Raw genomic sequence first — 72089 nt, forward strand, 5'->3', positions numbered from 1 at the left:
TGCTAAGACCAACCAGCTTGGCCTCGTTTCCTTCCTTCGCCTGACCATCGCCATCGACCTCCTTGGAGTGGGGAAGCGGCCTGACCGCCGGCCCTTTTTATTTTTTGTGTGTTTGCACAATGTTGACCTCTCGACCTAGTTACACATAGCTGTTGCATTCGGAGATGGTCGTTCCGTTGAGAGCGAATGGGGCGTCAGGAACGAGGCTGTTTCTCATAAACATTGTCTTCATAAGATTCAGCTGTAGTCCTACCTTTCCACACTCACGGTCAAAGTCGGCCAGCATTTGTGCCACTTGGCTGATGTATGGTGTCATTAAAACAATGTCATCAGCAAAGCGGAGGTGGTGTAGTTGCCGACCATCTATCTTCACTCCCATTCCTTCCCATTCCAGTCGTCACATGATGTTCTCGAGGGTGGCACTGAAGAGTTTCGGTGAAATGGTATCACCCTGCCGCACCCCTCTCTTGACATCAACAATCACTTCTTTGTAGAATGGTGAGATCCTGGTAATGAACCCGCAATACAGCTCACGGAGGAACCTGATGTATTGAGCTTGAATACCCTGATTTGCTAGGGCTTCAATGACCGCTTCTGTCTCAACAGAATCAAAGGCCTTCTTTAAATCAATGAACGTTAAACAGAGCTGCATTTTGAACTCCCGAGAAACCTCAATGAGCTTGGTTATCGTGTGGATATGTTCGATGGTGCTGAATCCTTTGTGGAACCCGGCTTGCTCGCATGGTTGTCCTTCATCTAGTGTTTTGCCAATCCTGTTCAGAATGATTCGAGTGAACAACTTGTAGATGACAGACAATAGGCAGATCAGGCGATAGTTGCCAATGTCATGGATGTCTCCCTTCTTGAACAGTAGTACGGTCCTGATGGTTTTCCTTTGGGACGGAACCTTGCATTCAGACAGGTAGCGAATGAAGAGCCAAGCCAGTGTATTGATGAGTACTGACGGCAGGTTCTTCAGGTGGTCAGGTCTGACCTTGTCTGGCCTGGGTGCTGTCGGCCGTGCGACACATCATAAGACACTAAATACCCATCTTCCGGAATTGTCGTACCATATTTGATAGGGTTCAAATATGGTAACACCTACAAGGGTGATTAGAGGTCGCCCCAAAAGCCTCTATCCCTCTCGGAAAGACTGGCAAGCTACCGAGAGTATTCCGCCCGCACGGAAGAGCCTGGCAAGCTATCCGCTGTGTATTCGATATGCCAAAACCAGTAACTACAACTCGTCTCATTCACCTGACCCTGAAGGCTTCACCGACATGGCAGCACTGAGAAGGATGAGAAAGGAGAGGCCGACGAAATCTCAAGGCCGACCTAGGCTGCCACAACAAAGGAAGACAAAAATGATCGTCTGTACTTTTAATGCACGTACGCTAGCATCAGATGCATCCAGCGAGGACCTGATGGTACAAGCGCGAATGATCAAGTACGACATCATTGGTCTGACCGAGACAAGAAGGCACGAATCTCACCATGCCGTTTTCGACACTGGAGAAGAATTGTTCCTCGGAACATGCGATAAAAGAGGTGTTGGAGGCGTCGGTGTCCTTGTCAACACAAACTTGGCCAAGAGCATTGATTCATTCAAATGCCTAACAACCTGAATCGGACGTTTACATTTGAATAGATGTGGCTCACTGCCTGCAGTTTCTATCTTCGTTGTCTACGCACCAACATCTCATTATGATGAAAGAGAAATCGAGAAGTTCTACATGGAGCTAGAGAAGTTCTATAAAGAAGACCACACCTTCTACAAGATCATTGTGGGTGATTTTAATGCCAAGATAGGACCGAGAAGATCAGCTGAAGAACTTCACATCGGCACCCATGGCCTAGAATGGAACGAACAGGGTGAGAGACTGTCTGAGTTCATCATGTCGACCAAGGGCATTCATGGTAACTCACAGTTCCAGAAGGCAGAATCTAAACGATGGACATGGGAGTCTCCCGGTGGACGATTCCACAACAAAATAGACCACATCGTATACAATCGATGGTTTTGCCTGACTGATGTCGCTGTTGTCCCAAAATTTTGAACGGGATCGGACCACCGTCTCCTTCGTGCAAAATTCTACTTCACAGAGCGGGGAGAAAGGGCTGCAAAGTTCAAAAAGAGAACTCCCAGAATGACCACCAACTGGGAACTCTTTGGTACTATTGCGGCAACATGGGAAGATGCCATTGTTGACAACATTGATGAGGAATAAGATCGACTGGTTCAGCACCTCCATGAATGTGCGAGGAATGCCAAGAGAGAGATAGCCACAAAAAAATCGCCTATCTTTGAAAACTCTTGAGCTAATTCGCCAACGTGGTTTGGCGCATGCCTCAGGCAACCGCAAGCTAACATCGGAGCTCAAAAGCAGTGCACAGATGCGATCAAGGAAGACCTCAAAGAGAGAAGAGCAGAAGTACTGGTAGATGCGGCAGAAGCCGGGAAAAGTATTCGTAACTCCCGCCTGTCCCTCGCCAACTACAAGACCAAGATGACTGCCTTCCGATATCCTGATGGATCCATCACATCCTCCAGAATGGCAATGGAGAAGATTATCCATGACTTCTACTCAAATCTCTTCGATAGCCACGTCCACTTGCTGACATAACAAATTCCACAGGATGGATATGTCGTTCCCAACGTTCTCCCTTCCGAAATCCGACACGCCATTTCGTTGGTAAAGAAACAAACAGCACTCATTCGATAATGGACATTTTCATCCAAATGCTATTTTGGGGCCTAGTTATTCAGAACCCAGTTATTCCACTAGTGTGAGTACTTTTTCTTTGCACAAAGTGTCATGTCTGACTTCATCACTGTATGTTTATAATAGTGAAAGGAAGGACAAACTCAGATTCCCAGGAAAATTAAAGGTAAACTTATTAAATTTTGACACCTCTTATTTCACTATTGATAAGCCAAAGATGTAGGCAGTTTGATCTTAATAATTTAAAATATGCATACTTTAAAAGACAATCAACCAAGGGCATATAGGGCATTTTGAAATAAAGTCTTGGGGCCCATGGGGTAGAGGTATGAAATGAAATTTCTGGGCCTTTCAGAACATCAATGTGAAGATTCTCAACAAATATTAGAACATTACAGCCAATAATACATTAAAAGGTTAATACTTGTGTTTTGTAGTTGTGTATTACACAACAATAAGTCAGATTAATCTCAGAGTTACAAGGATGGATGAATATATGCAACTCAAATGATCACTTGACATCCCGTTACTCATCAATTAGCTCGAATGGGCACCAGTAACATCTCAATTCATCCATGTTGCGTGCTAGTGTAGCCCAATGGCGTCTGCTCGCTCCAGGAACAAGAAGAGCCTCAAAAAGTTCATTCAGGGTCTTGATGAAGAAGTCTGACCATCTCACAGGTGGCAGCCACATGTTCCTTTGACGTCCTGTGGAATCCAGTCGGTAATGGCTCTAGTCCAGCGGTCGTCTCCAAATAGCATTATGTGTGCAGCCCGTCTTATTTTCGACACCTTGGCAAACGAGACAGTGTCCTTGATTCTCGATTGTCCAAGGAGGTCAGAACTCTGGATTCCTTCTCTTACTTGAGTGAAGCATGATACTCCAAACATACCTCTTTTGATTCCTCTTTGGGAGACAAGAATAGAGTTCTCATCCTGTTTTTATAGGGCCCAGGTCTCTGAGGCATATGTTAATGCAGGAAGAACAGTAGAATCGAAGAGATGTGCCTGGAGCCAGAGGTTATTCATCCTCTTAGCTATTTCTTTGACGCTCTTGAAGGCGTTCCAAGCCTCTCTCTTCCTCCTGTGCAACTCGGGTGCCAGGTCATTCATCATGTTGACTTCTCGACCTAGGTAGACATAACTGCTGTATTCGGAGATGTTCATTCTGTGAGAGCGAATGGAAAGTCAGGAACGAGTCTGTTTCTCATGAACATCATCTTCGTGAGATTCAGCTGCACTCCGACCTTTCCACACTCACGGTTGAAGTCGACCAGCATCTGTGCCACTTGGCAAACGTTTGGTGTTATTAGAACGATGTCATCAGCAAAGTGGAGGTGGTGTTGTTGCTGACCATCTATCTTCACTCCCATTCCTTCCAATTCCAGTCATCGCATGATGCAACTCACTCATAATAATATCTTATATTGTTATAAGAAAAAATAAAATATAAAATTGTCTGACTTCATCAATAGGTAGAAAGCATGTGATAAGATCCATTGTAAAATAATGATAAAAGCTCTAAATAAAGTGATGATATAAGGAAGTTTTCTCCATGTAATTAAAGATGATAATTATAACCCCATTGCTATCATCATATTCAATAGCATAAAACTGAAAGCTTTCTAAGATCAGGCACATGTAAAGTTGTTCACTGTCATCACTATTAATAAATTATTGGAAGTCTAAGCCATAGAAAATAGGCAAAAACGGGAGAAAATAAAGGAATCAAGAAAGTAAATCAAATGATCAATATTTGTGCAGGTAACACAATACTATCTTGAGAAAGTCCTGAACACTTCACACACACACACACACACACACACACGGTCTTCTGGAAACAACTTGTAAAGTACTAGGCTACAAAATGGACACAGAAATCTATGATTTTATTATATGCAAATAATGAAGCAGAAGAGATACAAATCAAAAACAACAACAGAAAAGCAAATGTAATCCACAATTTGTTTCCAAATATCAAGTACATGGAAATCAGTCTAATGAAAGAGGTGACTTAGACAAAGAAAGTCATTACTAAAAGAAATAAAAGACACAAGCAAATGGAAACACATCCCCCGTTCATAGATTAGAAGGATTATAATTGTCAATGTTTACCTACTTTTGTTATTTCTCTCACTCTGTTTTTTCATAGCCTGAAGCATACAGTTTGATAAACAAGTCTTTATGGAAAATACTATAGTATTAGTAAACATTTATTCATAACGAGTAAGAAAATTTCAGTAAATAACTTAATCATAATAAAATCGAGTGAAACAGTTTAATGTCTTATTTTAAAAATTCCTAACATAATTTGTTTATTTTCAACTTATTTTTTATTATTGACATTGCTTCTTTATTTTAAAATGGTTTTATAATAGTAATTTCTGATGCGAAAGCTGTCAGTTCAGTCTTTTGTTTAGAGATATAAATTATTTTCCTTTACAATCAATTATTTTAGGAAATATAACTTAAATATCACATTGTGAAGTTTATGTTTTTATACATAGTTAAATTTAGAAAGGCTATATGTCGTTATGAGATATAAGGTTTTATAATATTAACTATACAAATGAAAACAAAATATCTATTTTCTTCTTTTAGCAAAATAGTTATTGATCACTTGATCACTTGACATCCCGTTACTCATCTATTTGCTTGAGCGGGCACCAGTAACGTCTCCATTCAGCCTGGTCGCGTGCTAGTGTAGCCCAATAGCATCTGCTCATTCTAGGAACACGACCAGCCTCAAACCTCAAACCAATCATTCAGGGTCTTGACGAAGAATTCTGACCATCTCATAGGTGGGTGGCCACGCAATCTTTTGACATCCTGTGGAATCCAGTCCGTAATGGCTCTAGTCCAGCAGTTGTCTCCAAATCGCATTACATGTCCAGACCATCTGATCTTCGACACCTTAGCAAATGAGACAACGTCCCTGATTCTTGATTGTTGACGGAGGTCGGAACTCTGGATTCTTTATCTCATTTGAGTGAAGCTTGATACTCCAAGCATACCTCTTTTGATTCCTTTTTGGGAGACCCGAATAGCATTCTCATCCTGTTTTCGTAGGGCCCAGGTCTCTGAGGCATATGTTAATACAGGAAGAACAGTGGAATCGAAGAGATGTGCTTGAAGCTGGAGGTTCTTCATCCTCTTAGCTATTTCTTTGACTCTCTTGAAAGCATTCCAAGCCTCTCTCTTTCTCCTCCACAACTCAGATGCCAGGTCGTTCGTCATGTTGAATTCTCGACCTAGGTACATATAATTGCTGCATTCAGATATGTTTATCCTGATCAGAGTGAATGGAACATCAGGAATGAGACCGTTGCTTATCACATTGTCTTTGTGAGATTCAACTGGAGTCCAACATTTCTACACTCAAGGTCGAAGTTGGCCAGCATTTGCGCCACTTAGCTGATGTTCGGTGTTATTAGAATGATGTCATCAGTGAAGCAAAGGTGGTATAGTTGCTGACCATCTATCTTCACTCCCATTCCTTCCCATTCTAGTTGTCGCATGACATTCTCAAGGGTGTAACTGAAGAGTTTTGGTGAAATGGTATCACCCTGCCAAACCCTTCTTGACGTCAATAATCACCTCACTATAGAATGGTGAGATCTTGGTAGTGAATCTGCAACACAACTCACAGAGGATCCTGATGTATTGACATGGAACACCCTGTTTGGCTAGGGCTTCGATGACCACTTCAGTCTCAACAGAATCAAAGGCCTTCTTTAAATCAATGAACGTTAGACAGAGCGGCATCTTGAACTCCCGAGAAACCTCAATGAGCTTGGTTATCGTGTGGATATGGTTGATAGTGCTGAATCCTTTTCGGAACCCGGCTTGCTTGCATGGCTGTCCTTCATCTAGTGTTTTGCCAATCCTGTTCAGGATGACTCGAGTGAACAGCTTGTAGACGACAGACAATAGGCAGATCAGGCTATAGTTGCCAATGTCGTGGTTGTCTCCCTTCTTGTATAGTAGTACAGTTCCGCTGGTTTTCCATTGGGGCAAAACCTTGCATTCATACAGCTAGCATGTGAAGAGCTGAACCAATGTATTGATGATTACTGACGGCAGGTTCTTCAGGTGTCCGAGTCTGACCTTGCCTGGGCCAGTTGCTGTTCACTTCTTTACCGACAAAATGGCGTGTCGGATTTTGGAAGGAAGAATGTTGAGAACGACATATCCATCCTGCACAATTTGGTATGTGGGCAGCAGGACATGGCTATCGAAGAGATCCGAGAAGAAGCAAAATAGTTACTATGAATAATATATACAAAAGCATGAACATATATTTTTTATAGAATAGAATATCACATTTTACCAGGCATATCTGTCAAGTGAATTATTTTATTTTAATTGTACATATCTGATGATTTTATGAGTTTACCAGAATACTCTTGCAAGTATTATTTTTAACATCATATTTTTGACATCATCTTTCTTTTATTTCTCCAATTATTTCTAGTCCCAAGAACATAGAGCACATCTCACAATTACTGTAAACACGATCTTATCAACAGCATTGATTCACCTCAGTAATCATTTCCTGAAATTAATCTCATAATAAGCATATGGAAATCATCAATTGCCCTTTTTGATCAATAATGTCAAGTAAGATTACTCTTTATTAATACTATTAATCTTATATTTAGATTATTGCATGTGTTAATCTGGGTTCTATCTTCAGCATTATAGATGGCCCCTGAGCTCTACTAGGAGTATTTGTCTGAGCACAGGAGGCAGAAGAAAGCCCTGTGTCCCAGTATGTGTGGTCCCAAAGCAAACAAACAAAAGTCCTGTTAGTTCTTCTAAATAGTTGTTATTTGCTTAATATTTTGTTACACTTTTCCACTAACCAAGTATCAAGTATGTGACTTAATAAGTAAATCAAAGCTACAAAATAGAGACAAATGAAAGTACTGCAATCAACAATGTATAAACTCAAACAAACAAAAAGTACTGGATAGGCTAATGGGATTTACATAATAGGCAAAGAAATCACTTTATTTGGATAAAGAGTAATAGAAGTAATCAAAAATAATGTACAAAACGAACAAAGTAATATAAAATGAACAGTGCCTCAGGAAACTGGCATATTGTAAAGAAATTTCTTATGTCTAATATTTGAATATATTTTATATATAGTACAGCGGGTAGGGTGTTTGCCTTGCACACAGCCAACCCGGATTTGATTCCTCCATCCCTCTCGGAGAGCCTGGCAAGCTACCGAGAGTATCTTGTCTACATAGCAGAGCCTGGCAAGCTCCCCGTCGTGTATTTGATATGCCATAAACAGTAATAACTCTCACAATGGAGACGTTACTGGTGCCTGCTCGAGCAAATTGATGAACAGCGTGAGGACAGTGCTACAGTGATATTAATGGCATAGTCAGCCAATCAAATAATGTATATAGACAAATATTTGACCATAACTAAGAAACTAAAGAGATGAAATTATAGTAGATTGATTTAGATAAAATTATGACTTGTGTGGAGATGATTTTTTGGTTTGGGTTTTTCTGTTTTTAACTTGGGGTGAGATGTCAGAACTTTGTGAGTAGATTAAAGGAAATATCAGGAGTTTAGTTTTAAACAGTTATGCTCAGATTTGCAATTTTCCCTATTTTTTTTGTTCAATGTACAGTTACATACATGAGCTTAGAGTTAGAAGAGAAATGTAGGCAAGGGGTACTAATGTGCAGCACAATGATTCACAGATGTATTTGGAAAGACAAGAAAGTATGTAGCCTTTGATAGAGTGAGCTTAGAGGTAACAAATCAATCAGCAGCTGATCCCTGATGCAAATGTAAACAAGTTAGGGAGAAGGGGAAAAGCCAATTTAGATAAAGAAAGAAGCAGTGACAGAGGAGGAAAACAATATGATTTGTCAAAGTCAAATGAAGAAAGTATTACCAATGAAAAAACGTAATAGAGCAAATATTCCTCACTGACCAAAGAGGATGATGACCTGATTTACCTCTTACCTAGAACTTCTTTTATTGTGTGCACAAATCATAATGGTCTTACAGATGTTTGCAGAATCAAAGGACAGATTTGGGACTATTCTAAAATTACTTAGTAACCACAAATAGAGAAATCAAACAGAAAATGATGATTTCTTGCTTATAAAGTGTATCATTACCATAACATTTATAGCACACAATATTTTGTTTTATTAAGAATACAAGGAGAAAAAGAACATATTCAAAATAATTTGCACATATGTTTGAAAGGCTAGATTTATATGTGTCTTTTAAAATCTTTTTTCTTTAACACATAATTTATATTAAAAATAAGTTTTGAAAACATGATTTATGTGAAATTTAAATATTACTGACAATTATGAGTGATAGTTATCTTATTAACATTTTAATAAAATGTATTACTATTTTAAGTAAGTATGATTTTATTTACCTTGAGTAGATAACAATAATGGAAATATAACAATTACGTTAGACTTCTAGAGAAATTTCCAAACAGTTTTCAAAAGTGGTCGCATTATTTTTTTTATTTCCATGAGCTTTGGCAGAATGTTAGTTTTATATTCCCCCAATATTTTTACTATTTGATATTTTATTTTATCCATCCTGTTGTTTTGGAGTGGTTGTTGTGTGCAATTTCTTATTACTAATCATGTTGAGCAGATTTTGTCATTCACAGTGGTCACAATAAAATATATAAACAGTGTATATTTTATTTAAATATTATTTTAGAGCCAGAGATAGTAGAAGAATTGCTTCCATGAACGCAGATGGCCCTAGTTTGATACTGAACACCCCTAGGAGTCATCTCTCAGCACACAGCCATGAGAAATGCCAGATGTGACCTGAAAAATAAACAAAAAAGTTATATAAATTTTATTTCCAATTATTTGTCTAGTTCCTGTATACTAGAGTCTGTCAGAAACATAAGTTGAAAATACTGTTTCACATTCTGTCTGTTCATCTAAGTATTTTAATAGTGTTCTGTTAAATACAAAATTATCTAACTTCGATAGAGTATTTTTTTTTTTTTTGCTTTTTTGGGTCATCACACCCAGTGGTGCTCTGAGGTTACTCCTGGCTCTGCACTCAGAAATTACTCTTGATAGTGCTTGGGGGGACCGTATGGGATGTCAAGGATTGAATCCAGTTCAGCTGCATGCAAGGCAAATGCCCTAGCAGCAATAAAATTGCTCCGGCCCCATATTTGTTATTTTATTTTAGACTTAAAAGTAAGAAACCATTACCACTTTTGTGGTCACAGATATTTGTTTCATTTTTAAAATTATAATTTTGGCCTTTGAAAAGTTTATTCAAACCACATTAAAATTTTTTTAATGAATCTCCCTGAGATGCAATTACAGACTTATGAAGTTGAATACTAGATGAAGGACAACCATGCAGGCAAGCTGTTTTCTGAAAAGGATTCAGCACGATCGACCATATCCACACGGTAACCAAGCTCATTGAGGTTTCTCGGGAGTTCAAGATGTCGCTCCGTCTAATGTTCATTGATTTAAAGAAGGCCTTTGATTCTGTTGAGATAGAAGTGGTCATCGAGGCCCTAGCCAAACAGGGCGTTCAATGTCAATACATCAGGATCCTCCGTGAGCTGTATTGCGGATTCACTACCAGGATCTCACCATTCTACAAGGAGGTGATCACTGAAATAAAGAGAGGGGTTCAGCAGGGTGATACTATTTCAACGAAATTCTTCAGTGCCACCCATGAGAATGTCATGCGATGACTGGGATGGAAAGGAATGGGAGTGAAGATAGACGGTTGGCAACTATACCACCTCCACTTTGCTGATAACATCGTTCTAATAACACCAAACATTAGCCAAGTGGCACAAATGCTGGCCGACTTCATTCGTGAGTGTGGAAAGATCAGACTGCAGCTGAACCTCACGAAGACAATGTTTATGAGAAATGATTCAGTCCTGATGTTCCATTTGCTCTCAATGGAATGAATGTCTCTGAATGCAATAGTTATGTGTACCTAGGTTGAGAAGTCAACACGATGAATGGCCTGGCACCTGACTTACACAGGAGGAAGAGAGCGGCATGGAATGCCTTCAAGAGTGTCGAAGAAATAGCTAATAGGACGAAGAACCTCTGGCTCCTGGCACATCTCTTCGATTCCACTGTTCTTCCTGCATTAACATAAGCCTCAGAGACCTGGGCCCTACGAAAACAGAATGAGAACGCTATCTGGATCTCACAAAGAGGAATCGAAAGAGCTATGCTTGGAGTATCATGCTTCACTCAAATGAGAGAAAGAATCAGGAGTTCTGACCTCAGTTGACAATCAAGAATCAGGGACGTTGTCTCGTTTGCCAAGGTGTCAAAAATCAGATGGGCTGGACATGTAATGAGATTTGAAGAAGACCGCTGGACTAGAACCATTACCGACTGGATTCCATGGGATGTCAAAAGATCATGTGGCTACCTACCTACAAGTGGTCAGACTTCTTCGTCAATACCCTGAATGATCAGTTGACGATCATCAGGGTATTGAGGCTGTCATGAGCAGACGCAATTGGGCTACACTAGCCCGTGACAGGGACAAATGGAGTCGTTACTGGCACCCGCTCGAGCTAATCAAAGAATAAGGGGATATCTAGTGATCAAGTCATTCTTTAAAGCAGGTAGTCCACTCTATATACCACAATTTCTTTATCTAGTTATCTGCTCACACTTGGGTGCTTCAAGATTTTGGATACTGTAAATAGTGCTGCAGTGAACATAGTAGTGAAAATGTCTTTTCTGAATAGAGTTTTTCTGTCTATAGGGTAGATGCAAGAAGGAGAATTGCTGGATTACATGGGAGCTCAGTTCCTAGTTTTGTGAGGAGTGTCCATACTGTATTCCAAAAAAACATGAAATAATTGGCATTCCCCCCAGCAGTGAATGAGGAACCCTTTTACCCCACTTACATGTCAATAAATGGTTTTTATTCTTTTTACTGTGTGTCAATCTCACTAATTTGAAGTATCATGTTGTCTTTATTTGAACTTCCTTAATGGTAAATGGGGCACAGTTTTATTTGCAGCTCAACGCTTCTTAGTTTGATGCAGGTCATTTGTTTATCTCTTCTTCCATTATCTTAGCTAGCATTAAATCACAGAAGGTGAATCTAGATTAAATTTCATGAAGAGTTCTACCTATGTTTTACTCAATAGAATTTATGAATTCAAGTCTGAGATTGAGGTTTTTAATCCATTTTGATATGACTTCTATTCCTGGTGTTAGAAAAAAAGTTTCTTTTCTTCCATATGACAAACTGGTTTCCCAAATACAATTTGTTAAAGATGCTTTTCTTGTTCCACTGACTATGTTTGCTCTTTTATGGAAGATTAACTGTCTATAGATCTGAGAATATGTCTCTTTACTCTCAATTCTATTACATTAGTCTGAGAGTGTGTCCTTATCCAGTACCATACTATCTGAATTACTACTGCTTTATAGTATAGTTTGAAATTTGGAAAACAGTAGTCTCATGCCTTCCCCCCCACCCCAAGGATTGCTTTGATTATTTTTTTTTGGCGGGGGGGACTATTGGTTCATGTAAATTTCAACAGTGTTTGATCTATATCTTTAATGTAAAGGGATTTCTATAGGAAATATATTGATTCTGTATAATTATCTGGGCAATATTGTCATTTTGACAATATTAATTCTTCCAAGATACAGGAACATGGGATGTGTTCCCATTTTCTTGTGTACTCTTTTGTTTGTTTTTAGTAATGTTTTATATTTTTATTATAGAAGTCTTTCACCTCTTTTATTAAACTGATTCTTAGGTACTTAATTTTTGAGGCACAGTTGTGAATGGGTTTGCTTCTTTCTCTTTCTTTCTCTGTCTCTTTCTCTCTGTCTCTCACTCTGTCTCTCTCTCTCTCCCTCTCTATCTCCTATTTCCTTATTTTCATATCAAAAGCTATAGATTTCTGAACTTGATTCTGGAAACTGACACTTTTCTCCAAGTCCCTTAATATGTAGAAGCTTTTCTGTAAAGTCTTTAGGGTTTTCTAGGTATGGTATCATTGAATTTTCATAGAAAGTTTGAGATGAAGTCAAAACCTAAACAAAGAAAAATTTGGATGACTTTGTCATTATGGGAAAAAAGGCTTAGCTGATATTTTAGAAAAAATTACATTAAATCTGTGGACAGGTGTAACTAATCTTGTCATCCTAACAAACTTATTTTTCAATCCCTGATAATGAATTTATTTTAGGTCTTTCCATTTATTTAGGTCTTTGATTGTGTTCACTATTTTTTGTGGTTTTTGGTGTAACAGTATTATACACTTTTGTTAAGTTTATTTCTAGGCATTATAACATTTTAACATTAATTCATTTGTAGTTTTTTCTCAATTTGATTTTCTCAATTTGATTTTTGGGCTGGAGCGATAGCACAGCGGTAGGGCGTTTGCCTTGCACGCAGCCAACATGGCCGACCCGAGTTCGATTCCTCCGCCCTTCTCGGAGAGACCGGCAAGCTACCGAGAGTGTCTCGCCTGCACGGCAGAGCCTGGCAAGCTCCCCGTGACGTACTCAATATGCCAAACACAGTAACAACAAAATCTCCAATGGAGACGTTACTGGGCCTGCTCGAGCAAATCGACAAACAACGGGAGGGCCTTTACCTTTCTCAATTTGATTTTTAATTATTCGTTGATATTGTATAGAAATTCAATTAACTTTAATTGGAGTAGCTTCCACCCAATAATTTAGTGGGAACTAATCAGAAGGCTCCGTATTCCCCTCATTCTTATGTTTTTTTGTTTGTTTGTTTTGTTTTTTAAGATTGGTGATTTTAGTGATGGTGAACACCTGCCTCTACTCAGGGTTTTCTCCTGTCTCTATGTGCAGGGGTCCCTCCTGGTCTGGCTCAGAAGACCCTATATGGAGCTGGAGATCAAATCTAGGTCGGTGAGTGTTAAGGCAAGAGCCCTATCTGCTTTACTATCTTTCTGTCACTACCTCTTATTTTTAAATAAAAATAATGTAAGTCCCTGCATATATTAGTGCTATTTGTTCTTAGTAAGAGATGGTCTGACCTAATACTCTGATTCACATCTTACTGCAAAGATTTTTCACCACAGCTTCATGAATTCTGGCATAATGATTAGTTCCATATTATATAAGAAACAGTACATTCCCAATAAAAATTTCATGTTTCTGCCTGGTTATCTTTCATTGGAGGCAGACTGAAATTCTAATTCTTGCTTCTGCTGAAGTATTAATGCATGTGAGAAATGATTATTGTATAGAGTTGTGTATATGAATATGTACATGCAAATGTATGTAGGCAAACTTTTGAAAATTTATTTGAATATCAATAACAATTGTCACTTTGGAATCCTATCAATATTTTTCTGGTACTAAAAATATGGATAATTTTATGAGAAAAGAAACATGTTTTTATGAATATTTTGAGAAACAAAATTTATTAGGCAGCGTCTAGGTGAATAAATGTAGAATTCATTTGCTTTAACTCCAAAATACTCCAAGACTCATTAATTTTGATGGATTGCAGAAGGTGGTTTAAAGAAAAATACTTGTTTTCCTCTTCCAAGAAGCTAGTGAACTTTTTTTTTTATCTCAATCTGTTTTCCTTATTTGTGTGTGTGTGGAGTGTGATGGACTATTCAATCCTGACAACCTGTTGGATGAGATCCAACAATAACCAGTCAGATCAGTGCAACTCAGACTGCCCTCATGGGACATGACAAGAAATTCTGCTGTCCTTTAGGATGCAATTACCCTGCTGGTTGCTGTAGTGTGTGACCTCCTTTACTCTGGTATTTATTGAATCCAGACCTAATGTCTGATTTCATTTCAAAGTCCCTGTCTGCAATGCCTATCCCAAGGCCAAGTACAGTAGACAGTGAGCCACCATTGCTGCCAAGAATCAGTACTTTGAAAAACATCTTTGCCAGGGGATTATCATGCCTGTTCCCGTTAGAATCAACATTGCTTTTTCTGGCTCATTTAAAGTAAAATGCAATTCAGTTTCAAAGATAAGTACTTTAATTTACAAATGGTTGACAGCAGTAGGATTATAGTGTAGGCTCTTCACTTAAAAATAGTTTGGGTCTGATTACAAGTGTTTCTGCACTGAGAAATATTTAACTGGATAGGAACTGAATAGATGATATTAGTATTTGGCTTTATCATATCAGAAGTAAAGATACACTAAAAGTATGACAATTGAGTAATGGGATTTGGAATTAAGGCCATTGTTTCTATTTCATATTAAATATTTTGAAGATGTCATGTATAGGTTTCATTAAAATTTATGCTCTGATATGTTTTATTAAATGCCTACAGTGATTTATTAGACATAATTGCAGAAACGAGGTGGTTTGGCTTTTTTTCCCTTTTTGGCTAGAAGTTAAATATTCTTGAATCTAAACTTGGGGGACATGTCCTTATTAAATTGGAACTCATAATTAACATTTCTGTGCATTTCCTATAATCTAAACATTCATGAGGGAACATTTAAATGCCTAGCAATTAAAATGAAAACATTTTACTTTTACTGGCAGCCTTTTAACTTTTCAGTTCATCATATTTATAGTTATCATTATTAGACATCTGGAAAAATATAGTTATGCTTTCTATTTATATTACCAATGAAAGACTTTGAATCACTTTGTAGACATGATCTCATTAATGCTCTCTACATCTTTGTGAGGTAAGTGCAATTATCTTCATTTTATTGAGTTTAAATTACTTTCCAAGGTGTCAAAGAAAATTGTGGCAGGATATGGAGAAAAAACGCAAGGTCTCTCAGTGTCCACTCTAATAGTAAATCCTGTTCAATAAATTCAGAATAAAATGAATCCGGTTTTAAGTGCATGGAGCTTAATTTTCTACAAATAGTCATTTTATGTCACTATATGAGACATAACATTTTGTAGTTTTGCCATTTCCATTATAATTTATCAGCCTGACCCATATTCAGATGTATTTGTCAAACCAATATTTTATGTGATGACATTTTCCAAGTTACCCAGGAGAAAGTTTTACAGAGAGGTGGGGAAAAAAAAAAACTTGCTATCTCTGAATGTTTCTACTTTGCAAAAAAGTAATTATTACCTTTCCAATTGTTTCTGGTTTAATTCATCCCTACCAATAACTGGTACATTTGTAATTCAGGTTTCCTTTCAGCCTTAAAATCTAAGCTTTGGTTAGAGTGTATTTCCCTTCAGGGAAAGGGAAAAAAGTTTTTCAGTGTTTATTCTATGAGTTTCATAAATTCTTATGAAATTTACAGTTCTCATTTTAAATGCCCCTTACTCAGAACTTACTTTAAGACCATTTTTTCCAGACTCTCATACATAACAAATAGTATAACTCCTTATATTGTTGTTTTTTTACTATAAATATCACAAGTCAAATAGATACTTATCAATTTATAACAAGGATGATAGCATTCAAGAGAGCAAAAATGTTCATTTACTTCATCAAATGATGCTGGAAAGACTGGATATTCATGTGCAGAGGAATACTATCTAATACTACATAGAGAAGCATCATATCAAAGACATAATCTTATGAGTTCCATGTTAAATTTTTTAAAAGAACTATAAAGGGAACTCTTTACGACCTTACATTTGACAATAACTTTTTTAAATATCAAAAGCATGGGCAACAAATAAGAACGAGAAAACAGAACTCAGTCAAAACTAAAAAAAATTTCTATATTAGAAAACTCTCTTAATACAAAGAAAGCTTTCAAAATGGGGAAAATAAATCATGTATTGACACAGACTTATTAACCAGGTTATATAAGAGTTAATGTTAACCCACATGCACTTCTTATCACTTTTCTTAGGTTTCATGTGTAAAAATGAATTTTCCAGTGGTTCTATTTTCCTTTTCACTGAAGACAATCCTTAAGCATGTGATATATATTTTCACTATGAATAATTAGTCCTCTCAGCACATGTTATCGAGAATTATGGAGTGATATGATAATTTTTTAAATTTCTTTAAGTTTCCTAGTAGTTTACTAAGTACATTTGAGTTGTAATTTTATATCCACCAGCAATAAGGCTGAGCTTCATTTTCCCCATAGCCCAATCAAGAACTTTCATTCCTCTCATCTTAGAGATGCAAGAGGGTACTTCCCATGTGCTCAGGAAGCCCAGGAGATACTAGGAAAACCCAGGTACTGGTTCAGTGCTAGAGCTTGGGATCTACTGCATCCCTGTCCAGGCCCTGCAGTGCTGGAGTCCACAAGGATCACCCAAAGGGCGCTCAGTGGTCAACAGAATTACTCCCTACAGCATTCAGAACTATTGGACTATATCCAGCAGTGCTCAGAGACCATGTGGTACAGGAGATCAAACCCAGGTTGGACACATATGCAACCTAACCTCTGTAGCCACCAGGGCCCCTTTGATTAATTTTTAGTTGGGTAGTTACATTTCTATTTAAGTCACTGTCCTCCCGTTGTTCATCGATTTTGCTCGAGTGGGCCCAGTAACGTCTCCATTGGAGACTTTGTTGTTACTGTGTTTGGCATATCGAATACGTCACGGGGAGCTTGCCAGGCGAGATACTCTCGGTAGCTTGCTGGGCTCTCCAGAGAGGGGCGGAGGAATCGAACTCAGGTTGGCCATGTTGGCTGCATGCAAGGCAAACGCCCTACCGCTTTGCTAATGACTATAAATAGTAGTTCTAACAATGAATAGTGATTTAAAAAATAATTGGCTTAAAGAAATATTACCCTATGGTCTTATGGATCAAATGGGTTTTTTTACAAGAAATCTGATATCAATCATTCATACATTTCTTCTATAAGCAATATATATGAATACCTAACTTAATATATATGAACCTTTTAAAGAAGGTTCAGAGGAATAATACATACTTTTAATGATGTATTTCCTGTGGACACTCTTTTCTACTTATTTTAACAAATTTGATTTTTTTAGAATATCTTCCTTTTTGTTATAACAACTCTTGATAGTATTCACTGAGCTTCTTGGATATATAATTTTATATTGTATTAATTTTTATTTGCCTGTATATTCATGATACAAATGATTGAACCCAAGGTCTTGTGTATACAAATCACACATTACCACTTACCTATGTTCTTGACAAGTTTACACAAGTTTTATTTTCATCCTCTATTACTGAAATATTTTAACACATTCCCACATTCATTCTTTTTCTTTTAATTAAATTGAATTTTAATGCCTATGATTTGATATTTACCAGAGATCACTTCTCTGTTTGTATTCTTGGTATTTTTCTATTTGCTTCATTTTGAAACATTTGTTTTTGCATCTCAGATATGCTTATTTCTGTGTCTCAAAATACTTACACTTATTTCAGTAAACCTGCAGTAAGTCTTAATCTGCAATTACATCTGTACTATCTTTTTTATATTTATTGCACTTCTTTCATATAATTATATTTGTCCTTTTATACTCTTCTATTAATTTTCATGCTGTTTTCTTTCACTTATTGACTACGTGCATAGACTAATTATTTTATGAAAATATAATATATTAATTCTGTTATTTTTTAAAACAACCCCCTGATTTTAATAATTTTTTTGGATAATCTTTCCCACTTTGCATGCCTTGTAATTTCCCATTAGGTGCCAGGCATTGTTAGTTTTACAATGTTGGCATAGCTTTATTTTACATTCTTTTAAATAGTATTGAGTTTGTCTAGTACATGAGTTAAATTGCTTGGAATGGTATTGATCCTTTTGAGACTCTTTTAGCACTGTTAGGACAAATCTAGAGACACTGTTATTCTAAGGGCAATTTATTCTCACTAATGAGGCAATGTCCTTTTAAGAACACTAAATCATGTGTATTGTGGGGCCCGCCCACTTAGCTATCTTGAAAACTATTGCAGACCTATGTGACTTTTCAAAATTGTTCAGTTTACTACTTTCCACTGGTCTTTGACTTCTTGTGCTGTTCTTTTTACATTCCTCATATTGTTACTCAAAGACTTGAAGAAACACCTCTACAGCTTACACAAATATTTTCTCTTTCTTGTTGACAAACTAATCTCCAGGACATTACTATGTAGTTTTAAGCTTCTTCTATATTTCCTTTCATCTAGGTTTTTTCCTTTTTTTTTTTAATTTGTCTTTGTATCTCTGTAAACTGTTGTTTCTCTGTAAACTGATATTCTTGTTGAGACAGCAAACAGAATCAATCCTAGAACTCATGTTTTAAATTCCTTTTTCTCAGACATCTGTCTTGGATTATTTGCTGTCAAAGGTATGAAAAAATGTTTTATGCATTTTTATAACTTTCAGATTGATTGAAAAGGAAAAATAAATATAATGTTTATTATTCCATTCTAATAAAAAAGGAAGCCTTGTGTGTATTTTTGGTCTGTCTCCATTAGCTTTTAAAATGATCATATAATATTCTACAATAATGTTATGCAACTTTATTTGTCTAGTATTTGATCATTTTAGCTTTTGGACATTAACATTCAGAAAGTTTTAAAATTCCTTGAATTTGCATATTATTGACATCTAAATTAGTTCCTTATTGATTTATAGAAATTCTTATAGTATTCTGGGTAGAAAATATATATGCAATATAACTATTTTTAGCTATAACCCTTACCTTTTAATAGTACAAAGTTTATACTTTTAGTAAAAATTATCAGTTTGTTATTTAATGACTCCTGTTGGAGGTGTATAAAAGCTCACATGTCTGCATTTTTCTCTATGTTTACATTTAAAGTTTGATAGCCAGAATAAATTTTGTATACTGTTTAAGGTAGGGAACACTGTAAACATAGACATTATATTTTTTAAAAGGATATACAAAGAAACCTGCCTCATGTATTGAAATTGACAACATTCCCCCACTCATCATGATGTAACTTTTCTTATTGGCACCAGATTTATATAAGTATTGAGTTGCTTAGAGGGCTCGAGTTTATGCCTTACATGTAAAATCCCAAGTTCATTCCTGTCACTTCAAAGTCCCCCAGTACTGCTTTCCCTATGTGACGCTGCTATGTAGGTACAGATATTGAACCTTGGGTGTACTATGATGAGCACTATAACAGGAAGTAGTCCCCAGTCCCCAAGAATTTCTGGGGAGACCTCCCCAGAGTATATGTGTTTAGTTATCTGGAATCAGACTTCTTGGCTCATAACTTTTTTCTATTTCTGTTTAGGATCATTTCATATCATCATTCTATTATATGTGAACTGAATCCTCTATATTCCCCTTATTTCTTCAATAGTCTCACCTGTGCTCAGCCTTAGTCCTATACATTTTTTTCTTTAATGTATGCCTATTGCTCATCTTTTTACTTTTGGCTCTCTGAGTCAACTTGTTTCACATACTTTTAATACTACTTAAAGTTAAATCCTTACTATGAATCATCTGAAAGCTTCCTTCTAATAGGAAAATGTAGCACATTTGCATGTATTGACGCATTCAGTAGGTTTCAAATCAATTATATATCCTATCTTACTTCCTCTATGTGTTATATTTGCTATGGTTTGAAAGCTTACTTTTTAAAATTTTGCTCTGAATGTTGATGTTGCTTTATCTCATTCTTCATTTCTTACCATTGTATGCTCATTCTACTTTCTCACTCCAAAAATCATGATTTTCTAATATTTTATATATATTCACATAGAGTGGTTACTGGCATTTTAAAAACATTGTTTAGGGTGGTCTTAGTATCCCTATTTTCTTTTGTTTCTCCCATTTGGTTTCTCGGCTTTAGTTTTATCACTGGCTGATAGTCTTTTTTTCTCAATTTACATTTATTCCTAAAAGTGTATTATTTATAATGTGAGAGACATAGGGCTCCCTTTACTACATATCCATTTGTGCTTATTTTAATTTTAGTTCTACAACTACAATTACCAAGAGTGTGTAAACACACACAAAAAAAGGATGGGCAAAGGAATGGCAGCCGCCTATCTCTCCCGCCGCCCTCGTTCAGTAGTCTCAGGTGTTTTCCCCACTCCAGGGAGGTGGATGGCGATGGCCAGGTGGAGGAAGGAAACGAGGGCCAGGCCAGTTGGTCTTAGCAGCAGTTTATTACATGGAAGAAGTGTATGTCATAGAGGCCCCAGGATCTCTCAAGCACATGCTGCCCCAGAGAGCCCCGAAAATCTCCTTATATAGATCATAGTACCTCTAAAGGGCGCAATATAGTGATGTCATCAAAAGGAGTTACAGAAAGAACATTGAGGCAGCAAGACTGAAACCTTTCACAAGCTACAAGCACTTGGATTTGCATCCCAAAGACCAGTCTGATAGAACTTGGAATCTATATCCCAAAGACAAGTATCTGAACTTTGCATCCCAAAGACTAGCCTGCCTAGAGCCAGGAATCTACATCCCGAAGATCAGGCCTGCCTAGCACCTGAGGTCTGCATATCTAAGACCAGCTAGGTTTCTGTGAGAAAAGAGAAACTGCCTCTTACAATATACTGAATTTACTGAAGGCAGTTTGAAGGGGAGAAATGTTCAGTCTCATCCAAGCTAGTCAGGACACATTGGAAAGCATTTTCTAGGGCACACTCTCACTTAGCAGATCGACTCACCCTAGAACAGAATTCCCTGGGTGTGTTTCACCTCTCCTTGTCCAAAAAACATATAAGCATACATAATATAAATCATTTCATATGGACACAGTAAGAAATACTTTATGCTTATAGAATTGCTCTCCTAGGGCCATCTCGATCTCAGACTGTAGTGCTCAGGCCAGATATCTTTCCTATCCCTAGCAGCAAGATCCTAGTCTCGTCGTCACTTTTGGATCATGACAGCATTTGTCTATCATTAAGAATCGTGGCACCTTGGCCTGGCCCATCTCAATGCCAGGATAGCACATAACTTTACCGGCTTGCCCTGGTTCCATCCAGTCTCATGTCGGGACCCTGCCCTTGGGGTGCTAGGAACTGAGGGCAACTGAGGCTTAAGTTGAGAAAGCAGATGCCTAGGAGTGAATAATATTCAAGGTCAATTAAATGCTAAGTTGCAAAGCATAATATTGTCTTCCTGTATTTATCCAAAAAGGACATTGCATTAAAGTAAACTGCTGAAAAGACATAAGGAGAGGAGAAATGCAATATTGACTTGCAGTACAAGTTCAGTGTCCTAGAAGGATGAGACCTTACAAATTCGTTGGGGAAGGAGCATAGAAGTGACAAACAAAGACAAACAAAGGAATGGGAGTGACTCGGGAACACTGTGATGGGTATAACCTGATAAACCTAAGCTACTTGTACTCCAACACAAGAGCGATAGTATAGGGGCTGGAGTGATAGCAGCAAGTAGGGCGTTTGCCTTGCAGGCAACCTACCAGGGTTCCATTCCTCCATCCCTCTTGGAGAAACCGGCAAGCTACTGAGAGTATCCCGCCTGCATAGCAGAGCCTGGCAAACTACCCGTAGCATATTCGATATGCCAAAAACAGTAACAACAAGTCTCACAATGGAGACGTTACTGGTGCCCGCTCGAGCAAATTGATGAACAACATGAGGACAGTGCTGCAGTGCTACCTACAGTTACATTTATCCTTACCATCAGTTCTTGAGTGAAAGTCTCAAACTCATCTCTTGAATGAATAAAATTCCTGCAAGGCCACTCTCCCACACTCTGACAAGTCTCACACTTGAAGGAACTGGCAGAGGAACCCAGGTGCGTGGGTTCTATGGGTGAGATCTCCAAGCCCGCTCAGGTCAGGACTGTGCCTCCTCCACCGAGATTCCCCATTTTCCAGTAGCCAAGGAGTTGTAACCACAAACTGCCCCTGGCGCCATGAAATCCCTTCAATAGCCAAGATCCAGAGACTATAAAACAAAGCTCCCGGAAGCAACCTCTTATAGTCTAGTTCTCCTTCTTGGAGAACCCAGGAAGCTACCAAGAGTATCTTGTCCACACGGCAGAGCCTGGCAAGCTCCCGTGGCATATTGATAAGCCAAAAACAGTAACAATGATGTGTCTCATTCCCTTGACCCTGAAAGAGCCTCCAATACGGCACCATTGGGAAGGATGAGAAAGATGAAGCTGCTAAAGTCTCAGCACTAGGACATATGCTGTCACTACTGGTGCCCACTCGAGCAAATTGATGAATAACAGGATGACAGTGACAGTGATAGTAGTGACTTTTTAGGAAAGATTTGTGATACTAGTTTACACTGAGTTCTTATTTTCTATTACATTTATATCTTATCTACAGTTTTATTTGAGTTCTTATTTCACTGAGTTCTTATTTTCTATTACATTTATATATTATCTACAGTTTTATTTGAAATTAAGTTGCTATATGTTCTTAAAATTTTAGTTCTGTTGATCATTAAATCTGCTTTGTTGCTTTTGCACTTTATTTATTTAATTCATTTTTGTTTGGGGTGGGGCACAGCAGCAATATTCTCAGCTTACTTCTGGCCCTGTACTCAGGGTGACCCTTTTTTGGACTCTAAGAACTATAAGCAGTGCCAATAATTGAATAAACCTTGGTCAGCTGTGTGGAAGGCAAAAACCTTACTACACTATCTCTTCAGCCCTGGACCCTCCAACCAATCAATCAAAGAAACAAACAAATAATATATATATATATATATATCAAAAATATACAAATAGAGTCTTTATATTAGTAAGTCTATATTAGTTAAGAACTTAATCACTTAATCACTTAATCCCCGTTATTCATCGATTTATTTGAGCGGGTGCCAGTAACGTCTCCACTCATCCCGGTTGCGTGCTAGCGTAGCCCAATGGTATCTGTTCGTTTTAGGAACATGTAGAGCCTCAAACCGATCATTTAGGGTCTTGACAAAGAAGTCTGACCATCTTATAGGTGGGCGTCCACGTGATCTTTTGATGTCTCGTGGAATCCAATCAGTAATGGCTCTAGTCCAGCGGTTGTCTGTAAACCTCATTACGTGTCCAGCCCATCTGATTTTTGATGTCTTGGCAAATGAGACAGAGTCCCTGATTCTTGAGCGTTGACGAAGATCAGAACTCCGGATTCTATCTCTCATTTGAGTGAATAGTGATATTCCAAGCATAGTTCTTTCGATTCCTCTTTGAGAGACCCGAATAGTGTTCTCATCCTGTTTTCGTAGGGTACAGGTTTCTGAGGCATATGTTAATGCAGGAAGAATAGTGGAATCAAAGAGATGTGCTCGTAGCTGGAGGTTCTTTGTCCTTTTAGTTATTTCTTCAATGCTCTTGAAGGCATTCCAAGCCGCTCTCTTCCTCCTGCGCAACTCAGGTGCCAGGTCATTCATCATGTTGATTTCTCGACCTAGGTATATATAACTGTTGCATTCGGAGATGGTGGTTCCGTTGAGAGCGAATGGAGCGTCAGGAACAAGGCTGTTTCTCATAAACATTGTCTTCGTAAGATTCAGCTGTAGTCCGACCTTTCCACATTCACAGTCAAAGTTGTTCAGCATTTGTGCCGCTTGGTTGATGTTTGGTGTTATTAGAACGGTGTCATCAGCAAAGCGGAGGTGGTGTAGTTGCCGACCATCTATCTTCACTCCCATGTTTTCCCATGTTAAGAACTAACATGTTAAAATACCAATTCCTTTCAAATGTATCTGTTGAATATATATGTATATGTAGAGAGAGAGATTATATGAAATAGATATATAGTAAAGTAATAAAAGGTTAATTTTAAAATGTATAAGGAAATTTAAAGAACCAGAGAAGTCTAATATATGATCCTATCCACCACTGACTGGCTTTTTGAGTAAGTGGTACCTGGAATATAGACAGAGAGATGTAAACAGTTACTGTTTATGTCTGTAAATCATGATTCATGGTCCTGCTTGTTAGGTTCTTCTGAAACTATGTGTTCAAACGGGGGAGTGTGAACGTACTAATTTCCAGGATTTCACCTTCACATCTAATTTTTTTCATGCCATCTCTCTGTTTCCTGAATAGTATTTTTTCTTTTTCCTGTATAATCACTAAGTTAGGAAAAATGGTGTTCACAAAGCATGCTTTTATAAATTAATTGTAGCAAATGAGGTCATCAAGGCAAAGCGTATCTATTAGAAACAAAATAAAGAAACAGGAGAGTTTATTAGAGTCCGGTAATTTAAAAAACTGTTGATATCATGTAGCATAATATCCAGGAAAAAAAGTTAAAAGGAAGATTATTTAAAAACTAGAATTGTGAAAATTTTACATGAAGAAATTAAAAATTCTTTGTCTATAATTTATTGATTTATGTCCTAAGAACTACCACACTATATTTGATGAGGTTCAGACAGTAGGCAACAAATCTTACAAAAAATATATATATATGCCTCTCGGAGCGCCCAGCTAGCTACTGAGTGTATCCTGCCCTCATGTCAGAGCCTGGCAAGCTACCCGCAATGTATTCAATATGCCAAAAGCAGTAACAATAACAGGTCTCTTTCCCCTGACCCTGAAAGAGCTTCCAATATGGCACTGTTGGGAAAGATGAGTAAGGAGAGGCTGCTAACATCTCAGGTCTGGGATGAATGCAGATGTTACTGGCACCCACTAGTATAAATCAATAAACAATGGGATGACAGTGGTACAGTGATTCAGTGATGTCATAAAAACTAGATGACTAAAACATTTAATATCAAATTAAGCATTGTGTATTATATCTTAATGCATTACTTTAGATTACATAATCCTCAAAATATGATAACGAAAATAAGTGGAGTCATAAATGGGGTGTGTGTTTCTTGTGAGGAAGAAAATAATGCTCATTCTGAAGTGACCCCTGTGTTCAATTATTATGTATCTCACTCACCCAGGTACCTGCCCGGTAGCAGGACCCCTTCCCATTACTGCACGTCTAGAGAACGGCCAATTTTCATCCTTGGTCTATGGGAGATGGGAATTGAGGCACACCGCATGCAACCAAAGCTGAACCGTTCCGGGCACCCTCTGCTCACTCACCCAACTACCTGCCCTGCATCAGGGCTCTTTCCTGGAGCTGCGGCCACTAAGGCAGCCGCGAGTTATTCTCCCCCTACATATCCCATAGGAACCATAAGTTACCCTCTTTGATGGAACTTTCACTTTGTTATCTTAACCTCCAGAAATACATTACCCAATAATTCATTAAGCCCAGCTCAATTAATTCTGCATCATAAGCAGAATAGTAACAGTGAGTGTGAAGGTCTAAACCACACAGGTCTCAATGGTAAAGCAAAGCAGAAGCCCACGAGGCTTACTTATTGAAGGGGCTAGCTTAGAAGACACCAACAGTAATGAAGTGCTAGACAACATCTCTAACAAGGAATTTAGAAGAGAGCTACTTGAGTATGCTGAGGGAGCTAAAAGAAACAATGGAAAGCAAAGCCATTGCAACAGGATTTGAAGGTAGAAATAAGGAAAATGCAAACAAAATTACAAATGGAAATGTCAGACCTGAAAAACCTGGTAGGCAAATTAAAAACTCAGTGTAACTGAGTAACTCAGCTGTTACTCTGCTGCTGAGGACAGAATTAGTGAGCTCAAACATAAAGTCCAGAGACTCTCCAGAAAAGAGCAGAAAATGGAAAAGAAACTCACAATATGGGAACAGATGGCAAAAGAAGATCGTGATGAAGCCAAGAGAAATAACATAAGAGTTATTGGAGTCCCAAAGATGACAGGAAGAAAACCCTGATGAAGAAGAAACTGTCAAAGACATCATTGCTCCGACGTTGCCAGAGCTGAAGAAAACATGTGGCCACATTGAGGAGGCCCAAAAGGTAACAGCTAGAAGAAATCGAAATAAAAATACCCCAAAACACATCCTGATCAAAATGACCAAAACCTTAGATAGAGAAGAAATTCTGAAAACGGCAAGATCAAAGAAAGAAATTTCCTATAAAGGAGCATCCTTATGATTCACAGCCGATTTGTCTAATGAAACCCTCACAGCCTGAAAACAGTGGTGGGATATAGTAAAAAAAAAAAACTCAGTGAAGTATATGCCTCACCAAAAATGCTTCACCAGCCAGACTCTCATTCATAATGGAACAACACACAGTTTCACAGACAAACAACAGCTCAGGAACTTCATAGACTCAAAACCATGGTTACAAGAACAACTAAACAACTTTAGGACAAGACAGGACCCTCAAATATACCAAATTTTAACAGAAAAATGGGACAAATCCCCATAACAATAATCTCTCTCAATGTCAGTGGGCTAAACGTACCAATTAAAAGACATAGAGTGAGAGGATGGATTAGAAAATTGAACCCAACATTCTGCTGCTTGCAAGAAACACATGTCAATAGTCAGAGCAAACACAGGCTCAAAGTTAAAGGTTGGAAAACAATCCTACAGGCAAACAACTCCCATAAAAAAGCTGGGGTAGCCATCCTAGTATCAGACCACATTGATTTCAGACTGAAGAGAGTTACAGTGTAGGCCATTTTGGGGGGGACGGGGTCTTTTTGGGTCACACCCGGCAATGCACAGGGATTATTCCTGGCTCTGCACTCAGGAATTACTCCTGGAGGTGCTCAAGAAACCATATGGGATGCTGGGAATTGAACCTGGGTCTGCTGTGTGCAGAGCAAACACAGTACCAGCTGTGCTATTGCTCCAGCCTTGAAGGCCATTTCTTATTGATCAAGGGATCTCTACAACAGGAAGAACTTACAATACTAAACGTATTTGCATCTAATGAGGGACCAGCAAAGTACTTAAAATAACTACTCATAGACTTGGAGAAAGACATTGATAGCAACACAATACTAGGAGGAGACTTCAACACCGCTTTATCACCTCTTGATAGATCAACCAGACTCAAGCTTAGCAAGGACATGCTTCATCTGAGGGAAAAATTAAAGAAAGGTACTTAGTAGATATATACAGGACACTCCATCCTTCTCAAGTGTGCATGGACGATTCTCCAAGATAGACCACATTCTGATCCACAAAACATGCCTACATAAAATTAAAAAGATAGAGATTGTATCAAAATCTTCTCAGAACACAATGTGCAGAAATTAAAAGTAAATCACCCACACAAACAGAAAACTAAATCAAAAACCTGGAAATTAAACAGCTCACTATTGGACAATGAGTGGCTTAGAAAGGAAATCAATGAGGAAATCAAAAGATTCCTGGAAACAAATGAAAATGAGGACACGAGTCATCAAAATTTATGGGACACAGCAAAAGCTGTGTTAAGAGGAAAGTTTATAGCTCTACATATATTCCTCAGGAAGGAGGAGAGAGCCCACATAAGTAACCTAACCTCACAGTTTAAGAGCTTGGAAAAGGACCAACAAAAGGAGCCCAAACCGAACAGAAGGAAGGAAATAATAAAACTCAGAGCAGAGATTAATGAGATGGAAACTCAAAAAACAATCTGAAAGATCAATGAAACCAAGAGCTGTTTCTTCGAGAAAATAAATAAGATCGATTAGCCTCTAGCAAAATTCACAAAGAAAAGGAGAGGGAAAACCCTAGTAAACCAAATCAGAAAAGAAAAGGGGGTCATCACAACAGAAACTACCAAAATTCAAAGAATCCTCAGGGAGTACTTTGAGAAGCTCTATGCCACGGAACAGAAAATTCTCGAGGAAATAAATTCATAGATTACTATAGCCTCCCAAGGCTGAACCAAGAAGACCTGCAATACCTGAATAGACCTATCACCATCAAGGAAATTGAAACGGTAATAAAAAAGTCTCTCCAAGCACAAAAGTCCTGGCCCAGATGGATTCACTAGTGAATTCTTCCAAATCTTTAAAGAGGACTGACTCCCAATCCTCTTTATGCTTTTCCTCAAATTTAAAATATCAAAAACACTTCTGAACAGTTTCTATGAAGCAAATAACACCCTGATACCAAAAGCAGACAGATACCACAAATTACAGGCTGATATCCCTGATGAACACAGACGCAAATATCCTCAACAAACTATTAGCAAATAGAATCCAATGACTCATCAAAAAGATCATACACCATGACCAAGTAGGATTCATCCCAGGGATGCAAGGATGGTTTAGCATTAGGAAATCGCTCAACGTAATCCATCATAGCAATAAAAAAAAAGATAAAAAACGTGATCATATCAATAGATGCAGAGAAAGCATTTGACAAGATCCAGCACCCGTTTATGATAAAAACTCAGCAAAATAGGCATTGAAGGAACTTTCCTCAGTAGACTTAAAGCCATCTACCACAAGCCCATGGCAGGTATCATTCTCAATGGGGAAAAACTAAAAGCCTTCCCTCTAAGATCAGGCACAAGACATGGTTGCCCACTTTCGCTGCTCCTATTCAATATAGTACTGGAAGTCCCAGCCATTGCAGTTAGTCAAGAAAAAGGTATTAAGGGAATACAGATAGGAAAGGAAGAGTTCAAACTATCACTATTTGAAGACAATATGATACTACACTTAGAAAACCCTAAAGACTCTACAGAAAATCTCCTAGAAACAAAAATTAAAAATAATAGATTACTATTATTATTATTATGTATTCTCTATGTCTGAAATACATAATGTCAAAAGATTTGAGTTTTTCTTCAGCTACTACTCTTAGCAATCTGATATTGATCAAAGTAGTTCTATATTGGTTAGTTTACTTGTATATTCCTGATACTGTAGTTAGTACATAAGTGCTGCAGAATAGATTTAAAGGTTAAAATGTCTTTTCCTTAATTTCACATGCTACTTGGCATATTAGTCATATATTTATAATACAATAAACAGTGATTTTTTTGCTTTACATTAAATGATTATTTTACAGTAGGTCATAAATACAGTCTTTCAGTGTATCCACTGTCATCTCGTGTTTGTCAGTTTACTCAATCGGACGCCAGTAACATCTCTATTCCTCTGAGCCCTGAGATTTCAGCATCCTCTTCTTGGCTTTTCCCAATGAATGAGGTTCTTTCAGGGTCAGGAGAATAAAACCTGTTATCCTTACTGTTTTTGGCATATCGAATATACCATGGGGGGGCTTGCCTTGCTCTGCCCATGTGGGCAGGACAGTATCATTACCTTGCCGGGCTCTCCGATATATATATATATATATGCAATAGCACAGCTGTCGGGCATTTGCCTTGCATGCAGCCAGCCAGGCAGAGCCGAATTCGATTCCTCCTCCCCTCTCAGAGAGCCCAGCAAGCTACCGAGAGTATCTCGCCTGCACGGCAAAGCCTGCAAGCTACCCATAATGTATTCGATATGCCAAACACAGTAACAACTAGTCAACAAGTCTCACAATGGCGACTTTACTGGGCCTGCTCGAGAAAATCAATGAACAATGGAAGGACAGTGCAGTGCAGTATATATATATGCTTTTCTTCTATGATTTGTTGCCTATTGTCTGAACCCCATTAAATATGGTGTGGTCATTATGGAAAATGGGTGGGAAGTGTTTTATGTGTCTGAAAAGGGGCCTAGAACATGATGGCGGTTGGGTAGTGGAGGTCGGCTGCTGGGGCTGAGTCCCTTGGGGCGAGGAGGGCTCTTACCTGCCCCACTCTGGTGCCTTCTGAGTGAAAACAGCCTGGCACAGAGTCTGGTGGCTCGGTTTTGTGCGCCTCATTTTATGCTCCCTTCTGGGAGAAGCAGCAGTGAGTTCAGTCTTTACATGTAAAGAATTAATATGATCAAAGCAGGGTTTGGGGTGACTTTGTGGGGGAAGGCTCACCCAGCAATGCTCACAGGTTAACTTGGCTCTGTGCTCTGGTTTCACTTTTGGCAGTGGTTGGAAGACCATATCGTATGCTAATGATCAAACCCAAGTCAGCCAAGTGTAACCAAGCAAAGCCATATCCCCTGTACTCTCCAACCCAAAGCAGTTTTAATTGATGGAAAGAATAGTATTAGGAGTTAATAAGGATGAATGATATATATCAGTCTTTAAAGGTGATAACTAATTATGTACATTTTTTATAATTGCAATAAATATTAGCAGTGAATAAGTCATAGCTCTAAATTCACCTATGAACACTGGAAAGTACCAATTAACTTCAACTTTAAAGGAATAATAAAGAGAAGTAGAAAGAAGGAACAAAAGTAAAACTGTTAATCACTTACCTACATTGTCAAAGAGGATAACTTAGTTGAGACAGACCAGAAGCACTCAAACTTCCAAAAACTAAAGAATTCCCATCTACTGCTCAGCTGTGCAGATTAATTCATGAAAACCATTCTCTGAATGCAATGTGCACATAGCATACAATGGTGGAAACACGGTACAGCCCCAGTAAATATACAGAAAGAAAAATGATAAAGTTATAATATTATCCCATAACATCTCTAATATACCAGGGACAAATTAGCTAGGTACTATTATTATAAGGATAGAAAATTCTGCCTCTGGGGGAAAAAACACTTTTTCATTCTGTCCTAAACTTCAGAGTTATAATATACTTTCTTTGCCATCAGCAAGTTTGTAACTTGAGTTTAGAAATGTGGAGAAAGGTGGATATTAAGAAAGACTCTCCTGAACCATCTCTATTGGTTGACACAGTCTGACCAGAAATCTAGGATCCTTGTCAGTAAAATAAAAGTATTATTTAAAAAAATTAATTTAACTTATTTATTATACTTTAGGCAACATGGACACAGTATTATTAAAGTTTATTATATCAGTGCACATTTTTTACTTCATCTCACCCTCCACCACAGCCCCTAAATCACTGTTATTCTTTCTCTTCACTGCCCCATTCAGTTCTTCACCCTACTGTTTGATAATCTGTTTTCTAATTCTATATTTTACAGACAAGTGAGAGCATTCTATATTAACCTTGCCCGTATGATTTATTTTCCTTATAATAATGCCCCCAATTCTGTCCACCTTTCAGCAAACTACAAGATTTCATCATTGTCTGCATAGTATTCCATAGTGTATAAATAACACATTGTCTTTATTAATTTACCTGTCATTGGGCATTTGGGTTGTCTTGGCTACTCTACTAAGCACTGTGATGAATTCGTGTGCATAAATGTTTTCAAATTACTGCTTTATGTCATGGGGGTTGATGTCAAGAAGGGGACTCACTTGGGAGTTTCATTCTTTTTTGTTTGTCTCCTTAGAAATCTCCATGTTGTTTTCCATAGAGAATGACGCAGATGACACTAAGAATAAATGTAGATTCTTTTTCAACTACATTTGCATCAATACTGGTTATTTCCAGTGTTTTGATATATGTCATTCTGACTGGTATAATATCTCGTTATTATTTTGATTTGCATTTCCCTGATAGTAAGTGATGATGAACATGTTTCTAAGTTCCCACTGGCCATCTATATGTCAGGAGAGGATCCATTGATTTTACCCCATTTTTGATAGGATTGAGACGTGTGAGCACTCTATAAATCCTGCATATAGGTTCTTTATCTGACTTTGTATTGTTTGAAAATATTTTCTCACATTCAATAGGGTGTTTGTTTTGCTTCTTAATTTTAGATCACCTTTCTGTTTGTTTTTGGGCCACAATCAGCTGTGCTTGGGGCTTACTCCTGGCTCTGTGCTCTGGTAGAATTCCAGACAGGCTTGAGGTACCATATGGGCTGTTGGGGACTGAACCAGGATCAGTTACATGTAAAGCAACCATCATAATCACTCCACCACTTCTTTGACCCGGTTAGCCCAGTTTTCTTTTTACTTAGAAAAACTTTTTAATTTGATGTACTACCATTGTTTTCTTTGTCCTATGTGAGTCAAAAATTATGAAGACACCTTAGAGGTCTGTATCAGGAAGAGTTTTGTTACCTGTTTTCTTAAATGTATTTTTTAAATTTTTTGAGTCTAATCTAAACTTGAGTTCTTTTTGTTTGTTTCATTTTTTTTGTTGTTTTGTTTTGGGCCACACTCAGCAGTGCTCAGAGCTTGCTCTCCACTTGAGAATCACAACTATCAGGCTAAAGGGACCATATGGGATGCCTAGGGACTCAACACAGGTGGGACAAGTACAAGGCAAACTTCCTACCTGCGTTACTACCTCTCTGGCACATAACCTTAAGTCCTTTAATTCACATATTTATTTGTTTGTTTGTTCTTTTATTTATTTGTCTTGTGGTGAAGCTAGATGGTTTTTCTTGAAACTGATTTAGGAAGATTTAAGGGAAGAGAAAGAATTACGTGTTCAAGAGAGAATACAGTCTTTCCAGAGTAGAAACAGACAAGCGAAGTAACATAGGCAAGCAGGAGAGATACGGATTCACTTCTGGCAGGACTCAGGGGACAGAAAGAATGCTGGGTATCGAACCCAAATCAGGTGCATGGAAGGCAATTGCTTTACCCACTGTATTATTTTGTCAGTCACTAAGTCCACGTTTTTAACGTCACCAATTCCATCTTTGTAGAACACTTTCTCCACTCCCCAAAGTTGATCCCATTTTAAAACTATATTCACACTCAGTGTAAGTCATTCTTAGTGTAAGTCATTCTTTAGACACTTAGTCACCATTGATGCTTTACATTTTTAAGGGTGTGGCAGAGAATGTGTCCCTTTAAAGAAGATAGAAATTGTGTAATTATTCATATTAGGAATTGAGACTCTGAATAAAAGGTATTTTATAGAATATGGTTTGGCATCTTATATTAGATAGTTTTCTTTCAAATCATGATACATTAGCAGTAGAATTCCAGCATGACAAAATGAGAGGGGCTGGAGAGATAGTATTGGCACATGCTTTATGTGAGGCTGACCTGACCCGGATTACTTGAGTACTGCCCTGTGGGAGCCTGGAAGTCCCCAAGCACATCCATGTATGGACCCTTACCTGGAAATTGGAAAAATAAAGATAACTTTCATAAAAATATTATGAGTAATTACTATAATTAAAATTGGCCAACCTTAATTAAATGTTGACTGTTTGATGGACTGGGCTGGAACGATAGAACAGTAGGTAGGGCGTTTGTCTTACACATTGCCTACCAGGCCGACCCGGGTTCAATTCCTCTGCCCCTCTCGAGAGCCCGGCAAGCTACCAAGAGTATGTCACCCGCATGGCAAAGCCTGGCAAGCTCACCTTGACATATTCAATATGCCAAACACAGTAACAAGTCTCACAATGGAGACATTACTGGTGCCCACTGGAGCATATAGATGAACAATAGGAAGACAGTGCTACAGTGCAGTACTATTCACACTCAGAACCCACATTACAAATCTGCTAAGTATCTGCCTGCAAGAAGTCTTTTCTTAGTTTTTCATACAAATAGAATTGTCCACTCATTAATATTTTGGTATGAATATATAGGTGTGAGAGAGGGAGAGAGAAAGAAAAATTGAGAGAAAAATATCTATTTTGGAGCGATAGCACAGCGGTAGGGCATTTGCCTTACACGCAGCTAACATGGCCGACCCGGGTTCGATTCCTCTGCCCCTCTCGGAGAGCCCGGCAAGCTACCGAGAGTATCTCGCCCGCACGGCAGAGCCTGGCAAGCTCCCCGTGACGTATTCGATATGCCAGACACAGTAACAACAAAGTCTCCAATGGAGACGTTACTGGGCCCGCTTGAGCAAATCGATGATCAACGGGAGGGCCTTTACCTTTACCTTTTTATTTTATTCAAAAATGTTATTTTAGAGTAACATTTTTGAGGCTTATTTTTTTATAGTTTGTATCAATATTTTAAATATTATTCCAGGAGAGAATTATGATACAGTGCCTTTATCTACTCCCCAGTCAATTGAATATGTGAATTGTTTACCATAAAGTAAAGTAAAGGCCCTCCTGTTGATCATTGATTTGCTCGAGCGGGGCCAGTAACGTCTCCATCATGAGACTTGTTGTTACTGTGTTTGGCATATCGAGTATGTCACGGGTAGCTTGCCAGGCTCTGCCGTGTGGGCGAGATACTCTCGGTAGCTTGCCGGGCTCTCCGAGAGGGACAGAGGAATCGAACTCGAATTGGCCATGCTGGCTGTGTGCAAGGCAAACGCCCTACCGCTGTGCTATCGCTCCAGCCCATATTAACGACAATTGTAACATTGCTATGTGCATGCATATATAATTGTGGGTATAGATATATTTTATTTATCTCTAGCACACTGTAGCACTGTCCTCTGTTGTTCATCGATTTGCTCAAGCGGGCACCAGTAACGTCTCCATTGTGAGACTTGTTACTGTTTTTGGCATATTGACTATGCCACGGTAAACTTGCCAGGCTATGCAATGTGGGCATGATACTCTTCAGTAGCTTGTCTAGCACTCCGAGAGGGATAGAGGTATCGAACTTGGGTCGGCCTCATGCAAGGCAAATGCCCTACCCATTGTGCTATAGCTCCAGTCCCAAAACAAAAGTAAAATAATAAATTAATTTAATTAAATGGCATTTCTAAAGTCCAAGTCAGAATCTATTAATGGACTCTGAGATCCGCAGAGGGGTGGCAGAGATCACAGTCATGGATGGAACAGGTCCCTATACTGACACCAACACCATCACTCATCGGCCCGGGCCCCACTACCACCACCACGCTGGATACAAGTAATAAAAACAAAGGTTTTTCAAAATAAAGCTGGGGGCAGGGAAGATAAAGACCTGAGGCTGGTGCATTATGGACTCTTCATGTAGAAGGTTCAGTCTCTATTCTTGGTACTTCTTGGTCCCCCCACACCACAGACGGTGACTCCAGAGCACTGAGACAGTATTCCCTGAGCACTGTCAGGTAAGTCCCAAAGCAAACAAAATGATAAAGTGGGGCCAGGCTCAGGTTAAGTGGTAGAGAGGTTTTGGGGTTTTTTTTGGGGGGGTGGGAAAGGGTCACTCCTGGCAATGCTCAGGAGTTACTCCTGGCTCTGCACTCGGGAATCACTCCGATCACAGTGCTTAGGGGACCATATGGGATGCTGGGGATCGAACCTGGGTCGACTGCATGCAAGGCAAATGCTCTATCCACTGAACTATTGCTACAGCCCCTCAGTGGCAGAGTGTTTGCATTATACGTCCGAAGTCTTGGGTTCTAGCACAGCACCACAAATTAAAAAAAAAAAAAAGGAAATGAAACCGGATGGACACTGAGTGTCTGGAAGGGAAAGCGCCTCATTTCCTGAGACTCATTTCGACTACATGTGTCTAATGGGCAAGGAAATGTGCCTTTCATATGGTTAACCCAGGTTCGATACCCGGCATCCTGTAGGGTCCCTGAGCCAGGAATAATCTCTGAACACTGTCAGGTGTACGAAAAAAAAATGTTTCCTGGTTCCCTGGCTCCCTAAGTGCTATACCCTGGACTCCAGATAAATATAGGCCCATATTTATCTGTAAGAATTAGAAAATTAAAGGTTATATGATTACTTACATATGAAATACTATTAGAAAATAGAAAACTTCAAAATTATAATGTTTCATTTTACATCAAGGACATGTTTTTAAATTATTTTTCTGGTTATAATACTGGCGTTATCTCATTGCAATTTTAAATAAAATTTCTTTAATTAGTAACAATAATTATTACACTATCAAATACTAAAATTAGTGTTTATATGTCATATTATAAAATGTCTAGATTGAAGTTTTAACCAACTTTACTGAACAGTTTTTCATATTATTGCTGAATTAAAGGTATTATTTATGTATTTTGTATAGCAGTCTTTTATCAGAAATATGGTTTGTCAACATTTCATGACACAATTTAAGCATGAAGCTAATTTTATTCTAATGAAGTCTAATTTATAATTTTTATTTAATGTCTTGTGGTCTGTGTATAGTGTGTGTTTGTGTTGTGCTTGTGATTGATCCCAGGCCCTCATATATCTGAAGTATGTGCTCGTGTGCTCAATTATTGAACTCTATTTTTTATCCCTTATACTTTGGGTATAATAGCTAAATCTTTTGCCTTCTTGTCAAGTCTGTATTTTGGCCTATGTTTTCTTATGTAAAAAATTATACTTTTGATTCTTACATTGAGACATCCATGACATTGGCAATTATTGCCCAATCTGCCTATTGTCTGTCATGTACAAGTTGTTCACTCAAGTCATCCTGAATAGGATTGGCAGAACACTAGATGAAGGAAAACCATGCGAGCAAGCCGGGTTCCGCAAAGGATTCAGCACCATCGACCATATCCACACGATAACCAAGCTCATTGAGGTTTCTCTTGAGTTCAAGATGCTGCTCTGTCTAACGTTCATTGATTTAAAGAAGGCCTTTGATTCTGTTGAGATGGAAGCAGTCATCGAAGCCCTAGCCAAACCCGGCGTTCAATCTCAATACATCAGGATCCTCTGCAAGCTGTATTACGGGGTCAATACCAGGATTTCACCATTCTACAAAGAAGTGATCATCTATGTCAAGAGGGGGGTTTGGCAGGATGATACCATTTCCCCGAAACTCTTCAGTGCCACCCTCGAGAATGTCATGCGACTTCTGGAATGGGAAGGAATGGGAGTCAGCAACTGCACCACCTCCGCTTTGCTGATGACATTGTTCTAATAACACCAAACATTGGCCAAACGGCACAAATGCTGGCCGACTTCAACCATGAGTGTGGAAAGGTCGGATTATAGCTGAATCTCACAAAGACAATGTTCATGAGAAACAGTCTTGCTGCTGATGTTCCCTTCGCTCTCAATGGAAGGACCATCTCCGAATGCAACAGTTATGTGTACCTAGGCTGAGAAGTCAACATGATGAATGACCTGGCACCTGAATTGCGCAGAAGGAAGAGAGCGACTTGGAACACCTTCAAGAGCGTCGAAGAAATAGCTAAGAGGATAAAGAACCTCCAGCTCCAGGCACATCTTTTTGATTCCACTGTTTTTCCTGCATTAACATACACCTCAGAGACCTGGGCCCTACGAAAACAGGATGAGAACACTATTCGTGTCTCTCAAAGAGGAATCAAAAGAGCTATGCTTGGAGTATCACGCTTCACTCAAATGAAAAAAAGAATCCAGAGTTCTGACCTTTGTCAATGCTCAAGAATCAGGGACGCTGTCTTATTTGCCAAGGTGTCGAAAATCAGATGGGCTGGACACATAATGAGATTTAGACATGACCGCTGTACTAGAGCCATTACTGACTGGAGTTCACAGGACGTCAAAAGATCGCATGGCTGCCTACCTTTGAGATGGTCATACTTCTTCGTCAAGACCCTAAACAATCGATTTGAGGCTCTTCGTGTTCCTAGAATGAGCAGATGCCATTGGGTTACACTAGCATGTGACAGGGATTAATGGAGACGTTACTGGTGCTCGCTCCAGCAAATTGATGAGTAACGGCATATCAAGTGGTCAAGTGATTCTTGCATTTAGAGTGATAACTTTTTAACTTAATATATATGTATGGTATGGGCAAAGGATAAATTTTCTTTTTGTTCTCATATGAAAATATCCAACTGTCCTACCACAATTCATTGAAAAGCAATCTTTAAAAAATTGATTAAGTATAAATCTAAAGGTTATTTTTGGATTATTTGTTCCATTAATCAACATACTCACCCTAATACCAGTATCACATTCTCTTCAATATGGTTGCTTTGCACTATGCTTAATAATCAGATAGTATTTATCTTCCGACATTTTTTTTCTCATGATTTTTACGTTACTCTGGATCCTTTGAATTTCCTCATCATTTTAAAAATAAACCTTCCCATTTCTTCAGAAAATAGATACATATCTCTGTGTATACATATATATATATACACACACAAATCTGTATATACACAAATAGATATAAATATCTCGATTTGAAAGGAGTTGCTATACATATATATATAGATATATGTGTATATATCTCATTTTGAAAAGAGTTTAATATATTAAGTTCTGCAGTTTATTAAAATACTTTTATTTACATAACTTAAACAATTTTCTTTTTTGATTTAATTTTATTAATTTGGGGGACCTCACTGTCAATTCCTGGACAAATGGGTTGGTGGTTCAGTGCAAGGAGATGTAATACTGCCTGAGCTCTGGGGTTCCACTGATTCTGGGCCACCCCTGCAGTACCTGGGGACTCAGGTGTGCTGGACCCTCCAGGGCTGCACCCAGATATATCAGGGTCCCAGGTGGTGCCAATATTGAATCTGAGCCAGGCAAATGTGAGTCATGCACCCTTACATCTCTCCCAGCGCTGTATCAATCAGAAACTTCTTCAGACCATTACAAAGGGAATAGTTTTTTTAGTTTGACTTTAAAGATTAAAATAAAAACTGCAAATTTAATTGGTAGAATACAATTTGCAAATGGAATTGCCAGATGATATATACTGCTGAAATACTAATTTTGGAAGTCCCAGAAAATACTCCAGCATACTATCAAATTATAGCTAATCTGGAAGTCAGTAGACTAACATGAAGTATAATTCAAGAAATGACCAAAAAATTAATTCTGGTCTCAGAAAACCGACAAGCTAGAATCTATAATAATTAGGCAAACTAACTGGAACAGAATATGTCAGAGTCTAATTTAACTAAAGCTAAGAAAATTCTTCAGCCAATAGTCACCAAAGGAAAATTTAGAAGTGAAATATTTTTTAAGTACTGGAAAGCAGACCAGGGATATAGTTCAGCCATATAGCATTTGCCTTGCTTGTGTGAGGTTCTGAGTTTGATCCACTGCACAAAAAATTTTAAGTCTTGTAAAGTATTACAAAAATTGAGTAGATTTTAAATATTTTAATTTTTGAGAACAAGATCTTGCTTTTCAGTAATACTTAACCTGAAAGTACTAGTTTGGATCTGTATGCTCCTGATTCTTTCTAGTCTCCATTAATAAGCATACTCGATACTTGCTTGTTTTCACTAGTAAAAAAATCCTCAACAGTTTAATTGACAATTCACTTTTTAGATATTTATTCTACTTTTCTCTATTGAACCAAATCCTAAATACACTGGAGCAGAATATTGAAGATATCTTTTTACATAACATTTGGAAAAATTAACACTGAATATATGCTTCTTTCTGACAGCATAGAGCTTCTCAAAAATTTTAAAAAATCTTCAAAGTTGTCAAAAGTCCACCTTTAATTACAGTTTTTATCTACTGTAAAAGGAAATCCTATAGCCAAAGAAATTATCAGGAAAATTTCTAAAACTTTGAGAAAAATATGTAAAAGTGGATACTAAAAACGTTTGAATAAAGTGAGGTGAGGCCTCTTAAATTTTATTAATCAAACATCTGGCAATAAATTATGCCTAACCCAGAGAGCTAAGGAGCCATCCCTTTACTCAAAATAATCACTTTAATATTCATATATGCTGATGCTCTCTAATTATCAAAGACCTAATATCTTGTAGGTAAATGAAAAGTTGGTGTTTCATTCTGGGAATATTTACCAACCAATCTGACATATATTAAATACCTTTGACTGTTAATAGTCTATCCCTATAAACAGTAGCCAAATTTTATCCTACTAATTTATAATTTTCTTAAAAGTACTGCTACATCGCACAGCAGGTAGGGCGTTCGCCTTACAAGCGGCCAACATGGCCCACCCGAGTTCGATTCCTCCGCCCCTCTCAGAGAGCCCGGCAAGCTACCGAGAGTATTCGATATGCCAGACACAGTAACAACAAAGTCTACAATGGAGACTTACTGGGCCCGCTCGAGCAAATCGATGATCAACAGGAGGGCCTTTACTTTACTTTTACTTTTATATCATTGCTATGGCATATATAATACAAAATTATTATCCTTCAATTAAAAAATGCAAATCAAAAATAAAATGGAGCTTATATAACATATAATAATTATAAGGTAAAAGGTAAAGGCCCTCCGTTGATCATCGATTTGCTCAAGCGGGCCCAGTAACGTCTCCATTGGAGACTTTGTTGTTACTGTGTCTGGCATATCGAATACTCTCGGTAGCTTGCCGGGCTCTCCGAGAGGGGCGGAGGAATCGAACTCGGGTCGGCCATGTTGACCGCTTGTAAGGCGAACGCCCTACCCGCTGTGCTATCGCTCCAGTGATATAATTCATTAAAAAATTCATTCAAATCATAATTCAAAAAATAATTCATTAAAAAATAAGCATTGGGTGTTGGATTGTTAGTATAGTGAGTAGAGTGGTTGGCTTAATAATCCAGGTTTGGTTCTCAGCATCTAATATGGTCCCTGAGGATTTCCAGGAGAAATTCCTGAGTGCAGAGTTAGGAGTAACCAACCTTGGAGCATTGCCAGGCATGGCCCTAAATCAAACAAAAATAATATTTGATCTTATTAATTTTTTAAAATCTTGTTTTGAAAAGACAATGAGGTAATGAATGTTATGCTACAAACTGGTAGAAAATATTTCTAAGACAAATACCTGGTAAAAGACTACTTGTATCCAAAATATAGAAAAGAAATTCTTAAAAAGAAAATAGGTAAATCACCTGAACATATATGTTAGCAAAAAAGATACATAGCAAATATATTAGCATACAGCTCAATATAAGATCTCATTATGAAATGGAAGTGGACTTATCAATTAGATCATGCTAAAAACCCATTCTAGTTATTTTTTGTAATCTGACTGTAGCAATTATTGTTGAGAGTAGGGAGCAATAGGAGCTCTCATTGACAGATTATTGGGGTGCTAAGCAGGAAAATCTATATGGAAGATAATATGCAATTTTCCTCTGAGAGCAAATGCAGGTTTACCACATGTGCAGTAATCCTGATGTTAGACATTTATGTATATAAATTGAAGAAATGTATATTCACACAAAATTCTACATGAAAATATCTTTTGCATTTTACCAATATCCTATTACACCCTTAAAGTCAAAGCAACCATAGTGTTTTTAGTATGAGAATGGATTACTTAAGCATGGATATACCAACTGAGCCTTGTCTGTTCAATGAAATATTATTCTGTAATAAAAAATAAAGAAACTATCAAATCATAGAAGCAGATTCCCATCATAAAAGGCTACATACTATATAAGTCACTTGCAAAATTGCAAAACTATAATACAAATAGAAATTCAGTAGACTGAGATAGCGGTTTGAATTGTTGAAGGGATTATTTTAGAGCAGTGACACTATTCTGCATGATACCGTTATGTCAGATATATGTCACTCTATATTTCACAGTGCATAGCATTTTATAGAAGAAAGAATTGAAAAGAAATTACATTTTATATAGTCAAAGGATTCTAGGTTGGAATGTTAAATGTGACAATTCTACTTGTATACAAATTTACCAAAGAGCCTTATTAGGGAAAGTGGAAGAGATATGTTTGACTTAAGCAACGTTAAGCTAGGAGTACATAAGACTTAGGTCAAAGAGAATTGTAAATAAACACACTATTCAGGTTAATACTTGTTTCTCATAGTGTTTAGGTTAAAAATTTCAATATTATTGTCTCTATATATTTCTTGGCCCTCTCAGACAGCCCGGCAAGCTACTTAGAGTATCCCGCCCACATGGCAGAGACTGGCAAGATACTCGTGGCATATTCGATATGCCAAAAACTGTACCAATAACGGATCTCATTCCCCTGAGCCTGCAAGAGCCCCCAATAGTCCATTGGGCTACACTATCATGTGACAGGGATGAATGGAGATATTACTGGCACCCGATCAAGCAAATTGATGAATAACAGGATAAGTGAGCAAGTGATCTCTATGTATCGTATTTAAACTAGTATATATGTGAAGATAGGGTCAAATTTCTCAATGCTGGAAGTGGAAAGTAAAAACAATCAGTAGAAAGAGGTTTAAATTATTCATCTCATTGGTGTGAATTCATGGTCAAATAGGGACTCAGATGATACTTGTTTGTGTAAGAAGAAAACTGTGTAAGAAGAAAACTGGATTCAGGACATATGAAAACTCTATGAACTATTTTATCATTTTATGTGTATTTAGTTAACCAAAATATTACATTAACAAACAAGCAGCATTTTTTTTATAATACCACAATACAATAGGGCTGGAGCAATAGCACAGTGGGTAGGGCGTTCGCCTTACAAGCGGCCAACATGGCCGACCCAAGTTCAATTCCTCCGCCCCTCTCGGAGAGCCCGGCAAGCTACCGAGAGTATTCGATATGCCAGACACAGTAACAACAAAGTCTCCAATGGAGACGTTACTGGGCCCGCTTGAGCAAATCGATGATCAACGGGAGGGCCTTTACTTACTTACTTACTTACTTTTTATAATAATTCATACAACCAGCAATGCCTCTTTTCAAGAACAGGAAAACTACATTGAAATACTGAGATACAAGTGCACCTCATAGCATCAGGATACTACCTGAAGAAAATGATATGAAAAAGAAAAGAAATCCACAGTGTGATGTATAAATTTAGAGATTTCACTGATTTTGAACAATAAAAGTGAAGACCGTAAAATTTTAAGTCTAGGTTCTATTGTTTTTTTGGACCATTTAATTTTGATGTTCCTCTAATAGAATAAGCAGATAATAAGGATTGGAAAGATGTTGGGTATTTTATACACATTTTCCATGTGCAAACATACCTACTAAAAATGTAAGAAAATATGCAGTATTACAATATGTGACCCAAATTCTGGACCTATATACATAATTATTGCTAAGGGTAGCTTTATCTATACCCTACACAACTGGCATTCAGTCTAGAGAGGATGGGGTGTGGGGTGGTAAAGGTCTCCGGAAGCCATAGGAAGTATTGACAGTCCTTGACCAACATGCATATAGGTATCTGAGCTTTAGTAACCAATATATTTTTGTTTGCAAACTGCACAAAACAAATACTCCGTCTTTCTTAATATAAAACGTTGGTTTCATCCTAGATCAGTTTGTTTCAATTCCAATCTGTTTGCAAACAAATCAACAGGTACTTTGAAGGTGGTTGATTATTTTTTGTTTTGTTTTGTTTTCTCCTTGACATAAATCACAGAACAATATTTCCATCGTTTGAAGGCTTAGTTTTCACTGGTTAGGCTTTGTTTTAAGTGAGGATTTTGTTCTTTGATATCTTATAGACTTACATTTTAAAAGTTAAAACATATTTTCAACATTGATTGGAGGTGAATGAAAAGTAAAATATAGCCTGAAACCAAACACTTAGACTTTTAAGTTATTCTTGTTTTCTTGACTTTTGGTTTGCTTTAAAAGAAGAAAATTGTCACTACAGAATGATTTTTTTTTTGGTCTCTGGAATAAACCTTGGTAATTCCACAAAGGCTACTGAGAGCTTTTAAAGAACAAGAGAACTGCAGGCCTCTAAGGATTTGTCAGCACTTAGTATTTCTTGTTTTCTGTTTCTTTTGTTTTCAATAAAAAAAAACAAACTTTAGAATTTACACACGAAATACAGAAATACAGTCCTCATTAAGTATGAGTCAATGCAGAAAACAATAGAAGCAAGATAATTTGCCAGAAACTTTGCAGTGTCTGAGAACAATGAAAGGTGAGAAGCCCCAGGGTGGAGTGGTCCAACTCTCTGAACTCTTGTATATTCCAGAAAATTTTTAAGGAGGGGTTGCAAATGAAAATACAAACATAAACAATTAAAGCTTTTTTCTACTTAATACCCTACTCAGTCCTCTTAAAAGAGAGTCAAAGATATAATACAAGGGTTAATGCAAGTAGGTCTATCCTGATTCAAGCTTTTTTTTTTTTTTTACTATATATGATCCTGAAAGCACTCAAAGCACCTCTAGTAACCAGTGGTAAGGTCTGAGGGCTGCTGAATGTGATCCAACCCCCACACCCTTAAAAAAAGAGTGTACCTGATACTGCACATGCAATATGTAGGCATTGGAGTCTTTGGTAGCTTACGGTCAGTGAGTGTCACGTTTCCTGAACCCTAAATGTATTATGGTTGATTTCTAGGATGTCTGCTATATCTTCACATAGATGGGTTTCTTTATCCTAAAGAAATGACTTCTTTCTTTGCCTTGCATTACTCACATCTTGAGGTTAAACCTCTGGTATAGACTTTTTTACCTTCAATTTATACCTTAACACAGCCATCCATTAACACTGTCAGACTTGTATGTTAGCTTCTAATGATTTCTTTTGAAACTTTCTCATTTGACTCTAGAGAATACAATACCTTAACAAGGTTGTATATAATAAATTGATTCTTTGGCCATGACTTCTAAATCTTAGGCTTCCCTCTATTTGGAACTTTTTTTGTGTGTCTTCCATTTTGAATTTCATAACTCCTCATGCTTTTTTTAAAAAAAATTAATGAAACACCATGAGATACGATTACACACTTACACATTTTCGTTACTACTTTTCAGTCATACAATGGGCGAGTACCCATCCCTCCAACAGTGCCTATTCTCCACGACCAATGTTCCCAGTGTTCCTCCTGCCACGCCCCCACCATCCCTGCCTCTGTGGCAGGGCATTTCCTTTTACTCTCTCCTCTCCTTTTGGGTGCATAGTTTGCAATATAGGTATTAAGTGGCATCATGTTCAGTCACTTTCAGTCTATAGTCTACTTTCAGTACACATACCCCATCCCGCGTGAACCCCTCAAACATCCTTTGCTTGGTGGTTCCTTCTGTATCTCATCTGCCTTTCCTCCCCTTCCCTGCCTGTGAGGCCTGCTTCCAAGTCATGGAGGAATTCTCCTGGTCCTCATCTTTACTATCTTTGGGTGTTAGTCTACCATTACGTTGCTTTATATTCCACAAATGAGTGACATTCCATGTCTGTCCCTCTCTTTCTGACTCATTACACTTAACATGATATTCTCCATGTTGATACACTTATACACAAATTTTATGATTTCATTTTTTCTAACAGCTGCATAGTATTCCATTGTGTAGATGTACTAAAGTTTATTTAACCAGTTATCTGGTCTCAGGCACTCAGGTTTTTTCCGGACTCTGGCTATAGTAAATAATGATGCAATAAACATACAAGTGCCGATGTCATTTCTAGGATATATTCTGACAAGTGGTATTGCTGGGTCAAATGGGAGCTCAATTTCTAATTGTTTGAGAAACATCGATATTGTTTTCCAAAAGGACTGAACCAGTCAGCATTCCCACCAACAGTGAAGGAGAGTCCCCTTCTCCACACATTCACGTCAACATGGGTTGCTTTTTTTCTTTTGGAAGTGTGCCAGTCTCTGTTGGTGTGAGATGATATCTCATTGTTATTTTGATCTGCATCGAACTGATGATTAGTGATGAAGAGCAATTTTCATGTGCTATTGGCCATTTAGATTTCTTCTTTGAGAAAGTTTCTGTTCATTTCTTCACCCCCTTTTTGATGGGATTGGATGTTTTCTTCCTGTAGAGTTCAACCAGTGCCTTGTATATCCTTGATATCAGCCCCTTATGATATGGGTATTGGGTGAATATCCTTTCCCATTTTGTAGACTGTCTTTGTATTCTTTTGAAGAATACAAAGACTACAACTCTTTGTCAACTCTTTCTTTTGAGGTACAGAAGCTTCTTAGTTTAAGATAGTCCCATTTGTATATTCCTGTTTCCACTTGCTTGGTCAGTGGCATTTCATGTTTGAAGATACCTTTAGCTTCAATGTAATGGAGGGTTTTGCTGACTTATTTTAATGTACCTTATGGATTCTGGACTGATGCTGAGGCCTTTAATCCATTTTTATCTGACTTTGGTGCATGGTGTTAAATAGAGATCTGTGCCCATTTTTTTTGCATATAGCTGTCCAGTTTGGCCAGCACCATTTGTTAAAGAGGCTTTCCATGTTCCACCTCACATTTCTTGCTCCCTTATCAAAGATTAAATAACCATGTATTTAAGGGTGTGTGTAAGGATATTCAATTTTCTTCCATTGGTCTGTGACTCTTCCTTTGTTACAATAACATGCTGTTTTAGTTATTACCGCTTTGTAGTAGTAGGTTTGGGAAGGTAATGCCTTCCACCTTCTTTTTCCCAAGAATTACTTTAGCTATTTGTGGGGGTTTGTTGTTCCATACGAATTTCAGGAGTGTTTGATCAATTTCTTTGAAGAATTTCATGGGTATCCTATAGGGATCAATTGAATCTGTATAATGCTTTGGGGAGTATTGCCATTTTGACAATGTTAATTCTCCCCATCCATGAGTAGGGGATGCGTTTCCAATTCCTTATGTCCTCTTTTATTTCTTGAGGCAGCGTTTTGTAGTTTTATTTGTACAGTTCCTTTACCTCCTTAGTTAAGCTGATTCAGAGATATTTGATTTTCTGAGGCATGATTGTGAACGGGATTGCTTTGTTTCATATCGCTTTCTTCCCACTCATTATTTGTGTATAGGAAAGCCATGGGCATTTGTCTATTGATTTTATAGCCTGAGAATTTACTATACAAGTCTATTGTTTCTAGAAGCTTCTTGGTATAGCCTCCCTGTCCTTCTGGTACTCTGATTATTCTTATGCTATCCTTTTGAGTTCACACCCTAGGTCTCTGACTCACCTAGAGCTATTTTTAGGTCTTTTTTCAATTGTTTGTTGCCTGTATGCTTTTTGCAGCTCATCTTCAAGCTCACTGATTCTGTCTTCAGCTGCCATTCTACTTTTGAGAGCACCTTGAGTCTTTTTATTTCACCACGAGTCCTTCATTAGTGACACTTCTGTTTGTAGCATTCTTATTTCTTTTCTCATTTTTTCCTGTATTTTCCACTGCTTCTTTCATGTTCTCCTTTAATTTAATGGATGCCTGATCAATTGAGTTCATTGATGATCCAAAGCATTTCATCTCTAAATTCTTAATCAGAGAGATCATATTTGTGGGTCATCTCTGTTGAGACTTCTGGACTCTTTTCTTCATCCGCTCCTCGGGGTTGGGATTTGCACTGTTTCTTCATGTTCTTGTGGTAGTATGGAGGTAGGACCCTTCAGTTCACCATCAGTGTACTCCTCTCGCTGTGAGAAAGGATTCTGGATGAGCTTGGTCGATGGTAGTCACCTTTGTCCCCTTCTAGAATATTACCTTCCTCTTTGGTACTCTTCTGTGACTTATGTGAGTCCTCCACTGAAGTTTCAGAAGCTGTGTTCTTTTATAATAGAGTTGTCAGTTTCTTGTGTCCACTGTTATTTTGTTGAAATTGGAATAGGCTACTGGACTATTGGCCTAATGTGATTGGGATAACCAGGATGTTCTCCTCAAAATTAGGCAATTGTGATAGAGATGTAAGTTCAGGGAAGGGGGAAAATAAGTGCCACACACCTGCCACAGTGTGGTACCTGTGAGGAAGTTGGGCGCATTGGTGCCCAAGCAGAGTTAAAGTCCCTCTTCTGATGCAGTCCTAACACTTGCCGGGGGGGGGGGGGGGGGGGGGGGGGATGGGGAGGAACGTCCCTGGCCCGGGGGGTGGGGTGGACACCTTGGCCTAGGGGTATGTGTTTTTGCAGTTCTCTGGGTCTGTTTTCTGGGAACACTGCCCTGGAGAAGTCCTCATTCTTTTCCCTTGCTTTTATATCTTCTGATTTCAAGTGCCACTTATTAGTTCATGTTCTGTCTGCCTTAAGTGTAGAATTCGTCCTGTGTTCCAATATTATCTCTTATTCCCACCACTATTCATGAACATCTGCTCCTGGATGTCACATAGATCCTTCCTATACACAGCGGTCAGTAGCAACATTATCTTTTATTGTAAACCTCTTGTTTTGATCTCTAAAAAATGTAACTCCACCATTTCACTAGAAATCAAGGGGTCATCCTGTTTCACAGACAGTGAGGGAAGGGTCTGATAATCTGATGATTGAGACCACCAATGGCTCCCTTATATAACATACACAATGCAACTGATCAATACTACACACAACCATTTGGATCGGGTATAGCCAATCAGATAGCCGAAACAACTCAGAGACAGAAATACAGAATACATATTCAGTTCAATGTGTAGAGGATGAATATAGCTGGTGCTACTGGGGCTTTACTACTATTGCTGGTGCCGCTGTGGTTGATTCCATTTAAAGTCAGCCTGTGCAAAATCAATCAAGACCTCTGAAGATATATCTTACTAGCTTCAGACCTGCTGTCAGCTATGCTATAGCAACAATTCTGTGTCCTTTCCTCATATTGCACTTTCTCTTCCAAGTCCCCTAAGTTCTCTTTTGAGAATAGATTTTGAATAGTTTCTTCCCTAACCAATCCCACTATGAGATTGGTTAAAATATAAATATTGAAATATATATATAATATAAAAACAATATAACATTTAAAATATGAATATAATTATAAATATATATAAATATTGGTTAAAATACAAATTTTATGGTTTATATTTTCTTATTCTCTTAGACTTTTCTGATTTCCTTGCTAGCTCTCATGTAGTTTTTCTAAAATGAAAATATATCACATTCTGATTTTTGATAATACATGTTTTCCTCAGGGATTTAAGGACTAAGCACAACTCTCTTCATTTCATTTACTTTTTGTACTTTCACATGTAGACCCAAATAAGGTCCCTTGTGACTTCCAATATGGTCTCCACTGGACCTCAGACATCACTCTGAATGTTCATCATAAAGACTTATGATTTTTTAATATTTCTGAGTTAATGCATTTGAGAAAATAATTCTCTTTAGCCTGAAGAAGTTCTTATTTCAAATATAATTTTTAAAATTATAGCAGTTAGTAATTCTGGTATTCACACACTACTCTGTCCTTATCACCCCTCAACAATACATACAATTTAAATCTTTCACTTAAGGTGATTTCAAAGCATTTTTTCAATCCATTCTCATTCCCCATCAATTTTGTCCCAATGGTACTACTTTTAAGTTTTTTATTTTCACACTACCGTGCTTTAAATCTAGTTCTGTGACACTTTACCTAATGATAGGGGAAAAATAACTGTGGTCAAAGATACCCATATGTATTTTATCTTTGTATTCCTAGAATTTAGCAACATTCTGTTAACTTATAAGCGTTTACATATATCTGAAAATTGTCAGGTATGTGACTCAACAGAATAACATTTGGATTACATGTTTAGGCACTGCATTTAATTCCAGGTACCACCAGAACAAATGAACAAACAAAAACAAATACATCTGAAGACCAACTAGACTTCAATTGCATTAGAAAATCCACCAGGGAGAAGTGAACAAATTCCCCCTTACTTTTAGTCACCTTTCTAAAAGCAAGATATTTCAAAAAAACCCATAGGATACTAGTTAGACTAAGGTGAAGAACTCCCTCAATCCTTGTCATGGTCACGGTCACGGTACTCCCGTTGTTCATCGATTTGCTTGAGTGGGCCCAGTAATGTCTCTATCATGAGACTTGTTGTTACTGTGTTTGGCATATTGAATACATCACGGGGAGCTTGCCAGGCTCTGCCATGAGGGCGAGATACTCTCGGTAGCTTGCCGGGCTCTCCGAGAGGGGCGGAGGAATCGAACTTGTGTCAGCCATGTTGGCTGCATGCAAGGCAAACGCCCTACCCGCTGTGCTATCGCTCAGTCCTTGTAACTGAGACTTTTTCCTCAGAGCTTAGAAAACAGGTGTTTTTGAGTTTTCCTCAATATGAGGCCATGCTTTCTAAGCCATCAACTAGCAAATATAAATATTACTCTCTTAGCAGTAAAATTCGAATCTGAAGCCAAAATTATGCAACTTTCAAGGATATTGTTTACTTAAGTTTGATGAAAATGACATTAAGTATTAGTTTTGAAGAAAATGATGTTGTTAGTAATCACAATAATGTTATCTTGTACCATTATTACATATTATAGTTTTAATCCTACTTTTTCTTTTTGAAATTTCTATTTCTCTCGCTACCTAATTACCATATTATTATTGGGAAACTAATAATAGTTTAATAGTAAACTAATAATAGCAAGACTAGAGCAAGAATTTTTATACAATGTAAAATGGAGAACTGGCATGATCAAATAATGTTAGCTAAAAAGGCACATGAGAAAATGCTCCACATCATTAATCATCAGGGAGATGCAGATCAAAACCACAATGAGATATCATTGCACACCACAGAGACTGGCCCATATCCACAAGAACAAAAGCAACCGGTGCTGGTGCGGATGTGGCGAGAAAGGGACCCTCCTTCACTGTTGGTGGGAATGCTGACTGGTTCAGCCCTTTTGGAAAATAGTATGGACGATTCTCAAAAAATTAGAAATTGAGCTCCCATTTGATCCAGCAATACCACTCCTGGGAATATATCCTGGGAATATATCCCAGAGAGGCAAAAAAAGGATAGTGGAAGTGACATCTGCACTTGTTTGTTCATTGCAGCACTCTTTTTTTTTTTTGCTTTTTTTTTGCTTTTTTTTTTCCCCTTTATTTTATTTTATTTTATCTTTTTTTTACAGTTGTAAATTTATAATTTTTTGTGCTTTGGTTTCAATTATACAATGATCAGATACCCATCCCTCCACCAGTGCCCATTTTCCACCACCATGGATAATATCCCTCCCACCCCCATCCCCCCATCCCCCCTGTCTCTGTGGCAGGGCAATCCCCTGTGTTCTCTCTCTCCTTTTGGGTGTTGTGGTCTGCAAAAGAGGCATTGAGTGGCAAACATATTCAGTCCATAGTCTACTTTCGACATGCATCTCCCCTCCTGGGAGGATCCTCCAAACATCCTTTATTTGGTGCTCCCTTCTCTATCTGAACTGCCCTTTCCTCTAGGATACCTGGCTGGCCTCTAAGTTATGGAGTAATCCTCCTGGTGCTGATCTCAGCTATTCTTGGGTATTAATCTCATACTTTGTTACTTCATATCCCCCAGATGAATGCAATCTTTCTATGTCTATCCCTCTCTTTCTGACTCATTTCGCTTAGCATGATACTTTCCATATTGTACCACTTGTATGTAAATTTCATGACTTCATCTTTTCTAACAACTACATAGTACTCCATTGTGTAGATGTACCAAAGTTTCTTTAACCAGTCATCTGTTCTTGGACATTCAGGTTTCTTCCAGTTTCTGGCTATTGTAAAGCATTGCAGCACTCTTGTAAATACAGAATCTGGAAAAAACCTGAGTGCCCGAGAACAGATGACTGGTTAAAGAAACTTTGGTACATTTACACAATGGAGTACTATGTAGCTGTTAGAAAAGATGAAGTCACGAAATTTACATACAAGTGGCACCAAATGGAAAGTATCATGTTAAGCAAAATGACTCAGAAAGAAAGGGATAGACATAGAAAGGGATAGACATAGAAAGATCGCATTCATCTGGGGAACATAAAGTAACAAAATAGGAGACCAACACCCAAGAATGGCCAAGATTAGTACAAAAAAAATAATGTTAGCTATATTGCTAAGTGCTTATCCTGCACCAGAATCTGCTATAAGAAATTTATGAAATCTTTCCTTTATGTAATATTTTAACTGTATTAACCTATTCAATATTTAGAATAATTAATGGATAATTATTACTTTACAGGTTGAAAACGTGCAACTAAGTCACAGGTTGATTAACATGTTCAAGGCCAAAGAGTTACAGAGCTGTGATTTTAACTCAGATACATTGTTCCGTTGGCACTGTCTTTAACCACTCTGCTAGATTTCTACCTTATGAAGAAAAAAAAAGTAACTTGAGTATTGAATTAAATATTGCAATTAAAACCCCTAGGCAGCTATACAAAAATATTTTATCACGTAGGACATATCAAAGGTGAGGCTATAAATACTTTCGAACTATTTAAAGCTATTTCCTGTTTATATAAATCACTTAGAGGAAACTATAATTATCCAAGAGCTAACCACTTATTAATATAGACAACTTAATCATAGTAGTTGACCCATGTGTTGTTTTTTGAAAAGGACAGCAGGTTTAATTTATTAAAATTCACTGTGTAATGACCCAGACCATTTTCTAACAACAGGTGATTTAACCTGTATAAAAATAGACTCAGTGGTATTCATGAATCAAGGAATCTCAAGACTTTGGTGGGAGGCTAGCTCAAAACAAAAGGTGTTCTCACAGTCATGCTCTGAATACTGTGATTTTTAAGTACAATTCTACCTGATACAGAGGATTTGTGAAAGGGCCAGATTTGCTCTTTGTACACTTTGAGAATCTTATTAATTATACATGACTCCCTTTGTCTCGGTGGGCAGTCTTATTGTTTTTCACGTCCACCTCCATCCCAAACAAATCATTTTAATAAAATGCTTCTGTGTTTGTGTAGTCAAAAAACCACACTAGACTTCGGTGTCCTTAAATTTGCTTTTCAGATTTTGTTGTCCTTAAATATAGTCAGATAATTTTTCTCATTAATTTGTTGTAGCTCACAAATGTGAGTTCACTTTACCACATTTAAAGTTCTTTCCCATAATCCCCCAAATCCATTTTTCTCTGTAGCTTTCTTTTTGCCTTGAAACTGCATATTCACTAGAAAATTGTTCTTCCTAGTACTTTTCATTTCCTTGGTTACCTGCCAAGGGATCTTGGTAAATGTAGCCCCAGGAATTTTTCCAGAATCCTGTTTCCATTCTATGCTTCATTTAGTGACTATATTAAGATCTTTTATTCGCTCTCTGGAAAGAAAGATGGCGGCCGCACGGGAGCCTTGTGGAAAGCGGGTTTGAGCCGGGCTCGGGGAAGCGGCGGGGACCTCATGGGAAGGGGGGCTTTGTGGGCCGTCCCCCACGCCCCACCGAGGTCGCCAGCTGCCCCCCACGAGCGGCTCTCCGGCACGGCCACGGCCCCGGAGGCACAAGGACTTAGCACAGAGAACCAGCCGCTTGGAGCAGAAAAGCAAATGGACTTGTGTTGATCCGCGCCACCAAGCCTGCCTGGAGGGGGAAGGGCGTTGACCGGCCCGCCCGCTCCTCTCTGGAAAGAAAGATGGCGGCCGCACGGGAGCCTTGTGGAAAGCGGGTTTGAGCCGGGCTCGGGGAAGCGGCGGGGACCTCATGGGAAGGGGGGCTTTGTGGGCCGTCCCCCACGCCCCACCGAGGTCGCCAGCTGCCCCCCACGAGCGGCTCTCCGGCACGGCCACGGCCCCGGAGGCACAAGGACTTAGCACAGAGAACCAGCCGCTTGGAGCAGAAAAGCAAATGGACTTGTGTTGATCCGCGCCACCAAGCCTGCCTGGAGGGGGAAGGGCGTTGACCGGCCCGCCCGCTCCTCTCTGGAAAGAAAGATGGCGGCCGCACGGGAGCCTTGTGGAAAGCGGGTTTGAGCCGGGCTCGGGGAAGCGGCGGGGACCTCATGGGAAGGGGGGCTTTGTGGGCCGTCCCCCACGCCCCACCGAGGTCGCCAGCTGCCCCCCACGAGCGGCTCTCCGGCACGGCCACGGCCCCGGAGGCACAAGGACTTAGCACAGAGAACCAGCCGCTTGGAGCAGAAAAGCAAATGGACTTGTGAAATCAATCTCTTAACTAGCTAACATTTAATAGAAATTCTTCCAGGGTCAATAAGTAAAATAGCAGAAATTCAAAACCGCGCAGCCGCTATCGCGGCCGCGCGACATCATTTTATTCTTAAACCAAGTTGTAGAAAGCAAATCATTTCACAACGCTGTTTCAGCATGTCTGATTGGGAGGGGGGGTGGGTCGTAAACTCTAAACAATAATTGTGCATCTTCTATCGAAATAATCTATCTAGTCAAAGTAGATAGAGTATTAACTAGAACTCATCTGCCTCATAAGAATCGGGAGGGGTGGGAGGTGGGGGTCTATTGGGGTTCGGGGTTAAAAATGAGTATTGGTAAAGGGAAATGTGTTCGGTATCTACATGACTGAGACCTAAACCCGAAAGCTCTGTAACTTTTCCCACAGTGATTCAATAAATAAATAAATTATTTAAAAAAAAAAAAAAAAAAAAAGATCTTTTATTCATACATATGCCTGTAGTCCATAATAATCAATTGCTAGATTCACCTTTTCTAAAGAAAAATGTTATGACTCATCTTCCAGTTTCCTGTTGGCAACCCTACCCATAGAAAAACCCTTTCCAACACCGCAGTGTGCTGGGGAAGCACAGCGAGGAAGCACCCCATACCGTCTGGAGTATAAAGAATATTCTAGAAGGAGTGATAGGAGTCATAGGTTGAAAGAAGAATGGTACAAGACTCAGTAATGACAACAGAAGGAAGCGACATGAAACAATCTGACAGGAAATGAGAGGATCATGCAAGAAAAATGGGTTTTAAGTTGTTTAAGTTGTAAGTGGGGTCAGATCATAAAAGGCTTATCCTCTGAATGCTGTTGGACAGGCGTTTTAAAAATACAGCTCTTAGCATGGCATGGAAATTAGATTCAAGTAATGAGACAGCAATCTTAAATAGAAGGGCATTCATGAATTTATTGTCATAGTTCTGAAAGAGATGGTTTGAAGCATGAAATCATTGAAAAAGATTTTCTAAAAGGCAGAATGTGAAGCCAGAGAAGTTAATCAATGGTTTGGAGAGCATGTTTTGCATCTGGGAGATGTGTTCAATCATGACTACTGAATAGTTCATGAGCACCATTGGTACCTACAGAGAGCAAATTTGGGCATATCCCCTGAATATTGCCAGGTGTGAAACTCCCTCCAAAAATGGCATCATTTTGCAATTGGATATCATGTATATGGAAAAGGAGCTCTCAAGAATAAAAGTATATGACTTGAGCATATGTCTATGTGAAGTAGGACTTTGGTTGAAAAACATTAAGATTTCACATCAAATGTGAAAAATATAGACCTTTTGTGTAATATTAAGGCACAGCGGTAGGGTGTTTGCCTTACAAGTGGCCAACATGGCCAACCCAAGTTCAATTCCTCCGCCCCTCTCGGAGAGCCCGGCAAGATACTGAGAGTATCTCGCCCACACGGCAGAGCCTGGCAAGCTACCCGTGATGTATCTGATATGACAAACACAGTAACAAGTCTTATGATGGAGACGTTACTGGGCCCGCTCGAGCAAATTGATGAACAATGGGAGGACCGATATTATTATTATTATTATACTCAATATGGAATTAGGTATTTGGCAGGAATACTCAAAATGAATATATTGATTTTGAATACTCAGAAGAAAATATATAAATCAAATATATAAGATTATTGATCTAAGATTATTGATCTGACATCAAATCAGTGCCATTTGAGATTTGAAGAGCGAGATAAGTATACCTAGGATACAATTTATTGTTATACTTGGCATAGTTCATATCTGATATTGAAAATGTCTTCATGTTATGTTGAAAAATGGATAGATACTATAGAAGTTACGCACTTGTCTTGTATGCAACTGGCTACAATTAGATCTAAGACATTGCATATTGTCCCTTGAACACAACCAGGAGTAAGCCTGGACACCATGGAGTGTGATTCCTCCCTCCCATAAAGAGGAAAGAAAAGGTATCTACTAGATATAAGATATATGGGAATCGAGGGAGACTCAAAGACAATGGAATTGATACAAAGTGCTGAGAAACTATAGAGATGGGTAGTGAGAGAAGGAAGTGACTGTGGAGTTGTGGGTAGCAGAGAGGAATGTGGCTCAGTCTGTAGTGATGCCTGAAACAAAGGTGAATGCTACCAGTATAAACACTCCTACAACATAAACCCGTATACTTGGCTGACGGTTTCTGTCATATGTGCTGCCTTCTAAGTTTCTAAAACAATCTCTTCAAATAGTACCACAATCATTTTCATTTTGGAGATGAACACACAAAATATTACATTTAGGGAGTATGCCATTTGCTCAGGGAAACCCAGAACATCACTGGTAAGAACATAGATTTGTGAACAAATAGTGTGCTTCTTAATCTGTGTTTTCCTCATGAAGTGACTTCCATTCTGTGAGCAGAACTGAATGCCAAGGTCCAGTTCCTTCCCAGAGCGTCATCACCCTCCCTTGGGCCAACCACAGAGATGTAAAGTTGGAATTTTGTGTTCCCCTCCTTAAAACACCAATAAAGTTGTGGTATTGTTTTAAATTCATTTTCTGATGTAACATTCCAGAGGTGTCTAAAATTTTAAGTAACTTAATTGCCTTCCTCACTTCTAAGATGAAATATGAGTTTGTTTAGTGTGGTTGTGTGTGTGTGCACGCACAGAGCCAGAGATTTGACTCTTGCTCTTTATTGCGTTTCTTAAACTAGCTACACTTGGCAATTCATTTGCATCAATAATTGAAAAGCCATCAGTCTCATCTTGTCTTAAACTACTTGCTATGCACACTAATGATATGCATGATTGGCTATTGCCATAAAAATGCACCATAAATTTTTTAAAGATAATTCAACTACAGAGAATGAATCAATATGCACCACAGTGATAACATATGAGATTCAATCTCTTGAATGCCACTTCAAAGCAGTTAGTGCTTCTGTTGATGAGAACTTGTCACAGCTTCCAGTTGGAGGTTTTAGGCAGTGGTTTAACACTTTCTTATTTCAGTGTGCCTGAGGTATAATGTTCTCATCTACCAAATTTCATTTTGTTCTTTTACAAGCATATATTGCAACCAGTTTTCTTTGTCAAATTGATTAATGGGCTTATTACTCTTCCATCTTGTTGTATGACCTGTCCAAGTATATAACATTGTCCCTTAAGATTGTTTTGACCTCAGCCTGGAGAGATGTGCAAAAGTTAAGGTATTTTCTTTACATGAAACCAACCCCAGTTTGATCCCCCTTGCATCACATATGCTTTCCTGAGATCTACCAGGAGTGAATCCTGAGCACAGAGTCAAGAGAAAACCCTTCACATTGCCAGGTATGACCCACACATAAATAAACAACCTGCCGATCACTTAAATAGTTATGGCCCACATTAACCATTTAATCTACCATCTTTGTAAAGTGCTCACCTTTACTGGTACTGCTTTTTCTTTGTGATTTTTGGTTTTTGCAGTCTTCATGTATTTTGTAAATGGAAAGGATCTTTAAAGTCTTAAAGGTGTGTTATCAAATTGGGCAGGAAATATTGTGTTCATTCAATCATTCAACAGACTATTATCTTGAAATGGATAGTAGTCCCAGAAGCAAAACCATCATCCTCCGGAAGCACAAATCATACAAGAAATCTGAACTAAAACAACCCACAGGCCATTCAGACTCATACAGAAGTGCAGTGTCTAAACTGGAGGATCCTCAGGAACCAAAAAATACAACAACTTAGCGTATTTCATTGTAGAAACTTGTAGCAGTGCGATATTCATGTCATTCATCAGCTTGCCAGATCACACAGGGTAGACAGTAAGAGGACAGAAACAGTTTCTTCTCCCCACATTATCTCTTTTAGGCGAGTGAAAAATAGGATTGTTCACACGCATTGAGTCTCACTCTTCAGTATTTTAAGTAAGGGAGGAATATGGTCCATTCTTGACTTCCTTTGCTCCTTAAGTATTTCCATGGAATATCACTGGAAAAACTTGAGTAAAGTGGAATAGAAATAACTTTTTTTTGAAGTGAGGTGGGCACCCTGATACTGAGGATCTGTAAAGACTGGGTTGAACTACAGATTTAGTTACCAGCAAAGATTTCTAGGTTGCTTTCTCTAAATGCACATCCGTCACCTGCACATACTAATGCATACATGTATAGCTATTGCAACCCACAGTTTTTAAATTATGACATTCATTCTGTAGAGCTGCTTTTCATGCATGTACACAGAATTAGGTACAAAAATTGTTGAAATCTGATTAGTAAATTCTGTTAAATTTCAAACTGACTGAATTTTTAATCTCAGTAGTTGAAATTCATTTCAACACATTTTGTGACCAATAAATGTCATCATTGATTTTGAAAAAATATCAGTCTTATTTAAAATGTTACTCTTTTATGATCTCTGTATTCTTCTTACTCCTTCATTGATATCCACTCCAGTTTAGGTGATTATCTATAAATATTCCTATTTTGTTGTTTGGTGTTTTTAGTTTTAGCTTGTATATATGTTACTGTGCTTGATTGTCATACTATTTATTTTTAATTATATTTGAAATCTTTCACGGTGTTATATTTAACATTTTTCTTCTATAGCACATTTCACAGAAACATATTACTTATCTACATCCAGTTTTCTATTGAGTATACCTTAACTCTATTTGCAACAACTAAACACACACAGAGACCCTGTAATTAACTTTCTTATGTGGAACCCTTTATGGAACTTCTTTGAAATATGTGCTTACAAATGGAAGTGACTAATCGTTAAACATATATTTACGCAATTACATGAAGTATTTTCTGAATACTTTCCCAAAAGTGACTAGAATAAGACATATAATCAGTATACCAGAATGATCATCTGATGGGTGTTTTCAACACCTGGCATTATGACCCTTTCCTGATTTCACTGCTCATATGAGTGTTGCCTGTCATCTTGCTTAATTTGCATTTTTCTCATTTCACATTAATTGGAATGATTCATTAAGTAAACTTCTGGCATTTCAGTTAATATTCCTATGGTTTAAATTTTTTTTTTCTCTTTTAAATGATAAGTGGTTTAGGCAAAGCAGTTTAGAATAGTGTTCAAAGCAAGGATCTCAGGAATCAGAAAGCATTCAGTTCCTGAATTAACTGTTTATAAGTGACACAGCATTAGGTAGAACCCACAATAACAATTTGAAATTTTTTAGCTGATGCTATTTTGGTTGAAGAAGGATCCTCTTAGGTATATACCTATTAGGTCAAAATAATACCTTTTAGGTATTCTACATTTTAGGTATGAGGTATAAATCTTTGTATTTATTGTTACTGTAGTTTTTGTGATAAAAATATACTAGACTATAATATAACTATATATGATTTAAAAAGATCTTAAATACCCATTTCTTTTATTTTGATACTTTTATTCATGTGTATATCTACCACTCATAGTAATTTCAAGATGTTAGATTGTCCTTTGGCAATCCTTTCCAGCCAACTCTCTTCAACCACACCCCTGAGATAAATTATTGTTGATGAACTCAGAGCATCCCTGTTGATCTTGAGGCTTTATGTAAATTTTATCATAAAGTATGTGTTCTACTGTATCTACCTTTTTTTTCCTCACAGGTTTTTTCCAAATTTAGCTCCATTATTGCAATAATCAGAAGTTAATTCTTTATAGTCTATTGGATAAACAAACTATGTGTGGTTTTTACATGTTCCTATGGCAGACCTTGAGTATCAAAGATTTTTAAGTTACTAAGAAATGATGATTATTTTTTGCAGTGGTTGTGTGGATGTGGATGTGCATACTTGCACATCTGTGTCTTGTTGAATATGTGTCTTAACATGTGCAAGTGTGCAGATTCTTGTCCTTAAGCAGACACAATGGAAAGCATAAGACTAGCGATCAAATGGCCAGATTCATAAAAAATTTAAAGAAGGGAAAAGGAAAAAAAAAGAAGTCAGAGAAACTCCTTAATTATGATGGGGAGTTAAGCAGAATTCTAGAGAAAAGCAAAGACCTTTCCCCTTTTATATGGTTTTTTTTAAAGAGGAGAAGTAACCATTTAAAACTTGAAGGTCCATAAAATGGGTGTAGATGTTGAGATGATTATCTTCTGGTCTCAGTCCTCTAGGTTATTCTGTCATCTTGTTTATTACATTCTGGGCCCACACTCATTTCATTAAATACTTAAAATACCATCATTGGTACCAGATCCCTTGGTTTACCCTGCCTATTTTCCTTCATCCCTAAAAGAGTCATATGGAAAAATAACAAGTAATGGGTTATTATTAATGCCTCTATTTGGAGTAGATGTGTATTTAACTCCTTAAGAACCTGATAAGTCACCTCCAAAATGACTATAGCAAAATATACTTCTAGACACATGGTAATAGGTACACCTACACTAATTTTGACAATAGACTTAGATTTTTCTCTTTTTTTGTTGTTTTGTTTTGGAACCACATTCGGTGATGTTCCAGGTTTACTCTGGGGTCTGTGCTTATGGAGTGCCCTGCGCCTTTTAATTTCTACCAACAACTGGGATCAACAGTTATATGTCTGGTATCAAAATTTCATTCTCTAATAATGGGATTATTATTCTTGACTTTATGTCCTTTTTTATTGAAGTAAGATTTGAAAAAAATCATAGAGAAATGTGAACAGAGAGAAACAGAGAGAATTGATGTTCAAGAGAAAACAGAGAGGGAAAAGCCTCAAATGAATTTTTGGGAGAACTGAAGCAATTTCTCAAATTGACTTGACCTGGAGTTCTCTGTGTACGTAAAATTGAATCTAGGTGTTGTCATGAGAAAGAGGGCTTGGACACTTGATGATACTTTCCATTCTTAACATTCTTTAGGTTCTCCTATAGCTTCTCCTTTTCCTTGGCGCTTGACACTTATCTGGGGTTGACTCAGTTTATACATCTGGGTCATGGCTTATTTTCACCATCATATTCAAAGAGCTCAGAAATTGCATCTCCCAAGGGATGTTGTCCTCAGGCCTTTGATCTATTTCAGGGCTAGGTAATTTCTTCTTAGTTTTAATATTTCCCAAAAATGCATGGTAACAGCTTCCCTATACCTGCAACCTTTATATACCTGCAATTTTCCCATCTAGAGATAACACCTCCTTAAAACTCTAAGGGGTGCATGGGTGAAGTATATAGAACATGGTTGCATCTTCTGTAGCTGTTTCATTTTGGCAAAGGGCATGCACTTGCCTATTTCAGGAAGTAAAGTTTCATGCTAACTTAGTATTAATGGGATCCAAGCAATGGTTTCTTGGATTTTAAAGTTGTCAGTGCAAAGGGAAGTTAGATAGAATGGACTCCCACCACCACCCCGCTGATAAATATTAGCCAGTAAAGGGTAAAAGAAAAGGGAGGGGCTCTCCTTGACCCAGGAAGGGTGAGTATTTAATAAGACATTAAATTAATTGTCAAATTGTTTCTTTTATTTATATTTTGATAGGTATGCTGTAAAAGAAAGTTTTATGTTTCTGCTGGCCTGTGAAAAACTAAGTTCAGATAAAAACTTGTGTTACTTAGCTTCTTGAAGAAAAAGGTGAAGTCTATTTTTCCTTTCAGAGGAGTTTTTAAGTTTTGCCTGGGTTCACAGAATAGGTCCACTCATTGTCTATCACAGTCTAATCTTTGATTGAGGTATATGGAACTGACTTTATCCTAGAGATATGAACTCAGGTAGGAATTTCATTAAGTTTTATAGCAACGGGAGTCCTTAAGATAACTTGATAAAGTCCCTTCCATTTAGGCAGTAGTTGATCCAAGAAAATTTAGTTTCTCAGGTATTTATTAAGACCTAACTGCCAGAACAAATTTTGGTTGGGGTTAATTTTCAATTTAGATAAGATAAGATAGCATTTCCTACACTCTTGAATTGTCTGCTATACCTGTCCAAGATTAATATCATATTTTGTTGATTTTAAACCCTTGAGTCCAATCACAAATCACAAATCATCCTGTTATTCGTCGATTGCCTCGAGCAGGCCCCAGTAATGTCTCCTTCATCCTAGCCCTGAGATTATATTCAAGGCTCTTTAGGAGAATGAGACCCATCATTGTTACTGGTATTTGGCATATTGGGTACGCCACGGGGAGTTTGCCAGACTCTGCCGTGTGGGCAAGCTACATTCGGTAGCCTGCCAGTTTGTCCAAAGTAGGAATGAGATAATAAGATGTCATAATAAGGTTCCGGGAGCTGGTTTTTATAGTCTCTGAGTCTTGGCCGCTGATGGGATTACACGGCACCAGGGGGCCAGTTGGTGGGTGTGACCCCCGCCTACTGGAATTTGGAGGATCTGGGTGGAGGATGCTCAGTCCCAACCCAAGTAGACTTGGAGATTTCGGCCCCGGAACCCGCGTGGCTTTGTCCCTCTGCCAGTACCTTCATGTGTGCGGACTCTTGAATCCAATACAAAAAATTTCCATAGCTAAAAGATACCTGCCATACAATGACTCAAATTAACTAAATTGAAACTTTTCTCTGGGAGATATTCTACACCTAAAAAGAGCAACAGGAAAGAGAGCTAAGACTCAGAAATTTATTGATATAGTTTTCCTAATATCTTCTTTATGATGTGATTAAATCTCTTCATTGTTCCTGTTGATTAGTGGTGCCAGGCTTAGAGGAGTTAAATAATTAACTTTTAAACCCAAGATATGATCCTAGTGAGTTTTAAAAGAAACTCCACTGTTACTTGACAGTGATCTGGGTAACCCAAATCCAAAAATTGTTTCTTTAAGTAACACATTATACACTTCTCTGCATTTCTCAATATGGTAGGGAATTCTTTTGCTATTACATAAGGTGTCAGTTAAAACTATTTACTGGGTAATTATATGACTTTCTTTAGGGAGTATCTGAAGGGCTAGGGTTAGAAGCTTCTGGGTGCAAGCCTTGAGATTATAAAAGAATTTACCAAAAGTCAGATGGTTTAGGCTGAACAAAGCTTGTTAATTGAAAAAGTCCACTGGTCAGACTGACAGAGACCAATCTAGCATTGCTAGGTGCCAGTTTGTATCTGGACTGCTTCAGTGGGGTCTTCTGCCTTCTATACATTACTTGGTCTTGGGAGAAAACACCTACCTAATTTAGGAGAGAAACAAAATTGCATATAAAATATTCTAAACCAATTACATAAAAAGATAAGAAATAGTAATAGTAATTTGGATCAACTTAAACTGTTCTGAGCCAGTCAAAGGAGATAATAAAATGTACATAAAATAGGGGCTGGAGCGATAGCACAGCGGGTAGGGCGTTCGCCTTACAAGCGGCCAACATGGCCGACCCGAGTTCGATTCCTCCGCCCCTCTCGGAGAGCCTGGCAAGCTACCGAGAGTATTCGATATGCCAGACACAGTAACAACAAAGTCTCCAATGGAGACGTTACTGGGCCCGCTCGAGCAAATCGACGATCAACGGGAGGGCCTTTACTTTACATAAAATAATTCCAGCCTATCTCAGGTAGCAAGTAGTATGGCCAGTTCTAGAATTTAGGTATCAGTGTCTTAGAGTGTATGTTCTACAGGGCCCAATCGATAAGACAGGAGTACCTGGACCAGTTCTAGGAACTGTGGGCAGAATGGAGGATTGGTGGGGTTTCTAGAGTCTCCTGGGCACATATTATTACCCGAGCAAAGAGGGAATCATACCAGGCTTTTGAAATGGCAGGCATCTCTTTAACAGGCTTTTGCTAGATCACTTCAATAAAAGCATATGTGCATTTTGCCTCTGTGGATTTTATTTTCACTGTTCACTTGCAAAACTTCATGATAAATTGTGCTTTGATGGAAGACATTTCAATTTCAATAAGATTGTAGTCAGTATTTGTGCTCTATACTTTTGAGTTCATTTTTTATTTAATTTGAGGGGAGTTAACAGGCAGTGCTCAGTCTTACTCTTGACTCTGTACTCAGGAATCACTCCTGGTGGTGCTCAGGAGAACTTATATAGTGCAGGATAAAACCAGGGTTGGCAAATGCAAGGCAAATGCTTTAACCCTTGTACTACCTAATTTCAAAACAATTTTTATTCAAATGCTATAAAGATATTTTTTGAAAATTTCTCATATAATCATTTTATTTCTAGCTTAATACATTTTAATGTCATTGTTTTTTATTAATAGTGAGATTTGGAATGAATTAAGTGTTAAAATATATTCTTTAAAGGATGTTCCACTTATTTCATTGCTTTTTATTTTAATATTTTCATTTTTCTATTAATTGGCTTGTCATTGGTCAAAAAGTAATGAACTGGTTATTAATGAGTGATTATAAACACTACTACTTTGTTGATTTTATGTTAGAGCAATCTTATTTTCAGGGGCAATATTACTTAAGTCCATCAATTAACCAATAAATTATATGACTCAAGATTATTTTAATTTTGATATCAGGTATTATGAATTGTAGGATAACATTGTTTTGTCCTTCCTGCATAGCCTTAGGTAGTTTAGGTTTATTGGGTTACTCCCACAACAGTGTTCCCATTCCTCTGTGTTTGTAACTTTTTTCTCTGTACTCAGTTTACTTATAAATTGCTTTACTCTTCTCCTTAAGTCCTTTGTATAGTTAGTTCAGAGCAATGTCCTTTTTGTATGGACACAAGAAGACAGTAAATACTATGCTTTTGTAACGTGGGAGTTAAAGGACTCTCAATGATATTTACCTCCAGGGTATCTGTTTTCTCACATAAGCCTCAGTTGCCCTTACTTCCTAGCACCCCCCAAAACAGGGTTCCGACAAAGGACTGGATGGACCCAGGGCAAGTGGTAAGCTATGTGCTACCCTGGCATTGAGATGAGCCTGGCCAAAGTGCCATAATGCTTAACTGTAAGTTAAGAGCTTGGTCATGGACAAATGCTGTCATGATCCAAAAAATAATGACTAGATTTGGACCCTGCTAAGTTTAGGAATGATTAATCTGGCCTGAGCTCTGTAGCTGAATCTGTGGCAAGCCGTTTCTAGTAGAACTTCCCTATAAACCTCAATGTATCTCGTACTGTGTTCATACAAAAATAACTAATATTAAGATGTTGATTGAGTTGTTGGACTGAGGAAAGAAGAAAAACACCTTAAGGGGTATTTTGCCCTTGGGCAATCAGAAAGGGCTTTGGAATACCCCTGGGTGGTGTTTCTGCCCTTGAGCCTGGCAGTCAGGAAGGGCTTTCTTAGGTTGATTTTGCTACCTGACCGGGTGCAGTGACTGCCTCCAGTGCTGGGGGTGTGGAGAAACAGAGGGTTGGGAAGAGATGAGAGAGACAGAGAGCATGGTAGCGAGATGGAGATTAAGTGCTGAGAGACTAGCAAGGGGGATGGAAGGAGAAAAATATAGAATACAGGAGCAGTTGTGTGGGGAGAGAGAGCCAAGGCTGTGAGGTGGAGCACAGAGAGATGAGCAGGAGAGACAGGAGACAGGAATGAGAGGCAGTGTGAGACTAGAATGGGAGGCTCAGAGAGACTAGAGAAGATGCTTGGAAAGAATGGAATTAATGGCAATTGATCAACCAACCGGCTTGGCTCTCATTTCCTCTGCCCTCTGCCCCATGGCCCTGGCTGCACCGGCTGAGTGAGCAGCCCAGCGAATGCGGGCAGTGAAGGGGAGAGCTTTTGGGGACTCCCCCTGGCTGCCCCTGGAGATTATACAATGAATATTTCAATTTATTCAAAAATCAAATTGCTTATTTTAGAGAATACGTGTTTTTCTTGAATTTTATTATAAGTCGATTAGTTTTTCAGCAACAGCACATGAATACAACTTTCACTAAAAGTAGATTGTAGATAAGTAACTTTAATGAAAATTGACATCTTAATAATATTACAATCTTAAGTCATAAGCATGATATATCTTTCTATTTGTCTTTACACCACTAATGTTGGTAGTTTTTATTTAGAGATTTTATACATCTTTTACCACATTTTTTTCTAGGGTTTTGAAGTTCTTAGTAATTTTGTATATAGGAGTCCAAAAGCTTTGTTGATGATATCTTGAAAGAAAAACTATTTAACTTGTGTACAAAGACCTTCAATTGATCTTTATTCATCAAATTTTACACATCACGAGATATCATGAGGATTTGGCCCCTGGGTCCATGAGCACTACTTGGGAGCCCTTCCTCCAAAAATGTAAACATAAATTAAAAACAAAGAACATCTTATGGAAGTTCTTATTTTTTCTCATAAAAGCACTTCTCAAATTCTTCACATATTCTCAAATGGTCTCTGGCCATTCAAATCCATTTTTTATGCTAAGTGCCTGGAGTTAGCATTATATTCTACAAACTTAAGAGCTCATTGCTTCACAACTACTCTCACTTCACCTGCCAGACACCAATGTCAGATCCTCAGTTTACTCCAGCGTCAAACTGTTCTAGGTGCAAAGTTCAAAGTTTCCAGAATGCATCCCTGTTAAGTCTCAATAATTTGCTAGAAGAGTTTCCGAAATCCAAAAAACAACTGACTAATGTTCGTTTATAACATATATATATATATATATATATATAAATTAACAGTCATATGAGGAAATACATAGGGTGAAGTTACAAAGGGTTTCAAGCACAGAGTTTCTCTGCACATGGGATTGGAATCTGTCACCCTCCCTGCAAATGATACGTTCAACAACTCAGATGGTCTACATAATTTAAGGATTTCTTTGGCAAGTTCATCACATAGGCATAATATATTTTTAGCTCAGTCTCCAACCTCTCTGGAAGTTAAGATGGTGAAGCTGAAAGTATCACCTTTTAACTGAAATCTGTTTTTACCAGGTGACTGCATCCCATTGTGAAGATACTTAGGAGCCTGCCAAGGGTTGCTGGGATGAAATTAAAGATACTTCTTTTGTTCAGGAGCTATGATCAGGAACTAGGGACAGAGATACAGTCTCACTAACATTACACCCTTATACTATACTTTCATTGAAGTTCATCAACAGAACATGACATCCTAGGAGCTGTCCCTAGGATATAATACTCTCCCCAACCGTTCTGCTCTCCTTGAATTGTGCATACTGACCACCTTTCCCACTGTAGAAAGTCTTTCAAGAGCACAACCTTGAAAATGGTGAGCATATGTACTTGCAGGCACCTAACACCAGCCTTTTGGTACGTTCACTTGCTTATAAGAATCACCATAGAACAATCTGAAGTAGTTCACGTTTTTTTCCTGAAGTAGTTCACGTTTTTTTCCTTTAATCTCTTCTGACCTATAAAAAAAAAAAGCGTCGGATTCTACTCAGGAATCTGCAGTATGGAACCAAGAATATGTGATCTTACTAAAATTGTTCATACTTTCAAGTACTTTTTGTTTTTCACCTTTCCTATAACACAAGGGAGGTATAACCCTTGTAATAGTTTTAATCTTGCTTTATCACATATATTCCATTCATTTCCTTCTACTTTAATGTATAGCACTTGGAATCCCACTTTTAATTGAAGGTTTACTAACATGAAACCAGTTTTTTTAACATGAAAGTATTGAATAAGTTTTTCATTAGTATGATAAGTTTTCTTTTTTTAATAAATAAACTATATCAATATTAAATAAGATAAAGATAATAAAGATAAAGGCCCTCCCATTGATTGTCGATTTGCTTGAGCGGGTCCAGTAACGTCTCCATTGGAGACTTTGTTGTTACTGTGTCTGGCATATCGAATACGTCACGGGGAGCTTGCCAGGCTCTGCCAACTATCAATATTAAGGACGGTGTCCATTTTTTCTCTATATTCTTAGTTTACTCAAAAAAATTTTGAGTTGGTGTTAAATTTTGTAATTTTCTCTAAATCTGTTAGAGTGACTCCATTATTTTTAACATTTATTCTATAGGTTTTAGAAATATTTTCAGGATTACAATTAACTTTCCTCAATATGACTAAATACAAATTGTCCCTTACTCATCTATTTCTGGACAGAAAATATGGGCATGCCAGTCTTATATTGTTTTCCCTTAAACATTTAATAAAAAATTCAATGGATATAATAAATTTTCAGATGTAGAAATTCCTATTTGAAACTGACTATATTTAAATATAGCTATAGACCTTGTCATACTTCCGATTTCTACTTTCATTATTTTAAGTGATTTATTGATTTTCTGTAAAATATCAAAATTATTCTCATAAAATTGTTAATAAAGTCACAATTGCTGGGACCAAAGATATCCTATAGCAAACAGGGTGCTTGACTTGCAAGCTGTTGGCCTGTTTTCTATTCATTTATCCCCTAAGCCTTCCAGGGGTGATCCTTTAGCATTGGGTAAGGAGTAAACTTTGAACACAGGTGGGTGTCCCCAATCCTAAAAATTGAAAGAATATAAACTTGCCTATCCGTCATGCACTTATTGTTAGTGACTACAGTGATACTTTGTTTGATTCTGGTATTACTAATTTAAATTTTGTCTTTTTTAAAAGATATATTAGGTTATTATCAGTTTAAGTTTTCCAAGAAGAGACGTGTTTTTTATAAAATATTTCTTCATTGTTTTTTTATTTTCAATTTACTTTAAATTTTATTCCTATAATTTCAAATTTCCATTTCATTGCCTCTAATTTATCTTCTTTTGATGACTTTACACCTTTACACATTAATTTAAACTATTCTTACTTTTATAATTAAAGGCATTATATCTGTGAAATTCATTATGAGTAATGCCTGGCAGTGCTTCATACATTTTGATAGTTTGTTTATGTTTACTCATGGATTTGATTTGAAAGTACATTGTTTAATTTTCTACTGTTTAGAAAACAAACTTCCTTTCTGACTATATGTTAATGATTTTTAATTGAATACTACATGGTCAGAAAATAAATTCTACCTATTTCTATTACTAATACTTATTACACTTTTTCTATGACACAATATGGTTCATCTTAATATTACATTTCTTTGAAATTAATGTGTTTTCTTTAGTATGGAATATAAAGTTCCGTAAATGCTAGTCAAGTTTATTGATATCAATATTTTTGTATTTTTCCCACAACCCCTATACTTAGATATTTTATAATCTAAATGCTCTAATATTATAATTTTATAATTATAATATTGTAATATTACATTTTACTTATTCCATACATAATTTTCATATTTCTCTTTATTTTTATCCATGTTTGTCTTATGAGCTTTTAATATCCAGATAATATCTGTAGATGACAGGCTTTTTAAAAATGAACACTTGAGAAACAATCCTACTTGAACACTTGCAAGACACAATCCTACTTAGTTCCAAAGCCTTTTTATCACTCAAAATCAAATCTGTTATCCATTAAGCAGCATCTTGTCCGCCTACTCTCCCCCCGACAACCAAAAAGCTGTGGATTAACTTATTCTAGATAGTTCATATAAATTGAATAATAAAATATTTGTCACTTTTTTCTGACTTCTTTCACTTAGAATAATGATTTAAAGTGACTTCATTCTGTAGCACAGCAAGTACTTTATTCCTTTTTATGTTTGATAAGATTTAATTGTATATACATAGTACAATATTTAATTCATTAATGCATTGATTAATATTTGGACTATTTCCAATATCCATTCATATTTTTTGCTAGTGGAACTAATATTGTTACAATTATAGAGCATATAAACTTGTTTTAATTATTTTATTTTTATTTATTTATTTATTTTTGCTCGAGCGGGCCCAGTAACGTCTCCATTGGAGACTTTGTTGTTACTGTGTCTGGCATATCGAATACGTCACGGGGAGCTTGCCAGGCTCTGCTGTGCGGGCGATTTATTTATTTCTTTAATTTTTTTTTTATTAGTGAAACACCACGAGGTACAGTTATAGACTTACAAATTTTTGTGCTTGGGTTTCAGTTATACAATGATGAATATCCATCCCTCCACCAGCGCCAATTCTCCATGTTTTAATTATTTTAGACATATACCTAGAAGAAATATTGTGAAATATTACTGTAATTTAATATTTAGAATTTTGTGAACCCAGAAAATACTTCCATAGGAGTTGGGCCTTTTGTATATGTTATACTCCCATAAACAATGCACAAGAATTACAATTTATCCACAATTTCAACAAAATTTTTAGTTTTATATTTTAGTGGAAGCTTCATAGTGGTTATGATTTTCATTTCACTAATGATGACTGAGATCTTAAGGATGTTTTCATTTATTTTCTGAGACACTGAGTATCTTAGGGGAAAATATCCATTCAAATTCTCTGCCAATTTTATTTAAATCACTGCTCTTTTTCTTGTTGGATTATAAATGTTTTAAATGTGTTTGGGGAAATAGAGTCTTACCAGATATATAAAAAATATTTTGTAACTTTTATAGGTCTTTCTCTTTATATGATACCTTTTGCATTTTTTTTAGATAATACAATTTGAAGCATAACATGTTTGAGTTTTAATAATCCTGTTTATCTAATTTTTTTCTTATACATGTGCATTAGCATGTTTAAGCACTTACAGCCAAATATTAGATCATAAAGATTTACTGTTTGTTTTTTTTAATTTTAGTCCTCCAATTTAGGTTATATTCAATTTAGAAATAATTTATGTATGAGATTATAGAAATAATTTGTTTCAGATTTTGCCCCAAATTTATTTTTATATAGCTATTCAGTTATTCTAACATAATTTGTTGAAGAATATTCTTTCCTTGTTGAAAAGTTTTCACACCTCTGATGAAATTCAAATGATAATAAATAGATGAGCTTGCTTATGGACTCCCAGATCTATTCCATTGGTCTCTACCTGAAACACATTATAATTATCATGATTATTATATAATAATGATTATTGAAGCTTTCTACTGAGTTTTAAAATATGAAAGAGTGAGATAAACAGTATTGTTCTTTCTCAATATTGCTTTGCTGTTCAATCTTGAGTTTGGCTATTCAATATTCCTAATAATTAAATGGGTTTGAGAATCAGTTTCCCCATTTCAGGAAAACAAAGAGGCTAATGGAATGATGTTTTATTACTGGTAGCATTAAATCTGTAATCATCCTGAGTACTGTTGAAATCTTAATACATTTTTGTCTTCCAATTGATGAATATAGGATGGTTTCTTTTTATTGGTGGTTTCTTTTTTATTTAACACTTAATAGTTTTAATCACAGAACTTTTTCACCATCTTGGCTAAGTCTATTCATAAGTATTATCTTCTTTTTTCTGCTTGTGATTGGAATTGCTTTGTTATTTTTTTTGAGGCGTTTATTCTTGCTGTCTAGAAACATAATAGCATAACAGATTCTTCTATTAGTGGAAATAGCCAGAAAGATTGACCACTTTGACCATGGAAACTATTTTTTGTTTGTTGATTACAATCTCTGCAATTCATGCTGCAGTTCCCAAACTCTTCTATCTTGATACAAAGTATTGCTCAAATTATGTCTGCCATAGAATTTCTGCTCCGTGTTGGTTTTAGACATTTTTCAGGATAGGTATTGAGAAGGTCTCACTCTGTCGTATGAGCCATGATCTTTAGTCATTAAGAGTGGCCTTTGGATTATGGTGGTTAAATTTTTGGACTTTTTACTTTTTTTTACTGAAGTAAAAAGAACATTAAAAATAAGTTTTGAGGGGCTGGAGTGATAGCACAATGGGTAGGGCATTTGCCTTGCACGCGGCTGACCCGGGTTCAATTCCCAGTATTCCATATGGTCCCCCGAGCACCGCCAGGGGTAATTCCTGAGTGCATGAGCCAGGAGTAACCCCTGTGCCTTGCCAGTGTGACACAACCCCCCCAAAAAAAAGAAAAATAAGTTTTGAGTACAAAAGATAATACAGACTTCTTCATAGAAAGCAAAGAGATTTTGAAATTAAAGAAATTTAAAAGGGAATTTCATATCACCAAGAATGTTGAAAAAAATATTTTTATTTTTTATTAAACTTGTTAACTTACAAAGTTGTTAATAATAAAGTCTCATGGTACAATGTTCCAATACCAACCCTACCACCAGTGTCAACTTCTCTGTATCAATGCCCCAGGTTCTCTCCCACCCCACCCTACACCATTCCTGCCTCTTAAACAGTCACTGTGTAAACACAAAAGAGAGCGGGCAAAGGGATGGCAGTAGCCTATCTGTCCCGCCTCCCGCGTTCGGTAGTCTCAGGCCATTTCCCCACTCCAGGGAGGTTGATGGCGATGGACAGGAGAAAGAAGGAAACGAGGGCCAGGCTGGTTGGTCTTAGTAGCAGTTTATTACATGAAAGGAATGTATGTCATGGAGGGCCCAGGATCTCTCAAGC

The sequence above is a fragment of the Sorex fumeus genome, unplaced genomic scaffold (assembly GCF_029834395.1).
Source record: "Sorex fumeus unplaced genomic scaffold, SorFum_2.1 ptg000006l, whole genome shotgun sequence".
Classification (NCBI taxonomy): Eukaryota; Metazoa; Chordata; class Mammalia; order Eulipotyphla; family Soricidae; genus Sorex; species Sorex fumeus.